A 71,024-nucleotide genomic window follows, 5' to 3' on the forward strand; every position below is an offset into this window, starting at 1 on the left:
GGTTAAGAGCACCAGCTCTTCTTCCAGAGGACCCACGTTCAATTCCCAACATCCACATGACAGCTCATAATTGTCTGTAACTCTAATTCCAGGGGATCCAACACCCTCACGCCAAAGCACATAAAATTAAATAAATAAAAAAATTAAATGTAGTAGATATACATATATGCTGATTGTCTTAGTTACTGTTCTATTGATGATGTGAAGAGACATGGTAACCAAGGCAACTTATAGAAGCATTTAATTGGGAGCTTGCTTATAGTTTCAGAAGGTTAGTCTGTGATCATCACGGCTGGGAGCATGGCAGCAGGTACATGCTGCTGGAGAGGCAGCTAAAACTCATAGCTGATCCTCAAGCTGTAAGCCAAGGAAGAGAGCCTGGGCCTGACTTAAGCTTTTGAAACCTCAAAGTCCATCTCTAGTAACACACCTTCTCCAACAAAGCCACGCCCACCCCCAAAAGGCCACACCCACCCAACAAGGCCACACCCACTCCAACAAGGCCACACCTCCTATCTCCAAACAGTTCCTATTGTTGGGACCAAACATTCAAATGTGAGCCTGTGGGGGTCATTCTCATTCAAATCATGCTAATGAAAAGAAATTATTTAAATCTGACTCAAGATGCCAATTATTTCATTTTCACTCGGATTATCCCGCATACTTTAATCAAGAACTTTCCCTGCCCAGTTTTTTTTTTCCTTCTCCCAGCACTAAGGACTGAACCCAGAGCTTTTTGATACTAGACGCGGCCTGGCCGATCCCCTACCTTACATAAAAACAAATTTTATCCTTACTTTTCCTCTCCACATCCCCCTAGGTCTTCCAGTTCATCAGGACTGGGGAGAGAGCTCAGCAGGTGAAAGGAAACACGCGTAAGTATGAGAACCCAGGTTCAAATCCCAAACCCATGCAAAAACGCAGCCCTGCAGCTCTGGTGCTGTGGTGGGGCTGAGACAGACAGGTTTCCTGAGATTTTCTGGTAGGTGGCCTAGCTCCAGGGTCAGAAGGAGACCCAGTCTCGTGGAAATGAAAGCAGGACACAGGGTGTCTCTCCTCTGGCCTCTGTGTATAAGGTTACATGCCCATACCACACAGATGTACGCTACAGGCTTCCGGATGTACACATACCCCCCACACACACACACACACATACACAGAACCCATCCATTCATGCTGTTAGGTGAATTCACAGAGGTGAAGGGGAAGACAAGCAGGTCAGTGAGGAAAAGATAGGCTGAAACACTGTTGCAATCTCCACAGTTAAAAAAAAACAAAAAAAAAACAAAAAACTTGGGCAGGAAGCAGTGATCGCTGAATCTAGAGATAATGTCTGCTAAGGGACAGGTATTTCCTCAGTCCGTTTGTGTTTCTCAGGAGACAGCTTTTCCATTTGCAAGGAGAAAATTGTAGGTATTTAGTGGAGAAACCAGATAACACGTGGATCAGGTGGTCATCTATCTTTAACCGCTCCAGGGGCAGTTGGACACCTCCAGCTAAGATGCGGAAAGAAGCCATTGTGTGGGCACCACTTGGCTTACCTCCTCCCAGGGGACCCCAGACCTCCATCAAGGCATGAGGAAGCACCAGGCTGCAACAGCTAGGGAACAGCTCTCAAACCAACTGACCCCGGTTCTTTAAACTGCAGTGTGGGGATAGAGAGGGTTGAGAAGATGAGGGACGAGGGAGGGCATGGGAGATGGCAGGTGCAGTGTATGAAGGCCCCTGGTGGAAGAAGAGAACCCTGGCTTCCTGCATGGTGTCCTCTGTCATATGCTTCATGTCTGTGTACCACATGAATGTCTCATACCCACAGAAGCCAAAAGAAGAGATCGGATTATCTAGGATTGGAATTATAGGTGGTTTATGTGCTGCCTGGTGGGAAAATTGAAGCCAGGTCCCCTGGAAGATGAACTGCTGAAAGAGCTCTCCAGGCCCTGATTCCTGATCTCTTCTGTGTGTGAGAGTGGGGCGGGGCAGGTCCTGAAGTACATACAGAGGCCAGAGGCCAACCCCAGGTATCATTCCTTTGGAGCCATCCACCCTTTCTCTCTTCCTCCCTTCTCTCCTCCCTCCCTCTCTCCCTCCTTCCTCCTTTCCTTTCCTCCTCCCTTTCATCACTATGTGTGTACATGTGTACCTGTGTGCACACATGTTGGAGGTCAGAGAATGACTTCAGGGTGAGTGCCTGCTCTCTATCTTGTTTGAAATAGGCTCTCCTGTTCCCCGCTTTGCTCAATCTGTAACGGACATGAGCAGTCAGTTGGGATAGCTCATTGCTTTGGGCCCGGTGTTTGTTCGTGTGTATTTTATGCCTCTAAGCCCTACGAGGACCCTCCTGTCTTTATTCCCCCACATCCCAGTAGGAACTCTGGGTTTTATGTGGATTCTGAGGATCTGAACTCTGATCCTTAAGCTTCCACTGCAAGTGCTTAATCCACTGAGCCATTACCCCAGTCCTCATCTTGTTTTGGGGGACAGGATCTCTCTTTAGGTCCTGGGGCTGGCCAGTGAGCCTCATAAATCTGCTTGCCTCAGCCTCCCCAGCACTGGGATTACAAGTACTGGGCTATTCTTCCCAGTTTCTTATCTATGGGTTCTGGGTACTGAACTCGGATGCCCATGCCATCCCTCCAGCGACTGCAACTACCACTCTAGTGAATATCGTCCTCTCAGCCCGATGGCTCTTGTCCCTGGTGTCACCTGAGGATTTTTTTCCTAAAGTATCCAGCATAAAAAATGAGCTATGGTGTCCACTCTTGCTGAGTTACCTAACTGGATAAAGAAAGCGGGTGGGGGAGTTCTGAGTACTAGAGTGAGTTTCTACCACTGATAGGGAGTAATTTCCAGAGGAAGGAAATAATGTAGACATACTAGTCATAAAGATGGGCCACAGGTGATTTTACGGATAGTTCCCTGAGAGAATATTTCCTGTGGGCATCTTGACTTTACCTGCGTGCACACTGTGACGGTTGCACAGAGGTGGAATCACTTGAGACACTGTTCTCACCTGAGAACTGCCTCTGTGATCCCAGCCCTTTGGAGGTGGAGGATCAGGATTTCAAGGCCATTCGTGTACACGGCCATACACAGAGAGTTTAAGGCCAGCCTGAGCTATACCAGACCCAAATTAACCCCCTTCCAAACAAGACATTTTCCTCAGAACATTCCTGTAGTCTTAGGGAGTTAAGTAGTATGTGAGTGCAGTGTCAGATCCTGCTCTGAAGGAGGCTGAAAACTTTTTCTCCTCTCTTGATTCAATTATTTGTTTTGGTTGTTTTTTCTTTTTTTAAAGATTTATTAGGGGCTGGGGATTTAGCTCAGTGGTAGAGCGCTTACCTAGGAAGCGCAAGGCCCCAGGTTTGGTCCCCAGCTCCGAAAAAAAGAACCAAAAAAAAAAAAAAATTTATTTATTTATTTCATGTATTGAGTACACTGTAGCTGTCTTTAGAAACACCAGACGAGGGCATCAGATCCTATTACAGATGGTTGTGAGCCACCATGTGGTTGCTGGGACTTGAACTCTGGAGGAGCAGTCAGTGCTCTTAACTGCTGAGCCATCTCTCCAACCCCCCTTGCTTAGTTTTTTTTTTTCAAGACAGGCTTTCTCTGTATAGCCCTGGAACCTGCTCTGTAGGCCAGGCTAGCATTGAACTCAGAGATCTGTTTGCCTCTGCCTCCTGCATTGATTCAGTTCCTTCTACATATTTTACCCATTTTGCATGCCCGGGGATCAGACTCTTCGCCTGTGCACATAGCAAGCACTCCACACAGAGCTAGATCTCTAGCACCAACAGCCGATTTCTGGTCTTTCAGTTCTCTATTCCTCATGACTCAGTGGTCACAAGTGCCCCACAGGGCATTGGCAGAGATAACCCAGGGCTAAAGGCTCCTTTTCAAGATAGGTTCCATACACGGCCAGTTGCCTGAAAGCTCAGCGAGAGTTATGGTACACAGCCCTCTCACTCCCTGTCCACAAGAGCTTCCCACAGGGCACTGCATTGCCTTACAACTTCTTGACTGTCGTCCTAGAGTCAGCATCCTGAGAGAACAAAGCAGACAGGTGTGTGTTTTCATAGTCTAACCCCACACATTGTGTAGCCAATTTTCCTTACACCGCCACAGCTTGAGGCAGTCTCAGGGGCTGCTATGGCTTCAAAAAAACGGGAAATAGAAATCACACCTCTTGATTTGGGAAGGATATAAGGGAGTGAAAGAGTCTAAGCATATAGACTCGGTCACAAGTCTTTGGTTTTGAGAAATAGCATAGAAAGATGTGGTTAATAGGCTTCAAGTTGAATACAGGCACATACAGTTGACTCTCTGCCTTTGCAGGTTTTGAATCTGCAAATTTAGCCATTGTCCAACTAAAGAGCATGGGAAAGAAATTAAGTTCTTATCATTATTCCCTAACAATGCATTATGGCAGGTTTGTACTTGGCGTTGACATTTTATTAGGTACTAGAAGTAACCAGAGGGCTGGGGAGATGACTCAGCAGGGAAAAGCTGTGGCCATCCAACCCTGAAAACTTGAGGTATATCTGTAGATCTCATGATGAAAAGAGAGAGCCGTCTCTCCAAAGTTGTCCTCTGACCTCCACACATGTATCATAGCATATACACAGGAAGGGAGAGGGACACACACACACACACACAGAAAGACAGCCGGATACAGAGACAGACAGACAGACAGACAGTCGCCCTAGGATTGTACCCTTTGAAGAGGAGTGCTGCCCTGTGGCGGGCAATGCATGGGGAGAAACAGAGAGCTGGAGAGGACACAACAGAAAACTAGTGATGTCAGCTAAGGACAGTGGCCATGGGAAGTTGGCAGATGTCATTTGTTCCTGCCATAGCACATTTATAGAAATGAGGCTAAATAAAGTATGGCGACAGTTGGAGATGTTTGCATTGCTGCAGAGTAAGCAAAAGTGGCTGTAAGGGAACACGTGGATTACATTTGTACAGGAAGACGATCGACAGGAAGAGAAAACAGGAGCCAACACCTCACTCAACAGGCAGATCCACGGAGGCAGGAAGTAGAAGAGGGTGTGCTGGGGTGGGTGGGGGAAACATCTGCTAGTGGATATGCATTTGGGGAGAAGGGGGAATGATGAAAGTGGTCTTAATTGTTGGGGTGATGGCTTATAATTTTGTGAATATACCAAGAGCCACTTGTACCATTTGGAGGAACTCTGCGGTATGTGGGTTATGTCTCAGTAGAGCTGACATTTTAAAAGGCAAACATGGGACTGAATACAAATGCAAATACACACCCATATAAATTAAAAACAATCTGCTTCGTAGAACAAATAACATATGACCGCAGCAGTGTTAATCTACATCCCTGTGCTAATTCCCACATCCTGTGACTCCTGCGGATTTCTTCTGTGTCTTTCTGTGCCTCATCCAGCTTGACTCCAGGGGTGGGCCTGACTGAGTTGAGAGAATGTAGAAAAGACAACCATATAAACACAGAGAAAAGCTGCAGTCAGGTGGGGACTGGGCTCCCTAAGATGAAGACCTCTCAAGAGTCCACAGTCTCGGTGTGTTTATTATACACAGGCGAACAGGGAGCTGAGGAGACTGCAGACAGCTGAACATGGAAGGCGGCATGTGTGGCCAGCCTCGGTAGGAGCAGTCTCTGTTGGGGAGCAGTCTTAAAACCACAGGGCTGAAAGGTGAGGGGCTGGGGAAGAAAGCCACTGTGTACATTTTCTGCACGCATTATCTACATCTGCAGTCAGACCAGAAAGGAAGGCCTTGCCATTTCTTATAGTTCTGAGGCACTGGGAACCATGGCATGGCTGTGTCACCAACACACTTCAAATAGCCATCACAGGTGTTTACCCCATGATCTGTCTCTCAGCTGATTCCAGATCCACTTACGGTGACAATGAAGATTTGACATCATAGTTTTTTAAAAACTCACCTTGAGTAGGTTACAATTACAAGGCCATATTAATGTATTACCTTATAACATGTCATTTGTGTTTATTTTTTGGTATTGATTACATTTATTAAAGGCATCTGCAGCTTTAATCCTGCAATCCTAAGCACCCCTTGGTATCCTATGGTCTGACAGCTTCAGTGAACAGTACCCCTTACAACAACGGCAGACACTGAGATGTTCTGCTGTTCTTTTTTGTTACTTGGTATTCCCCTTCATTAAAAATAGATTTTTTCCCATAAAATATATCCAGATTACCGTTTTTCCCCTCCTTCTACTCCTCTCAGTTCCTCTCCCACCTCCTCTCCAATCCAGATTCACTCCCTTTCTTCGTCTCTCTAGAAAAGAGCAGGTTTCAAAGAGATAACAACAAATCATAATAGAAAATAGAATAAGATAAAACAACGACGACAACAAAAAATCAACAACAAATCGTGTTGAAGTTGGACGAGATAACCCAGCAGAAGAAACAGATTCCCAAGAGAAAGCACAAGAATCAGAGATCCCCTCCTTCACACACCGAGGAGTCTCAGAAAAAATACTCAGCCGAAAAGCTCTAATGCATACGCAGAGGACCTGGCTATGCACACCCGAGTCAGCCTTTGCTGTAGCTTCAGTCTGTGTGCGTTCACTTGAGCTTTGCTCACTTGATTCAGAGGGCCTCTGTCCCCTCTGGTTCTGACACTCTTTCTGCCTCCTCTGCCATGGGGCTCCCTGAGCTCCGAGGGGAGGGGTTTGATAGATCGATGCCATTTAGAGCTGTGCGTTACAAGCTCTCTCTCCTTTTCTCTCTGCAAAGTGTGGCTCCCTGTATTTGCTCCCGTCTGCTGCAGGAGAAAGCATCTCTGATAATTATCTCCAGCCTTTTACTCCCTCAAACAGTGCTGAGGCGTTAAACACCTTTATATGCCATTTCACACATAGGCAGATCGGTCCAGGGTATGTGTACAAGGAGAGGAAGTGCAATGTTTTATATTTCTACCTGAAATGGATAACAGTTCTGATTTCCTGCCTTTTTTTTTTTTTTTTTTTTTTTTTTTTGGTTGTGAGCCTAGCCTTTAACGGCTGAGCCATCTCTCCAGCCCTTTTTTTTTTTTTTTTTTTTTGAAAAGAAAATGCCTCCATAACATGAGGCTGTACTGGGGCTGGAGAGATGGCTCAGAGTTAAGAGCACTGGTTGCACTTCTGGAGGACCTGGGTTCAATTCCCAGCACCCACATGGCGGCTCACAACTGTCTGTAACTCCAGGATCCAACACCCTCACACAGACATACATATAGACAAAACACCAATGTGCATAAAAACAATTAGAACTTAAAAAAATAAATCAGGCTGTACACAATCTTGTATGACATTTCCTTAATTAGTGATGGATTGTGGGTGGTGCCATCCCTGGGCTGGAGGTCCTGGGTTCTATGAGAAAACAGGCTGAGCAAGCCAGGAGAAGCAAGACAGTAAGCAGCACTCCTCCATGGCCTCTGTTTCAGCTCCTGCCTCCAGGCTTCTGCCCAGTTTGAGTTCCTGTCTTAATTTCCTTTAATGAGGAGTAATGATATGGAAGTGTAAGCCAGATAAACCCTTTTCTCTCAAGTTGTTTTGGTCATGGTTGCATGGTCACAGCAATAAAAACCTTGACTAAGACAGTTGGTTAATATCCTATTTGCCACATGTTGGCTTTGTGACTTTCTCCATGTTAGAGTTACTGCTTTGTATAAAATCAGACATATTATTATAGATGTTAGTTGTTCTGGATTTTGGGTAATGTCTGTGTCTGTGATGTGATGTGCACGCATGCCAGGTGCTCCTGTGTAGGGCAGAGGGACAACCTTGTGGAGTCTGTTCTGTCTGCCTTCGCATGGGTAGTGGGTCCCTTTGACTCACCGAATCAGCTCACTAGCCCAAGACTTCATCTCTAAGGTCATAAAACAATCCAATCACAGCGTTCTATGCCACATTTATGACTTCCTTACCAAGAGCTTTGAAATATTTATTAAAATTAAAAGTTGAACTGGGCGGTGGTGGCACATGCCTTTAGTCCTAGCACTCAGGAGGCAGAGACAGTTCTTTGTGAGTTTGAGGCCAGCTTTGTCTACAGAGCGAGTTCCAGAGCAGCCAGAGATACGCAGAGAAAACTTATCTCAAAAAACAAAACAAAAAAATTCAAACTGTAACCAACGAAACAAAAAAAAAAAAAAAAAAAAAGAAAGAAAGAAAAATGAGATAGGATATGGCCCCATGCCTGCAGTCACTCTAGGGAAACTGTGTTGATTAGCTTTACTCATTGTTGCAACAAAACATTTGACAAAAACAGCCTAGGAAAGAGGGGAAGGTTTATTTTCACCTACAGTTCTAGCTGAAAGTCCATCCTGGCAGGGACAGCATGCCAACAGCCTTGTGAGGCAGCTGGTCCCACAGCGGCCACAGTCAGGAAGCAGAGAGGAGGGAATGCTGAAGTCAGCACACGTTGTCCTTCTTACTGAGGTATTTCCACCTCAGGGAGCTTAATCCGGAAACTCCTTCAAAGACATGCCCAGAGGTTTGCCTGCTGGGCCATTCCTCTCAAATCAAAATCAAACACCACAGAGGCTAGGGCAGATCACCGTCTGAGGCTAGCTGAACCGTACAGCAAGATCCGTATTTCTTAAAAAAGTAGGAAAAAAAAGAAAAAAAAAAAGGAAAACAGCTAGCAGTATTTCAGGTAAATACTGAAGTCGAGTTGGTTTCCTGTTGTAATCCTCTAGCAGTAGGAAGGAGGTTTGTTTTGGTTTCTATTCTGGAGCCTGGGAGGTTTGAGATTCGTCGCCTGAATCTGCATCAGGTGACAGAAGCAGTCCTGACAGTGAGGAAGAGACAAAGAGACAAAGGGTCGGACATTTTACAGCTCATTCTTGGAAACTCTGAAAAGTTCTTGTAAAAAAAACAAACTAATTATCACAAGGAACACATCAGTTTCTCAAGACCCTGCCTCCCAACTCTATTATGTCACTAAAACAAATTTCAACATGAATTTTGCTGAGGACAAACCATTCCGAGCCCCAGCAGCTTATTGGGAATATGTCTAGCAATATTTAACACTAGCATGTGAAGACTTTCATAGATAGCAGGCACTGCATACAAGCAAAGCGTAACCAGCTCCTTTAAAATACTTGACATACAATCATGGGGACTAGAGTGTGGATCCCCAGTGTCTAGAATGATGGCCTGCCTATAATCCCAACACTCAGACGGTAGAGACAGGAGAGTGCTAGAGCAAGCCAGCCTAGGCAGACTAGCCAGACCAGTGAGGTCTGGGCTCAAGTGAAAGAACCTGCCTTACTATATATAATGAAGAAGAATTGAAGAAGACACCTGATATCAGCCCCTGGCCTTCACCGAGCTTGCTCTCATGTGTATGCACATGAGCCTGCATATACACATGTGTGCACTCAAGCGCGCACACACGTGCGCACACACACACATACACACATGCAAAAATAAGTGTTAAACACTTTTAAACCTTTAACCAGTTATCTTGTATATTAGGATTAATATTGTTGTGCTATCAGGTGATTTTGGGGGTGGGGTGGGGCTGGAATTCATTATGACACCTAGGCTGGTTTTGAACTTATGGCAGTCCTCCTGCCTCAGCTCTCAAGTCCAGAATACAGACATGAGTCACCACACCCAGCTTGCTGTCAGGTAAATCCTGAAATGTTTGAAGATTTGAATTCGGGCAGTCTTAGAAAGGAAAAGAGGAGTTCATCTCGTTTCCACTCAGTGCATCTGGACTCACCCTGGGGTCTGTTTTGATGAATAAAATGTAGCAGCCTGGGGTCTGTTTTGATGGATAAAATGTAGCGGCAGCAGTTACTTCTACACAACTTTTGAGGCTTGCGAGTTCTCTTCTGGGAACTCAAATGAGGCCAACCTACTCTAGGCATAAGGGTTAGCCTATAGCCATCATTCTCTGTGGGTGAGGTCAAGTTCATATCAAGGTCAAGCAAAACGCAGCTGTGAGCGTGACTCTCAGACCCCAGCAAGCTGCCTGGTTGATTCCAGCCCAAGCTACCAAACCACAGAAGAGCAAGCAACTAAATTAAGCATTATGAACCACTAATTTAAAATATGGTTTGCAGTAAATAAGTCCATAAAATTTTCTAGGGAGTTATTGAATTAAAAAAAAAAAAAGAAATAAAAAGGAAAGTCCATGATTGTTCGTTAGATATGATGGAGGAGGAAGTTTATTGTAGATAAGTGAGAGAGCGTAGCTGGAGGCAGACACATCTGGAGGAGACCAGGTGTGGACGTGACCCTGAGCCATGTGGGGAGAGGGGGAGGGGAAGGGAGAGGGGGAGGAGAAGGGAGAGGGGAAGGGAAGTAGCCCGGAGGCCTAAATGTACAAAGAGGTTAGCCAAAATGGTTGGGTTATGTAAGGAAGAGGAGCCATGCCCCCTGGGCTGGAGAGTTCAGGGTAGCGGCGCCCTGTCTGAGGGACTGAGGGAGAACCTCGCAGCCAGTGTCCACTTTGATATGTAAAATAGGCATCTCAGCCGTTGTCCCAGGTTTGAAACCCAAAAGTTATGAAGAAGGAAAAGTAGCCAAAAACGCTGAGATATAAGTTTTGTCCCATTCACGTGTTGTCCATCTCCGTTCTGTAAGATTCCTGCTTGCTATGGTCGGCAGACCCTAAGATGAGTCCCCCTGGGTGTGCCTGCCTTTGTATCCCACCCTTCCCTCGAGTGTGATTTAACACTAAGGTGTGTTTGTGACCAACAGAGTACAGTTGAGGATATCTGTGATCACGGCAGTCAGGTAGCTGAGGCAGGAGGATCTTGAATTCTAGGTCATCCTCGGCTACATAATAAGACCTTGTGGGGAGAAACTTTACCAATAGATTATGGCAGCAGTGTTGGGGTGCCCTCCCTTTGTTTATGCTTCGTTATATAGAATGTGGTGCCGGCAGGCTCTCCCTGTTAGCGCAAGTCAATGTGTTGAGGAAGGTCACGTGGCAAGAAACGCTCCTCAGACCGGAAGTTTGACCTGAGCTTCCAGCTCAGGATCAGCAGGCAGCAGCAGCCCTTCTTTCTACAGCCTTGAGGTAAATAAAGCAAGCTGAAGTTAGTTTTTTTAATTTTTGTTTTTGTTTTTAACTCAATGGAGCCTGCACATAGAAGACAATGCAGATCAGCTTGGCAGTCCTGTGAGTTCCACAGAAGGGCATCTAGATGCGTAGATAGGTGCCTGACCCGCACGACTGTGACAAGCGAAATCAAGGAGGGTGGGGGGACTGGAGAGATTTCTCAGCGGTTAAGAGCACTATCTTCCCATTAGTCCTGAGTTCAATTCCCAGCAACCACATGGTGGCTCACAACCATTTGTAATGGGATCCCGTGTCCTTCTCTGCTGAAGAGAGAGACAGTGCACTCGCATACATAAAATAAATCTTTTTTCCTAAATAATAGTAATAGGTGCTGCCAGACCAAAGCAGACTTCAGGTGAGTCCAGATGTGATGGGTGGAAATAGGTAGACTCCATCTCTTTTTTTTTTCTTCTAAAATGGCACAAAATTCAAATGTGGAAAACACTTCAGGATTTACCTGACAGCAAAGTGGGTGGTTCATGTCTGTAATCAGAATTTTAGAGCTGAGGCATGCCTGGGTTTCATAGGGAGTTCCTGGAAACCAAACCAAACCGAATCGAACCGAACCAAACTTTTAGCACCCATCCTCTGCTGCTCACAGATGCACACGAATGCACACACACATACAAGAAGAGCAGCAGGATTCTAGAGTTCCAGCATTCAAGTAGGCAAGAGAATTGACTGTGAATTCGAGGCTCTCCTGAGCTATGTGGAGCTTTTCCAGTCATCTTGGCCTATATATGGAGAACCAAAACAAGCAGAAGAGAAGAACAGAATAGGGTGTAGCTGAGTTGAAAGGGCCTGGGGCTCAATCCCTGGGCCATGTGAGGCCATGGGGTGGGGTGGGGGACCCACTCTGTATAACACTGCAGATAAATTACTACAGCTGCTCAGGAAACAGCAGCATTTAACCCAGTGACCTAGAAGCAACCTTTACTCCTAGAACAAAGACAGGTGGAGTGGGAGGAAAGGGAGATGGACATCTTCGCTACAGAGGGTAGTTTCTTCCTTATCACATCCTGATTTCCCTAAAACCCTGGGCAAGAGTTTTGTTTTTGTTTTTTTTTTTTTTTGGTTCTCTTTTTCGGAGCTGAGGACCGAACCCAGGGCCTTGCGCTTCCTAGGTAAGTGCTCTACCACTGAGCTAAATCCCCAGCCCCCCCCCCCTTTTTTTTTAAAGGGTTGACTTGAGAACCTGAAAATCATTCATTCTGAGAATGTGGGCAAGGAAAAATGCAAAAACAAAACCAAAAAACCACTATGTATATAGATTATGCGAGAGCCTGTTTTCCTGGGCAGTGAGGACATTTCTGCTGAGCTGTGTAGCAGAGATACAGAGAGCAACATAAAGAAGGCTTTACCCATTGCTGGAGAGATGGCTCAGAGGTGAAGAGCACTGACTGTTCTTCCAGAGGTCCTGAGTTCAATTCCCAGCACCCACATGGTGGCTCACAACCATCTGTAATGGGATCCGATGCCCTCTTCTGGTGTGTCTGAAGTCAGCGATGGTGTACTCATATAAATAAAATAAATAAATAAATCCTAAAGAAAAAAGGCTTTACCCAAACCTGAAGGTGAGTTCCAGAAGATTGCTTAGCAGGATGACAGAAGGGTCTTGCTTGGACTGATAATTGTGCGTCTCTCTAGGTCCCATCTCTACCTCACGTAGAGCAGAGTCAGCCTAGACATCAGAAGGCTCTCTGATGATCTCAGTAGAAAGAGACTGAACTTCACTTGGTGAAGTGACATGTCACCTCTAGACTTCCAGGAATAATAAGCAGGCTGTCAGAAATGCTTCAGCATGGTGGCCGACCTCCCTAGAGTCCTTTAAATCATGTAATTCTGCAACTGTGTGACAAACTGCTGTGAAGCTCAGTTGTTTTTCTATTGAAACCATTCTGTATCCCTGTGCTGTCTATAGTATTTCGTTCTGCAACATAATCTTCAGTGCTGGGTTCTACACTGGTTCCAAACTTTAAAACCTACTCCAAGTTTATTGGCTCAAAACCAAGAAAGAATAATAATAAAAGAAGACAAAGTGCTTGTTAATGAGTTCCTATGTAGAGTGTGCTTCCTGTAAGTCCTTTGAATGTGCTCTCAGGGTACATTCTCAGCACAAGGTAAATCCTTAAATAGGAACCACATGTGATTTCCAAGAGCAACCCAAACCTTACCCAGACACCACAATATATTGATTGGTTGGTTGATTGATTGATTTGCTTCTTGAGAATAGGTTTTTCTGTTTAGCTCTGGTTCTTCTGGCTCTGTAGACCAGGCTGGTCTGGAATTCACAGAGATCCACCTGACCCTGCCTCTTGAATGCTGGGATTAAGGGTATGTACAACTGCCACCCAGCAAGACACCTCAATTTTAAACTATGTTTTTCACTGGATAGTCTTACAGGCTAAGTACTAAAGCTGGTATATTTTAGTCTTTAAACAAGATATTTAGCTATTTAAATTAAAACGTGTGAAGATGGTTTGAAGTATGTTTAAAATATCATAATTTTAGCCAGGCATGGTGGCACATGCCTTTAATCCTAGTATTTGGGAAGCAGATGCAGGTGGATCTTGAATTTAAGGCCAGTCTGGTCCACACAGTGAGTTCTAAGACAACCAGAGCTACATAATAGAGAGACCTTCTCCCAAATAAACATGGATGTGTAGGTCAGAGGACAACTTGTGGGAGTAGTTCCTCCCCCTCTGTGTGAGTCCCACAGATTGAACTGGGGTAGTGGGGCTTGTCAGCAAGCATCTTTAAACACTGCCCCATCTTACTAACCCCAACAGTCACTAACTCTCAATGATTTGATGAGTTATGAGTGCATTGACACTGCTATCTACTTCAAAACACAGCCTCTCTGACCAAGGTTGAAAGCAGCACTAGTCTATGGATAGAAACGCATTTATTTTGTAATTTATCAAAAATTATACAATTTAGAATTATAACACACAGCAAGGCCAAGAGAATAATAACAAGAAGTTTTCAAATTCCTGGCATGTTTCATTTTGAGGGGCAATTGAGCAGGTATTCTCATGTATTCTTTGTGCTTTCAAAATTAGAGTGTTTGCTTGTGTGCACACACCCATACAGGTGTCCACTCCAAAAAATGACAGCCAAGCTCTCAGGTTCCAAATAAGACAACTTCATCAACCTCCTTAAGGCTCAGAGGCTGGGTTGGAGATAACGTGAGAGCTGGAACATGTGCAGGAGAACTCTAATATGTCGTAATCTGGACATGACATGGCCATTGCTCTCATGAACTTATTGTAGCTGTGATCACCTGCACATGACAGACACAAGATCGAGCCAGTCAGCATTCCAGCAGGTTCCAGGAGGGACTCTTCAGCCTCCACGTCTAGCTGAGTAGTTGTTGGCAATAGTTAGCTTCTAGAGGAGAGGAGTCATCTTTTGTGGTGCGACTGCAGGTACATTGCTCATGTTCCTGTGAATGGCCTCCCATGCATGAGTACAGCACTAATTAGACTGAGTTGGCTATTTTTTATTAAGGAAGGGAAAGGGAAGGTGGGAGGGAGAGCAGTCAGGAAATCAGGGGGATTAGGATGGATGAGTTGGGGGTGAATATGATCAAAGCACATTGTGCGCATGTATGAAATTGTCAAGACATAAATAAAATTTTAAAGATTGCAAGCAGAAGAAAAGAACAATAAGGGAAAACACATTCCATATATATATATATTATTTCACATATTCCATCAATTATATATTATCTTGGAACACACTACTACTCAAACCTAATCCAGGTGCTGGAGAGATGGCTCAGTGGTTAAGAACACTGACTGCTCTTCCAGAGGTCCTGAATTCAATTCCCAGCAACCACATGGTGGCTCACAGCCACCTGTAATGGGATCCGATGCCCTCTTCTAGTGTGTCTGAAGACAGCTACAGTGTATTTATATATTATAAATAATCAATCCTAATCTAAAGAGCCATACTTTTGTTGTATTTATTAAAAATAAATTTTATGGGGCTGGAGAGATGGCTCAGAGGTTAAGAACAATGTCTGCTCTTCCAGAGGTCCTGAGTTCAATTCCCAGCAACCACATGGTGGCTCACAACCATCCGTATTGAAATCCGATGCCCTCTTCTGGCCTGCAGGCATCCATGCAGGCAGAAAACTGTATGATGTATACATAATAAATATTAAAAATAAATAAATTTTACATACTGCAAAATTTATCCCCCTTCAAACAGAATTTAAACATATTCAAATACATCACCGTGATCAATTTTAGGACTTTCTTTAACCCCTAAAAGAAACCCATACCCCTTAGCGTTGTCACCCATTCTGACACGCTAGGCCAATATTTACTTTCTTTTTTTAAAGATTTATTTATTTATTATATATAAGTACACTGTAGCTGTCTTCAGATACACCAGAAGAGGGCATCAGAACTCTTTACAGATGGTTGTGAGCCACCATGTGGTTGCTGGGAATTGAACTCGTGACCTCTGGAAGAGCAGTCGGGTGCTCTTAACCGCTGAGCCATCTCTCCAGCCCCAATATTTACTTTCTATTTGTACAGATGTGCTTAATTCAGGATATTTCACAGAGCCCACAATATATAACCGTGACTGTTTTCCCCCTGCTTAGCATGTCTATAAGGGTTACTTGTGACAGCATGTTCCTTATGCATTTTTACAGCTAGTGATAGTCTTTTTTTTAAAATAGATTTATTTTATGTATATGATTACACTGTAGCTGTCTTCAGACACACCAGAAGAGGGCATCGGATCCCATTACAGGTGGCTGTGAGCCACCATGCGGTTGCTGGGATTTGAACTCAGGACCTCAGGAAGAACAGACAATGTTCTTAACCACTGAGCCATCCCTCCAGCCCACATCTAGCACTATTCTGTGGAATGGATATACTATGGTATTTGCCCATCTGTCAGCTGATGAACGTAGTTGTTGTCATTGTTCGTTATTCCAAACAGTTCTGTTGTGAGCATGTACATGTGCTTTTATGTAAACAAGGTTTTCACTCGTCTGGGTATTTATCTTAACTGGAAGGATTGGGTTGTGTGGCAACTGTTTAATGTTATGAAAGACTGACAAACTGTTTTCCAGTGTCTTCACTTTTTGAATCCCTACAAATACTAAATGAAGGTTTATATTTCTTTACATCCTTGACAATGTTATCATAATTTTTATTAAAGTCGGGTTTAAACCCAAGTCCCTGCATGAGCATCTACTCTATGAAGAGCTGGAGTATTCCTCAGGGATTAAGAGCACCAGCTGGTCTTCCAAAGGTCCTGGGTTCAGTTCCCAACACTCACATAGCAGCTTACAACCGTCTCTAGCTGCAGCTGCACAGTATCTGATGCTCTCCTCTATGGTGCAGATATATGTAGACAAATGGTGCATATACATAAAAAATGACTCTTTAATAGGAAAACGTCCTTTAACAGTGAACTAACGGGCTGGAGAGATGGCTCATCGGTTAAGAGCACTGACTGCTCTTCCAGAGGTCCTGAGTTCAATCCCAGCAACCATATGGTGGTTCACAAACATCTGTAATGGGGTCTGATGCCCTCCTTCTGGTGTGTCTGAAAACAGCTACAATGTACTCATATAAATAAAATAAATAAATCTTAAAAAAAAAAACACAGTGAACTAACGCCCAGGTCCACTTTACCTATGGTTTTATTTAGTACATCTGTCTCCTTAGCTTCATGAGAACTGTGATCATGTGTCTCCTGGCTCTCGAACATAAACTCACTGCTTGGCACAGTGATTGCCAACAGAAAACAAATATAAATGCTTGTTTGATGACCTAATAGAAGGTTCTAATCCTTGCTTGCCATTTGCTAGACGTGCCGTGGAGAGCCGATTACTTCATTTTCTAGAAACTCTCTTTTCTCCGGTGAGATGGGTGTTTAGTCTGGATTGCCTAGCAAGCTGAAGCAAAGGCTTCTGGGGCACAGTCCTGCTGGGTAGTATAGTATAACTATAGGAAGGAAGGGCCAGGAATCAGGAGGGAGACGAAAGCACGGTTGAGCTTCTGAGAAGGCATGGAACCTATTTTTCAATGATCCGTTTGAGAAGGGAGGTGTGGTGGTGCTTTGTCTGAAATCCTAGCTCTGGGGAGCTGAAGGCAGGAGACTGTGAGTTTGAAGCTAGCCTGGGCTACATAGAAAGTTCTCAGCCCAGTCTGGAAACAGAATAACACAAAACTTGTTTGGGGACAGAAGGGAAACTGTTAGGCATCAACACAAATGCTAATTCTTCATGATTCTAGGCCCTCCAGATAGACACAGGTGTGGCTCCCCAGGCTGCAATGTGATGGTTAGAGACCACATGGAAGTGGCCAGCACAGCAGCAAACTTATCCTGGAAGGGGAAGGGGAAGAGGAAGGGGAAGGGGAAGGAAGGGAAGGGGGAGAAGGGGAAGGGGTGACTAGAAGACATACCTGGCACATATTTGGCGATCAATCAATATAAAAAGTTATGGTCCCTTTAGCAAAAATATTTCTATTAAACTTTTTTTATTGATTGTGAATTTCACATAGTGCCCCTGAAAACCACTCATCTCCCTGTCCCTTCATATCTGATCTCTGCTCTTGCAACATGCCCTCCCACCAAAGAAAATAAACACAACAAAACCGTCTCGTCGTGGAAGCTGTAGTGTGTCACAGTGTGTCGCACAGCATACTCTTTTGCCCAAATAGCTTTACTTGCCTATGTTCATTTTAATGAGTCGTTGGTCTGGTTTGAGACTTCTGGCTTCTGCTACACTAGCAATACTGGATCCTCACTGGGAACCTCTCAGATATCCTCTTGTTGCCCTGTGTCATGGAGATCCTGCAGCTTTGGCTTTGAACAGCCAGCTCCTTCATGAACTCCAGCAGTTCATAGATGCGGTAGATGTTGGAGTTGGTCAGCTCAAAGCCCTGGAGCTGCTCAGCCGTCCTGTTCTCCTGCCCCACCATAACCAGCTTACCTGCTTTGTCCAGGCGAGAGGTAGGGACAGCTCTTCTGCCTATAGTAGCAGTCAAGGATCAGGCCTGGCTCTCTTGAGTTCATGCCACTGGGACCTGCTCTCCCGTGCCCACACCACCAGGGCTAGCTCTACCCCATTACCCAGGTGAGCTCCTGGGCCTGCTCTCAAATGCTGTAGCCAGTGAGGGGTGGGGCTGGCTCGCCCTAGAAATATTTGTTTCTTAAGTCTTCCTCTCTTTGCCCCGTCTTTTTCTTCCCTCTTTCCTTTTTCCTTCCTTCTCCTTTTTCTTTCTTTTCTCTCACTGAGGTGCGATATGAAATGTAATTGGTGAGGAGGTTACCTTTGGCAGGCCCATGTCAAAGTGTGCCCCTGAGTAATTCCACCACACAGACCTGGTGCAAAAGAGGTTTTTATTCAGGGAAGAGAGAGGAGTGATAGATAGATAGATAGATAGATAGATAGATAGATAGATAGACAGATGATAGATAGATAGATAGATAGATACATACATACATACATACATACATACAGTAGCACCTAAGGAATGATCACACAATTTGTTGTTTGTCTTGCTTCTGTCTCCCACATGCTGAGACTAAAGACAAGCACAGTACCACCCAGCCACAGTTGTTTTAAATGTGAGGAGGGGACCTGGGGAAGGGGTAGAGAGGCAGGCAAGAGGGTATGTAGACAGATGGGAGCAGACTCGTGAGGGCAGAAAAAAGGGTGGGGGTGGGGGAGTCTACATGGTAGAGAAGTACCAGGAACACACAGGAGAAAAAAAAAGGAAGCAAAATTATTATGAAGTCTGAATTGGAAAGTCATGTACTGGCATACGAATAGACAAATCCAGAACATAAGAGTTATGTCTGGGGCTGGGGTAGGGTGGAGAGTGGGAATCAAGAGATCTACCGCTTGAAGTTTAAGTCACATTCAAGATGAAGGTGATTGGGATTCACATTTAAAACAACTGTGGCTGGGTGGTGCTGGTGCTGTGCTGGCATCTAGCTACCTACCTACCTGTCTGTCTATCTATCTATCTATCGAATCTATCTAGTGTTATATGTGTGTTGCTCTTACCTGTGCATGAACTTGGAGAGGCCAGAGATTGGCCTCGGGTATCCTCTTTAACTGTTTCACAAGCTTCCAAGATCTGTCTTTCTTAGCTCCCTAGGGCTGCTATTATAGAAATGTACTTGTGCCCATGAACTCTGGGATTTGAACTTTGCTCCTCACGAGAGCGCAGCAAGCAGTTTACTCACTGAGCCCTTCACTGGGCCCTCACAGTTTCTGAGGCAAGGTTTCTTACTGGGGCCTAGGCGCTTGCCCATTTGGCTAGGCTCACTGGCAAGGCAGCTTCCAGGAATCCGACTCTGCCTCCCGGATGCCAGTTTCTAATTTGTCCTCAAGCACTATACCCACTGACCACCTCGGCAACGAAGCTTCACATTTTACCCCATTTAAAAATCTCCATCGGGAGAGGAGCAACTGGCTCAACAGGCACAGCCTGTATACACAGCTTTGTACTTTTTGGATTTAACCTTATGAGTTAAATAACCAGTTAATTTACAAAGAACATTTAAAGCCAGTTGGCAAAGAATGACCTGAAAGGTGAAGGAACAAAAAGGTGACGTTATTGGAAGAAACTGGCTGAGGACAAAATGCTTTTGCAGGAAAAAGGGTTGAGGGTGGGAGGACCTACTGGGACTTATTGTCCACCTAGGAGTTGAGACAACGTATTTATGGGGGGTGGGGCGGGGGAGTCTGTCTAAACCTGTTTTACTCACTGCCTAAGGTTACTGTTTATTTTAAATAATACTGGATGGATCTACGATACCGTTTTTGGATAATGTTTTCTCACAAGTCCCGCCCTTCTTCTTCTCCAAACCCCTCTCGGGTTTGGCAGCTTTTCCTTTAACTTGATTTGCACAAACTGCCAAGCAAGCCAAGAGGATTTAACCTAGTAATTACATCGAAATAGATTTAGGGCTACAAAGACGTGGCATGAAACTCAAGAGGTTTACTGTCGCCATAAAAGGATCTTAAGGTCAGCTGTACAGTTCGCCGAGGCTACTTTACAACCGCCGTCAGAGGTAGGGAATACAAACTTTTACAAACGCAGTTCGTCAATTTGTTTAACCTCTCTACGCCAGAGCACAGTACATGAACACCTTTTGAAGCCCGAGAGTTAAGTTCCTCAGGCGGAGAGCCAAGCCCTTCCTGTAGGTAGTGGGGACCCGGGGCCACATTGGCTCAGCGCCTCGGAGGACTGATCCCCGGGGATGCTAAGGGCTCAGTGGGGTCCGCCCTCGCCTGGTCAAGGCTTCTGGGATCCAGGAGAGATCTTGCTGGTCGCTGGCGCCAGGCTGAACCATGAGCATGAACTGTGAGGCGGATGAAAGCCGGAGGCCACCGATCCCAACCACACTTTTCTAGACCCAGGGTTTGGCTTGCTCAAGAGCTCAAGTGTCCGCTGGGGCCGGAGGCGGCTAGCCACTCCCCTCGCTCGCGCCGCTTCCGGTACCCCGGCCCCGCCCCGCGCTGGCGCTGCCACATCCTCCGGTGACGTCAACGCGCGCCGCCATATTGGGAAGTGCCACCGCCGCCGCCTCCGCTCGGGCTCCTGGGCTGTGTGGGGCCACAGCCGCGGGCTGAAGGCTCCCTTGTGTATCCCATCGACGCCTGGCGCGCCCGCTTCGCTCAGACCCGGCTCCTCATGACTGCCTTCGGACCCGCAGCCCACGGACATCGCCCCAGCTCCGAGAATTAACACGGAAGCTCCTGGGGCCGGGACCGTGAGGGAGAGCCGGCCGGTCCCGCGTCCCTGTCGGTCTGGCGCGGCTCTTCGGCTGGAGCCATGACCTCGCTGACCCAGCGGAGCTCGGGCCTGGTGCAGCGGCGCACCGAGGCCTCGCGGAACGCTGCCGACAAGGAGCGGGCGGCGGGCGGCGGCGGCGGCAGCGGCGAGGATGAGGCGCAAAGCCGCCGCGACGAGCAGGACGACGACGACAAGGGCGACTCCAAGGAAACGCGGCTGACCCTGATGGAGGAGGTGCTCCTGCTGGGCCTCAAGGACCGAGAGGTGCGGGCGCGACGGGCCGGGCGGGGTGGCGGCGGGGGCGCAGGACCCAGGTGGCTCCAGGTGGGCGCCGGCCGAGGCCTCACCTGTCCCTGGTTGCGGAGCCCCGCGACCCTGATCGCCCTACTTGTCCCAAGGAATGTGGGAGTCAGCCCCTCTCCGGCGGGGCCCTGTGTGTTCCAGATCCACTCCAGTACCGAGTGCTTGGGGTTTTTCCTTCCTCTGTTCACAAGCACTCTTAGTTCCTAAGTCTTGGCAATCTTTGCTTTTCTTTTTCGCTTTCTGCCGCAAATGATTGCAGTTCCAACCCGAGACTGTTGAGATCCAAAGACCTGGGGCTACCGCTGCTCTCAAGTGTTGAGTTTTTGCAGCTTGTAAGACCTGGGAGAGGTTCACCGGTCTACTTGCTTTCGGCCTCTTTTTTATGTAAAACTTGAGTTGCGGCATGCTGTTAAGAATTAGCAAAGTTATTTTACTGAGCATTGTTTTAAAAAGTCAATACCAAGTTGTCGTAAAACCCTGGAAGTAACTTTTTAGATGAACTTGGTTTGAGTGAGCGAAGAGTTAGTATTACTGTTAGTAGATCTGTTGTCTCAGTTTTGCCATTTTAAGGGAGGGCTTGTGAAGTGCTGGGAAAAAAATACCAAGTTTGAGCTTTGATGAAAGGCTGCAAAGATTTAGGCTTAAGTTGTATTCTGACGTTTGGAAAGGTCCCTTGCACCCCAAATATTTAGGAATTTTACACATAGAAGTTGAAAATATGCTAGTGACCGTCTCTTTAATATCTATAATCTATAATCATCTATAAAGGTGATTATTTTTAAAGACAGACTTGCAGGTTTGGATGTTTCATAAATCGCGTACGATGAGTTGGCCCGGAAGTTTGTTTTGTTTCAGTGTGGTAAAACTCTAGACAACACATTTTATGAGTCAGACAGAAAGGTATTAGATCTTGTTTTTAAATGTTTTCAGAATTCAGGAAAGAGGGCAAACAAACAAACAAGCCGAAAACCCAATTCATCCCTGTAAAACAGTTTTCTAGTTCCTCAGACTGAGCAGCGGTAGAAAGATGAGTTTTTCCAGGGACTGTTCGTGATTCCCGGATATTAGATACTACACGGGGAAGTGCTTCTTTATGCCTTAATACCATTCAGCTTGAAAACGCTGAATGGCCCTCTGACTGTAAAAGGGGCACAGTACCTGTTTAATTACAGTTATAATGAGGAAAGTAAGTGGTATGTGTGTTTCATTTTTTGTTTTGGGGTGAAAAGCTAGATGTTAGTGCCATGGTAATGCAACTTTAGGAAGTATTAGATTTAGAAAGCAGATTTCTTGTAATAGACATTTATCTTTCCCTCCCTCCCCACTTTGGAACAAAACAGATTATGAGACATTTTTACAAAATACAAGAAAAGCTAAGTGAAGGCTACATTCCTGGGTCAGCATTTTGGTTCTGTGCAATAGAACTCGGTAAAGCTACAATGGAACAAAAAATTGGTTTTGGTATTGTCGCATTGAGAAACTGGTGAGAAAGTAAGTACCTTTTATTTTAGAGTCCTTACTCTAACTTTCTAAAATAAAGCTGTCAGCAGTTACTTTCCTGTGATTGGTTCCCATGAAAATAATCTGAAGATTTTTTTTGAAATTTAATGCTACAACATTTATCTAGTATTTTTCAAAGAGTTGAGGTTCTTTGATGCCAGGTAACTGGAACCATCTGTTGGGGTTATTTTGTATAAATAATAAGTATACTTCATAAGTCCTGGCCAAGGTTTGGGGGTGAGGTGGGCATTGATTTTTAAAAAATGTAGGCATGACCAAGAAGTGGTGGTGTGGCGGGGGTGGGGTTTGCATTGTCATCTTGGTTTTAGAATTCTCTTGTATGTAATTCTTCTTTCATTAAGTGTCTTATATACTAGTGACCAGTTCTGTTCTTTTTTTTTTTTTTAAAGATTTATTTATTTATTATGTGTAAGTACACTGTCACTGTCTTCAGACACACCAGAAGAGGGCACCAGATCTCATTACAGATGGTTGTGAGCCACCATGTGGTTGCTGGGAATTGAACTCAGGAGCCGTCAGTGCTCTGAACCTCTGAGCCATCTCTCCAGCCCTAGTGACCAGTTCTATAAACGTATCATCTACTTTTTGAGGGAAGTTCCCCCTTGTCTTTTTTTTTTTTTTTTTTTAAGATGAAGTCTTGGTTTCCTGCCTCTGTTTCCCTAGTCACTTAAGCCTGTTTGTTAAATATGTTATGAACTAAAGTTGTAGGGCTGGGAATCTAGCTCAGTTGATAGAGAGCTTTGGACGGAGTTCTGAATTTGATACCCTTCCCTGCACAAACTGGATTTGGAAGCTCATGCCTATAATTCCACTTGGAAGGCAAGAATATCAGAAGTTCAGGGTCATCTTCGCCCACATAGAAAGAGGCCAGCCTGGGCTCGCTCCCTCCCTCCCTCCCTCCCTCCCTCCCTCCCTCCTTCATCCATTTACTTATTTATTTTTGAATCTCAGGGCTTCTCCATGTAGTCCTGGCTGTTCTGGAACTCTGTAGACCAGGCTGGCCTTGAATTCACAGAGGTCCTTCTGCTTCTGCCTACAAAGTGCTGGGACTAAATGACATGTGCCACCACTGCCTAATAGGATTGCTTATTTGTTTCTTGTTTTTTTTTTTTGTTTGTTTGTTTTTTTTTTGTTGTTTTTGTTTTTTTTTAGATAGGGTCTAATGAAGGCCAGGCAGTGAATCCTCTCTGGATCCTCCTGTCTCTCTCTTTCAAATACTAGGGTTACTGACAGCTTCCAGATGGCTTCTTGAAGTATCTCCTAGTGTTTGTGTGTGTGTGTGTGTGTGTGTGTGTGTGTGTGTGTGTTACAGTTTTATCCAGTCAGGAAAAAGAGTAGTAGACTGAAAGGGCATTCTGGAGACCTTTTCAGAGCAGCCTTCTTGTGTGTACTGAGTTCTTGAATGTTTTTGTTGTTGTTTTGTTTGTCTGGGTTTTCTTTTTTAGTTTTCTTCCTGTTTTTTTCTAGTGTGTTTTTTTTAACTTTTTTTTTTCAGTCACCTGATTTTCTAAGGTTTAATAGCTTTTAGTAACATCCTCTTTAAGGTGCATGTCTAATGTTGTTAAGAGCTCTACTGCAGTGAAGCTTAAAAAGTGTGTAGTGATTAAGCTGGGTTTGTTTAGAGAAGAGATGATATTTGGCATGCCTCAGATGTACTGTATAGCCTGGTGGTTCTTGAATTTGAGGTCTTCTTGAATTGGTGACCCTTCCTCTCCTCCCTGCCTCCTCAGGACTGAGATAATAGGGTGGGTGTGCCCCAGACTTAGGAAGTTTAAACCATGAAACTGACTTTCTTGTTTTCACACTGTCCTCAAAGACGAGTTCATTTTGAAATTACTTGTAGAACACAGTACTTATCAAGATGTATAACTGTTTTGTAAAAATATTACCACTATATATGAAGTTAATGTAAAATAGTTCTGTTCTCAAATCTGTAAGACAGTTTATTCAGTTCATTTTCAGAATTTCAAGATGTGTTTTTTTTTTTTTTTTCTTTCTTTCTTTTTTTTTTTTTTTTTTTTGGAGCTGGGGACCGAACCCAGGGCCTTGAGCTTGCTAGGCAAGCGCTCTACCGCTGAGCCAAATCCCCAACCCCTCAAGATGTGTTAAAAGTAAAAAAAAAAATCTCATAAAAGCTTCAGAGTTTTGAATTTTATAATTTCTTTTCTAATAATTATATTCCCTTTATATTTTTGAAGGGTTTGAATTTTCATCTCTTTAAGCCAAATATAAAATTTAGAGCCTATATGAAAAATAAGTTGTAAAGATTGCAACCTGTTAGTGTGCTACAGTATTGCAATGTAACCTTGTGTGCACACTACAGTGTTACAATGTAGCATGCACTAACACTCATGTACGTGTGCTACAGTATTGCAGTGTGACCTTGTGTGCACACTACAGTGTTATAATGTAGCATGCACTAACACACACACACACACACACACACACACACACACACAGAGACTTGAAAACAGGATAGTTCTCTTCTTGTTTTGTAAGCATTAGATTTACAGGAGTAAAGTGCTGGCTGTGCTGGAAGAGGATCTCAGTTTGGGTAGCCAGAACTCTCATAAGCTGGGTCTGGTCAAGGCCCTTCTGTAATTCCAGTGCTCCTAAATCAATATGGGTGCTGCAGACAGGAGAATCCCTGGAAGCTTCCAGGCTTACTTTCCTGATGTGTGCAGCAGTGAACAACAAAAGAGCCTGTCTTGAGAGGTGGGAAGGGGTCCAGTTGAAGATGGCTTGGCTGAACTGACTCCTGGAAGCTGTGCTCTGACCTACAATGAAATAAATGGTGGGGGTGTGTGTGTGTGTGTGTGTGTGTGTGTGTGTGTGTGTGTGTGTGTGTCTGTCTCTGTCTGTCTGTCTCTGTCTGTCTGTGTCTCTGTGTCTGTACGTGTGAATGTGTTCACTGTAAGATAACAAACAAATAAATAAATGTAGCAAAATCTGGATGTTAGAAAGCAAGGGCTGAACTTTGAGGTTAGTCCTGTAACTGCCCAAATTGGCACAGCCACATTCACACATGTATACACATGCACACATTCATACATGAGATAGAGCAATAGAAAATGGTAGAATCATATTATTGTCCTTAGTTTTAGTGTTTTGATGGTGCTGGGGATTTAACCCAGGCCTTGAACCTGCTAAATAAGCAGCACTCTAAGCCAAACTACAAATCCATATGTAAGTATTTGGTTTACTTGCTTACTTTATTAGAGAAATTGTTCACTTGGTGTCAATAGATGTAATTAAAATTTTTTGTTTCTATAATTGGCTATCTCACCTTGTACCCCATGACTTTTAGTACATGTTCTAAGTAAATCATACACTTACTGAAGGTAATATTATTTCCAAGAGAATGAACACTAATTTTGGGGATGGTATTGGAAAAAACGTCTTCTTTTTGTGTATAGAGCGCTTAGACATCCAGCATGTAAATAGTCCATCATACATTCCAGGAGGGGAGAGATAACGGGATGGTGAAAACTGGTGGAGAGACAGAGGTTTCTTACCACAGAAAGCATTTTTGGTTTCTTTGGTGGAAATCATACTACATTTTGGTGTATGTGGCAATGAGGTTGGTACCCAGGGTTGCAACCCTGCCTACATGGTCTGAACTACATCCCTTCCCTAGAAATTTTCAGTGAAAGGGGGCAGTGGGGCATCCCTTGAGAGGCTGAGGCAGGGGGACTTCTGATCTCAGCACTTAGAGGCCAGTCTGCACAACTTAGCCCTTTTCTCAAAGAACAACAGACTCTATTGATAGAAATTTTATTTATAACAGAATTTGACTGAGACTAGTATGACTTGTAGAAAGTTACTAGTTAAAATTTTAGTAGTGATTTTTAGAGAGCATGGAAGATAACTTGTATTTGTCCACCCCTGGCTTTTTGAGAAAGACTAGAGATTGAAGAGCTTACAGTCAGTTTCTGGTGGGTGGTTATTGCTCCTTGGGATTCTTTCATGGTCAGGACTGAACTTGGGGCCTTGTGCCTGCTGGATTCTCTAAACCACCATCCTTGTCCTACCCTAGTTCCCCTTTTCCCTTCTTTTCCTTCCTCCTTTCCCCTCCCTCCCTCCCTCCCTCCCTCCCTTCCCCCCCTCTCAGATTTATATTATTTTATGTGCAAGAGTGTTTTACCTGCGGGTATGCATGTAGCATGTAAATGCCTGGTGCCCTTGGAGATCAAGGCATCCCGGGCTTCAGATCCTCTAAAACTGGAGTTTTGTGGATGGTTAATGAGCCAGCATGTTGGTACTAGGAACTAAACTTGGGTCTTCTGCAAAATCAGATGCCCTTAACTACTAAGCCATCCCCAATCCCCTAGTTTCAGTGTCTTAAATACAAATGTTGAATAATTTTGGACCATATTTAAAAAAAAAACCAAATTACATGTATTGAGTAGGGTTCGTCAATTTCTGAGACTAAACAAATTTAATCGATAATTTGTTTTCATTTAATCAAAATATGATACTCATGTGTCAGTCTCTTTGCTGGGGTGCTGAGGTTTCTAAGGTTTTTAGCTTTTGAGGGACATTCAGTATTCATAGTGAATACTCCTCTGAATACTCGCTCTCCAGATGATTTTTCGTATGATTGGATACTGACTTTAGAGGAAACAGAAGGTGTAGACTAGGGACTAGAGAGGAAGCCTCAGATCAGGAGCCAAGGGACTATTATCCTGGTTATATTTCTTTTTTTTTCCTTTTTTTTTTTTTCTTTTTTTTTTTTTTTCGGAGCTGGGGACCGAACCCAGGGCCTTGTGCTTGCTAGGCAAGCGCTCTACCACTGAGCTAAATCCCCAACCCCCTGGTTATATTTCTATTGCTGTGATTTCAACAAACAAACAAAAAATAACCACTAACGGCAACTTGGACAGGAAAGGGTTTATTTCAGCTTATAGTTGTAGTCTGTCTTGAAGGGAAGTCAAGATAGAAAATGTAGGCAGGAACTGAAGCAGAGCCACAGGGATACTCCCCCCTGGCTTGCTCAGTTTGCTTTCTTAGATATGTAAGAACACCTGCTGGAGACAGCCTCACCCATAGCGGCCTGGGTCCTTCCACATCAATCATCAATCAAGAAAATACCCTACATGCTTGCTTATAGGATAATCTTACAGGGACTTTTTCTCGATTTAGGTTCTGTGTTGTGGCTGTAGTTTGTGTCAAATTGACAAACTAACCAACGCGAACTACCCCTGGTTTTGACTTCTAGCTTTGTCTTTTTTAACTCCTCCTTGAGAGAACTAGACTAAATGTTTTTGAATTTTTAGACTTCATTGTTTCCTGGTCAAAACAGACCTCTATTTGTGGTCTGTCTAATAACCCGTTATAGAACCTAAGTGCTAAAAAAGGACTTAGGCTTAAAAAAAATGCTGTTGGCTGGTGCTTTATATACCCTCTTTACTCTCCCTCTTTCAGTTTGGAGAATCAAACTCCAACCTTGAGCCAACCACAGATCCCAGCTTCCACCATTGCCCTTAGCTCCTGACCATCCTGGTGGACATGAGACCTTAGTGAATATTTACTCATTCAGTTACTTACCCGTGCCTTTTCACTGAATCTCTCTCCCTCTGTGTGTGTGTGTGTGTCTGTCTGTCTATCTATCTGTCTGAGACTGTTACTGTCTCTGAATCTGTGTCTCTCTGTATCTCCCCCCACCCCCAGGTGTAAAAGTATCCTTCCCCCTCGGCTTTTTTGTAATCCCAAACCATCTGGGCTAGGAAATCTGGAAACCTCAAGTATTTTGGTTTCTTTTCCCTAGATGTAAGCCCAGAGTCTGGTTGTTTCCATTACTTCTCCTCTCTGGAATACGGTTCTCTCTGGAGGTATCAGAAGCCCCAAGTCCCCAATCAGTGACTTCATGGCAGCTGTGCTGTATAAAGTGATGGTGTAGTTGGCAGGCAGGAAGTCTTCTTTCCTTATGTCTTCTGTTCCCCAACAGAAAGCTTGTGAGGTGCTTTGTCTCTTTTGGCCCTTGTAATCAGTCCTTCCCACATTTCGATTATCTTATTTCCTCTTTGTTGGTGTTTTTATTTTTTTAGGGGAAGAGAATAATCTTTACTGCTTTCAAGGCCAGAATCTTCACAGAGGTGGCTAAGACAGAATTCTACACCCTTTAAAAATTATTTAGAACATGCCTTCTGTATTTGTGTTGGGTGTGTGGGTGCTGTGTGGAGGTCAGAGGACAACTTGGGTGAGTTGGCTCTCCCTCCACCGTGTGCGTGGTTTCTGGAGCTCAAACTGGACTTACCAGGTCTTGGGGGTGGCAAGTGCTTTGACACACTGTTTATTGTTGAGACAGGATCTCAGGTGCCCTAGGGTGGCCTCCAGCTCTGTGTGGCTGAGGATGTCCAGGAACTGACGATCCTTCTGCCTCCACTTGTGCAGAGTAATGCCAGGTTGGGGTTGCAGGCACTGTCCACCGTCCTTGGTTTATGTTAATACATTTGGGATGGACAAATATCCCAGTTGAGTTAAATCTCTAGCACTGGTCTACAGCCCTTTAAAGATATTTTTCCTTTTAAAAAATAAAATGTTATATGTAATTATACATAGTTTAAGTAACAATGAAAAACAACCATGAATTCGAAACAGCAAGGGGGGGAGTGTGTGGGATGGCTTGGAGGAAGGAAAAGGAAAGGGGGAAAGATGTAATTGTATTGTAAACTCTAAAATAATTTAAAAAATTAATGTAATTTTATTTGTGTGTGTTGTGGGGAGGGTCATATGCCTATTATCTGGCTGGCAACCAAGCTCCCAGGATCCATTGTGCTAGGGTTACAGGCACGCGTGGCCATCTCTAGCTTTTATGCAGGTCCTAGATGATTGAACTCCAGTCCTGGTGCTTTCACAGCAAGCAGTGTTACCCACTGAGCCATTTCCCTAGTCCCTACATTTCCTCCCTCATTTCCATATTTGTAAAAATCTTTACAATGTTGGGGATTGAACCCAGGGCATTAATATGCTAGGCAAGTCCCTGTCAGGGAACTGCATCCTTAGCTCTTCTTCTATGTCTTATTTTGAGACTGTAGCCCAGGCTGGTCCCAGACTTCTTGATTCAAGTGATCCTTCTGTTTCAGGCTCTCAAGTGTTGTTACTTTCAGGCTCCAGGTGCTCTGTGCTCCTGTACTTGGGAGATATTTGTGCATAGTGAGGTACAGGCTGTTACTTAACAGACATGAAACAAACGTTTAGACACGACACAGCAGTTACGATAGAGATTGTGTATGGGATAGAGTGTGAACAGGAAGTTAAAAGCTGGGTTGAGGGATTGGGGATTTAGCTCAGTGGTAGAGCGCTTGCCTAGGAAGCGCAAGGCCCTGGGTTCGATCCCCAGTTCCGAAAAAAAGAAAAAAAAAAAAAAAGCTGGGTTGATACTGGAAGCGGTGGTAGTTTTTAAAGACAGTGCTTTAAAGAGGACTTTTAGAAGATGTGAGTGTAGAAAGTAGTAGAAACTAGAAAGCAAAGTCACTGGTCTCGGGAGTACCAAAAATGTCTATAGTTTACTGCTCTGTGTGCATGCACATGGCACGTTATGTATACTTTTTACAGGTCACATTGCAACTTGTGAAAATGAGTTCTCTCTACCATGTGGGGCTTAGGGCATCAAGTTTGTAAACACCTATCTCACTGGCCTGAAATTATTAGAACTTGTAAAATTTGTTGCCAGTCTTGGATGGCGATTAAAAGATACATACTTATTTTTGACCTGTATTTAACTGCACTATATGCATGTGATGCCTCAAAAGATAAATTTTAAAAAATGAATGATTACTAGGATTTCACTGTCCCTATAATTATGGGAGAGATGGGGTTGAGTTTAAGGCACGAGAATAGTAGGAATATGCCTTTTAAACAAAATACAAGGAGTCTGTATATTTAGGAAAGTATAAGCTACCAAAAAATATAAAATAAGGACTGGAAACATGGCTCGGCAGTTAAGGGTGTTTGCTGCTGTTCCAGAGGACTGGAGTTGAGTTTCCAGCTCAATATTGCCTGTAACTCCAGTCCATGGCATATGGTACCCTCTTCTAGTCTTCTTGAGTACCTGTATACACAGATACACACACCCCAAAATCTTGTCTGGGAAGAGTGTCTCCATGATAAAGACTCTTGACTGGTGTGTGTGACACTGTATTTTCTTAGTACTGGAAGAAATTAAACCAATTAAACAAAAAATGGGAGATATACAGTTCATAATTGACCTTTATTCATTCAAAATTCTGCTTGTGATAATTATTTTATGCTAATTGTTGTGCTTTGGAGACAGATACATAAATACACAAAGATGTATGTACATGTGTATAATTAAAAACTGTGATAGCTATGCTGAAGAAAACATTAGAGGACTCTGTGAAAATTACGTTAGGGGCAGGGCACAGTGGGGTCCTTCCTAAGAAATGCTGTTTGGTGAGATCCAAGGATTGAGAAGGGTCAGGCTTGGTGGTGATAGCCTATATGCAGAGGTTTGTTTTGGCTTTGAGAAACAGAAAGTTGGTTCTTAGGTATATCATTTGAAAATATTTTAGTGTTTCTAGTGTCTTTGTCATGTTACTGATAGCATCTTAATTATTACCTTATAAGTTTGAATAGTCTTGTTTTCTTCCTTTTTTCTCTCAGATCTATGCAGAAAAGTCTAACATGAAGATAGCCACTCAGTCAGTATTACTGCGAATACTGTTCTAACCTACTTTAAAAAGTAGTGTATGTGAAAACATATATATATGCATACTTATATAAAAATGAATTGGTTTTCCCTATAGCCCTGGCTGTCCTAGAACTCCATCTGTAGACCAGGCTGGCCTTGAACTCACAGAGATCTATCCACCTGTCTCTGCCTCCCTAGTGCTGGGATTAAAGCTGTGTGCCACTACTGCCTGGCTAGTTTCCCAATTTTCTAATAATCTTTACAATGGGATCATTAAAAGGTGTTTTTATTTATACCCCTTTTCCTTACTAATACAAAATTTATTGTTTTCTCTTTGTCAAACTTTGAGCCAGCTACTTTTCCCAGACTTGTAGGTGTGGGAGTGGTGTGGTGTGTGCAGCAAGAAAAGGACATGCAGGGTAAGGAAGACACAGAAGGCCCATGGGAGGTGGAAGTGGAGACAGCTGCTTCTCCTGGTTAGGAGGATGGTCAAGGCTAACATCAGGCAAAAGGATGACCTATTGTGTCTGAGAAATGAAGTCCAGAGATGAGGACTCCCCAAACCAGCCTCAGAGCCAGCTACCTGACTGGCAGCCCCCATCCCAGTGAACTTGGCTGCTGTGTTGATGGCCTTTGAAATGGCGCTGACTGGTTTGGAAGCTGTGGGTAGGCATGAGTGAGGTTAAAGGACATGGGACTATCAAACTGCTGAGGCTCTTAAGTTGTGAGTGTCTGATCAGTCAGTTCAGTACCACTGCAGACACCAAGGAGACTGTGCAGGTAAGCCTGGAGTAGGCATACATTTTAGGGGGTGAGGGACCAAGGCAGGAGATCCATTCCTAGAGCAGAGAAGAAAGGCTTCTTATGTTTTGAGAGTCTCACTTTGTAACTCTGGCTGACTTGTAACTTGTTATATAGACTAGGCTGGTCTCAGAGTCCATGGAGCCACTCTACTCTGCTGGCATAATGCTGTGATTAAAGGCGTGCATCTCACACCTGGCTCTTAGTTTTGAATGTGTGTGTCTGTCTCTGCGTGTTACATACATTGAGTGCAGGAACCTTTGGGAGGCTACAGGTATTTGATACTTTTGGAACTGGAGTTACAGGCAGTTGTGAGTGGGACCAAACTCAAGTTCTCTGAAAAAGAAATACTTAACCACTGTGCCTTCTTCTCCTCCTCTCTTCTCTATTTTGATTTAAAACCTGGTTTCTAGAAAGTTACAATATTTTGTAAGTTGTGTCAAAAAGTTTGGCAAATGCTGAGTTTACTTTTATTTATTTTTAGTTTGGTTTTGTATGTTTTGTTTTACTATAAGTGATAAGATCAGTGTCTTTGTGCATACACTTTTCTATGCATGATATTCTGTAATATATCTTAAGGTCTATAGTACTGTGTTGAAGGACTTGAATTTCCTTTTCTTTTGGCCCCATCTCACCTTGTTTAAAATTGAGAGGCTGTCACTGTGTAGACCAGCTGGCCTGTAATTTTCTTTTTTTTTTTTTTTTTTTTTTAAATTTCTTTTTTTTCGGAGCTGGGGACCGAACCCAGGGCCTTGCGCTTCCTAGGCGAGCGCTCTACCACTGAGCCAAATCCCCAACCCCTGTAATTTTCTATGTAGACCAGGTTGGCCTTGCACTCATGGAGATCAGCTTGCTCTGCCTCCTGAGTGCTGGGATTAGGGTATGCACACTAAAAAATAGAGGCCGTAGGACTGGAGAGACATTTAGCCCTTGCTGTTTTTGCAGAGGGCCTAGGTCAGGTTTCCAGCACCCACATAGTTATTCACAACCATCTATATTGTTACTTCCAGGACATTCAGTTCCCTCTTCTGGCCTCATCAGGTACAAGGTACACATGGTGTGTACATGTACCTACAGGTGAAAACTCATATACATGAATTAAAACTAAAAATTAAGTATTTACAATACAAACCTGCATTTATGTTTTCATATTATTTTAAATTCAGGTCATATTTCATTTATCATATTTTGTCTTTCATGTAAATTATAGATCAAGGACAATTTTCCATTTTGTATGTATTTGTATACTACATGAAATGTCTTAGAACATCTGGTTGTTGTATTCTTTTTACTAAATAGACTAGACCTTCAGAATGTGTTTATACTGTATTTCATTGTGAGTGGCCAACTCGAGTGCCTTTATCTTAAGATCTGGAGTAAGTAGTGTGGCTCTTCACCCTCATGGCGAGTCCTTGTTGGCACTTTTGAGAGCTTCTGTTCCCATTCAAGTTAAGCCACTTGATGAGAGGAAAGAAAGCAGGCAGTTGGAAATCCACACATATGATGGTCATTGCTGAGAACAATTGGGTTGGAGGTTTTCCTAGATGTAGTCTTGTCCTTGAAACTGCCATGGCGAGGGTGATTATGTCTTTGAAATCTGTCCCCTTGCCTCATTTGTTACAGTACAGTTATTTCTGCTGCACTCCTTGACTGAATGGCATATAGAATGAGAAAGACAGTTTATTTCACTTGAGTTTTGTACAACATTATTAGGTCTGCCCTGAAGATTGACGGTTTGTTTTGACAAGAACCTGAGGACCCACAACAGCAGAAGATTGATCTGCATAAGATGCTGTAGTCCCATTCCTAGCAGCTGGTGTTCTGTTAGAAAAGTTGCTGCCTGTCAGGGAATTAGTAGTTTTTAAAGACAGTTTTTAAAGCTAGACAGTGCAGTGAGCTGCATATGCTGGAACTCGAGTGCATTTCACCTGATCAGTACAGTATAGCCATGCTCTGTTGAATGGTTCGGGCTATTTTTGATCCATGCCATGTTTGGATTCTTGTTTGTTGGGGATAGTACTTAACCTGCTTTATCTTGGAATGTCTGTCCTTCCTGATAAAACTTTTTTAGAACATAGGGACTTTTTTTTTCTTGTTAAACCACACTTTTGAAATAATGCCTCAGATTGTTCTGAGGTGGTCTTCTGATTGAAGGTTGGGGATGTCGTCCGTGCCATGAGTGAGGTGAAGGACACTATCTGTAGCCACTGAGCCTTTTGCTTTGTTTTGCTTCCAGGAGTAGTAAGAGTTGGGTACTACCTGGATGCATTATTTATGTATTTATTTATTTTTTATTCTCTCAGAGCTGTGTATACAAACACAGCTAGTTAGTTCTACCTCTTGAACTAAAAATGTAGCTGCTTGGTACTGCCAGTTTTTATTAGTCTTTCCCATAGATTTTAACTACCTTATTAAAAGTGGCTGACTTTGCTAGATAGGAGAGATTTTTGCTGGGATACACATAAAAATGCTGTGAGTATGTAGTCCTCTAGTAGGCTCTTGTACTAATTTCTTTTAGAGAAACAAGGCCAAGTTTTTCTCTACCTCCTGACTCAGCAGTTTCCCTGCTAACTTGTTTATACCATACTCTGCCATGGATTCACTGGAGAACCAGGCTGGCCGACGTTGATCGCAGTCACTTGGTACAGTCCTGGTCTACTTTGCCTCTAAGATACTTAATCCCCTGTAGCATTGTTATCTGGTCAGTTCTCTCTCTCTCTCTCTGTCTCTCTCTCTCTGTCTCTCTCTCTCTCTCTCTCACACACACACACACACACAGACACAGACACAGACACAGACACACACACACACACCAGTTCTTTTGGGTCAGTTTTCCTCAGCTTAAAAACAAAACCTCAACAACAAAAACTTTCTCTGATAATTCTTTTTTTTTTTTCTCTCTTTTTTTTTTTCGGAGCTGGGGACCGAACCCAGGGCCTTGCCAGGGCCTTGCTCTTGCTAGGCAAGCGCTCTACCACTGAGCTAAATCCCCAACCCCTCTCTGATAATTCTTGATCATGCTTTTGTAAACTCATGATATGAATTTTACTAGGAGGTTATCAAAACACTGGACTACTCTGTTGCTTGCTGCGTCTCTTTGCTTTATCTATCTTGTCTGTTTCTCATAAGTCCCAGAAACCGTGGCACAAATTTTTTTATCCCCCTTCGGAGCTGAGGACCGAACCCAGGGCCTTGCCATGCTAGGCAAGTGCTCTACCACTGAGCTAAATCCCCCAGCCCCAGCACAAATTTTTTTAAATCTTTTTTTCCTCATCTATTTTGCACGTGAGTTACTCAGTTTTTCACTAAATATAACTCTGAACTCTGTAGTAAAGACCTTGTTTTGCCCACACATCTCTGGTTGACGCATGACATGAGAACAGTTGAGACATTTGTATTTAATCCCTCTTCTATCTGTCATCAAAGATAAACTGCTAAACTCTGTCCAGGTGGATTTTCAGACTTGTACGGCTAACCATACCCATTTTACTTTATGAAGTGTATATTTTGTCTACATTTTGGTGTTTTGAGTTGGAACCACATTTGTGTGTTCAGGCCCCTGAGAAACATAGAGCTGTAACTTAACTTCATGTGGAATCAATTCCCAGGCTTCCCACATCTTTAATTATTCCAGATCTTAATTCCCTTTATGACTGGTTGCTTATTCCCTCTGACTCATTGCTTAGTCTGACAATCTTCATTTTAGCAAATCTCAAAACTAGTCTACTTCCTTGATTTCACATTGAAATCGGCCTTTTTGATGAAAAAGAAACCTTTTTTAAAAATTTTATAAGTACACTGTAGCTATCTTCAGACACATCAGAAGAGGGCATTAGAACCCATTATAGATGTTTATGAGCCACCATATGGTCGCCCCAAAAGAAACCTTTTTTTAGACAGGATCTTTTTGTTATGTGCTTCTGGTTATCCTGGATCTCACTGTGTAGAGACCATGTGTATCTATCACAGATATTTACCTGCCTCTGCCTCCTGGGTGCTGAAATTAATAACCATGCCTGACAAAACTAGTTTTGTTTATTCCCTTTAGTTTTCTTTAAATGATCTCCTGCCAAAAGCTCTTATTAAAAGTGGTATTTTGAACTAGAGAGAAGTCACTGACTGCTCTTCCATAGGACCCGGATTTGATTTCCAGCACCCATTATGGCAGCTCACAACTGTCTGTAACTCCACACACAGAGAGATATAGTAAATATATAGCCAAAACACCAATGCACATAAAATAAAAATAAATAATTTTAAAAAGTGGTATCTTGGGAGTTGCACTAAAGTTCCTGCATCATTAGTGAAGTCCATGAGCTCTAGTGGTCAGTCGTCCTCTTAAATATGGGCTCCTCACTTTAACCTGGGTGAATTCCAGGAAGCCTTCCCTATGTGGTACAGGCTGGCTGTCTTGAAGGCTGGAGGTATGAGCCACCATGCCTGGACTGAATTTTTATTTATTTAAAATTGTTAGTTTATTTTGTGTATATAAATGTGTGTTTTGTTTCTATGTATGTCTGAACTATGTGTTTGCCTAGTGCCCAAGGAGCCCAGAAGAGGGCATTGGATCTCTGGGAACTGCAGTTACAGTTTTGAGCCACCATGTGGATGCTAGGCACTCTGGTTTTATGTAGGGGCAGTTAGTACTCTTAATCTCTGAGCCATCTCTCCAGCCCTGACCTTGAACTCTTGAGCCATTAGAATGACTCCATATGCCCAGTGCTAGAATTATAGGTGTGTACTACCCTACCCAGCCTGACTTCTATACTTCGTTGTTTATCCATGTGTAAGAATGTGGTTAAAAAGACAACCCTTCCCCAGACCCCAGATTAACAACATGCTAACAGTGCATCTTAGCATTTTGTTATAAGAAGACATATGTGGCTTTGGCTAAAGATATTTTTACTTTTGACTCAAGGTAAATTAGCTGTTTTGTTTTCTTTGTTCTTTTTAAATAGGGTTACACATCATTTTGGAATGACTGTATATCATCTGGATTACGTGGCTGTATGTTAATTGAATTAGCTTTGAGAGGAAGGTTACAGTTAGAGGCTTGTGGAATGAGAAGAAAAAGTCTTTTAACAAGAAAGGTAAGAGGACTTCTGAATAATACCCTCTTTACAAGAATTGTTTTCTGTTTAAATGATGAATATTTCTAATAGCTTTACAATATTTAAATAGTTTAAAATTGTCGTTATTGGATTGCATTCTTGGTTTTTCTGTCTTTTTGCATATGCAACATGATGCTACTCACTGTTAGGATTGATGACCACTGTGCTTTAGGGAGATACCCAGTTTTATTTGCTTCTGAAAAAGTCGTAAGTTTGAAAACCTTGATATGACTTTTAAAAGAATCCTGTGGAACTGAATTACTCAGGACATTAATCTTTTTGGAAGACTGGAATTGATTTTTATTCCTCTTCCTATGGTGAAGGTGTAGGTGGGTACTTTTGTGGTAGAACAGGATATAGTTTTTGGATTTTTATCTTCAGACTTAATCTCAGAGGTTCACAGTTTCTCTTCCAGTCTGTTTTTTGCTTTGGGCATGGTATTTCAAAACCATTTTTTCTTCTGTAGTTGTATTATATTTGTAAATCTAAAAATTAGGCCAGAACCAAATATCTTGTTATTGTTTAGTTTTATTGTTCTTTTGTTTTTTGTTTTAAGACAGTCTTTGCTTTTTAACCAAGGCTGACACATGCTGGTCTTGATCTAGAGATCCTCCCACATGCACCTCCAGAGCTCTAAGATGACAAGCCCGTGCCCTCATTTCCTATTCTGAATACTGTCCGACTGATAAAACCAGAGTGATCATTTTATAAGAAAGCCAGCCAGCCAGCCATTAATGTGTTAGTGAAAAGAAATAATGCATGAAATAATATGACCTAAATAATAGTAGTTGCTGGGTTGTGGTCAGAAGAGACTTGTTTCCTAGCCATGTGTGCTTATTAAGTCACTGTAGCTCTGAGTGATGTAGATAATGCTGGAAGAATAGTCTATATGACTTAATAAGCTTTAAAAGTAATTGTTGATTCAATTAAGATAATCCATATAGTTAGAAGACCAAAGGCAGCTGTTTTCCTTGTTCTTTTTTTTTTAAAGATTTATTTAATGTATGTGAGAACACTATAGCTGTCTTCAGACACACCAGAAGAGGACATCAGATCCCATTACAGATGGTTGTGAGCCACCATGTGGTTGCTGGGAATTGAACTCAGGGCCTCTGGAACTCAGTGCTCTTAACCGCTGAGCCGTCTCTCCAGCCCCTTCCTTGTTCTTTAGTTCTCTTCCTGAAAGCCAACAATTGCAATCAGTGGCTTGGGTTTTTTTTTTTGTTTGTTTGTTTGTTTTTTTTGTTTGTTTGTTTGTTTTTGAGATAGATTTTTTTTTTATGCAGTCCCATCTGAACTGGAGCTTGAGAGATCCTCCTGCCTTTGCCTCCTGAGTGCTGGGATTAAAGGCGTGCACTACTACTTCTGACTGTCTTCAGTTCATTTTAAAGCCATCTTAACAAATGACCACAGCCTTAGTGGTTTTCTCCTTTGGAGGCCAGTTAGGAAATGTACTCGTGTTATATTTTCTCGAAGGGAGAGTCTGTCTGTGGCCTCTCAGTTTTGGTTATTTTATTCTTGCTCCTTAGCTTCTGTCCATATGTCCTTATGGCCTGCCTTGTGTCACATCACTGCTGCATAACTGACCTTGAGCCTCTCATAAAAGATTGCAGCTCCCACAGCATTTCTCGTTTTATGAATCTAATGTTTTCTGTTAAATCCCTGAGGCCTTTTTGAAATTCTTTAATCTATTTAATGCAGTTCCTCAGAGGTCTTGTTTTATCTTGTTTCCATTTCTTCTGTGTTGGGGTAGCAAGAATTTATTGAAGCAGAGCATACTTATTTGGAAGCCACATATATTCTTGAAATCTTTAAAGGAACTAGAACTTGTTTGAATTTTTTTTTTTATTTGAGCAAGAACAATGAAATGTAGTAAGATTTGGCTCCTGGAGAGCTCAGTGTGCAGCTAGGACTGAAGGGACCATAAGTGTTGCACTTAAGACTCAACTGCGTACTGTAGAAAGTGAAGCTCTGTAGCACCCCAGTGTGGAGTGCAGAGGTCTCATGAGGCTCCATCCCTAGCTGAGGAGCAACTGATGGCTGCTGGGGGAGGTTGGCCACTGGTTGGCTGCTGCACTCTGATGGATGGCCTCACACAGGCAACACTGCTAAGAGACAGTGGGTTATTAAGTGTGTGTGTGGGCATGGAGGTGAGAGAACTGTCGGGAGAAGGGAATGTGGAGGATTTGGGTTGCATATGAACAAGTTACAGTGTATCTATGCTATGAAATCATCAAAGAATAAAGGAAAGTATTACTAAAACATTAAAGTTCAAGGCCTCTAGTCAAGAGACCAATTATTACAAGAGAAAGATGGTCAGACTTGACTAAAATCCTGGCAGGGACAATGGAGAACATGAATCGTGAGAAGGGCTTAGAGCAGAACTTAGGTTCAGTCATGGTGCATGAGGGTGGTTGATGAGGCTAGATATTGGCCACAGAGGAGGGAGGGGAGAGAGGGAGGAAGGGAAGAAAGCAGGTCACATGGTCACATCACAGACACAGGATTCATTTTTCCTGAAGATCTTTTTCTCCCCTATAAAACCTGGTCTAGGGCTGGAGAGATGGCTCAGCAGTTAAGAGCACTGACTGCTCTTCCAGAGGTGAGCTCAACCACATGGTGGCTCACAACCATCTGTAATGAGATCTGGTGCCCTCTTCTGGCCTGCAGTCACATATGCAGGCAGAATGCTGTATATAAAAACAAAACAAAACAAAACAAAACAAAACAAAACAAAACAAAACAAAACAAAACACCTGGTCTAACTAATCACCATGGAGCGACTGTTCTGAATGATGTTTCTGAATCTGTACTGCCCAGTATAGTAATCATCCACTTTTATAAATTAAGCTGTGCTGTAAAAACACCTGGGTTTTTAAAAACAGTATTGGTGAAAACTGAAAAGGGCAATCATGAGCTACTGAGTGCATGCTGGGAACAAACCTGACTCCTGGGAGAGCAGCCAGCATGCCTAACTGCTGAGCTTTTTCTCAGTAAAGGTTTTAATTACAGATTTGAGAATCTGTCCTTGCCTCCCCACCCACAACCCCTGTATCTCTGATCCTCTTGGTGCTAGAGACTGAGTAATTTTACATAATCAAACCTGTTGATGGTTTCATTAAGGCTTCTGCTAGCAATGACAGTATAAAAAAATCTTTGTTGTTCCTAAAACTATATTCCCCTTTTATATCTTTTATTGAGCATAAGTTCAAGGGAGCTAGTTCTAGGCAGGGTTTCTATGTGTAGACCTAGGTGTCCTGGAACTCACTCTGTAGACCAGACTGTAGATCTGCCTGCCTCTGCCTTCTGAGTGCTAGGACTAAAGGTATTCGCTACCATGCCTAACTCTGGGGGAGCTATTTCTTCTTTTTTTCTTTTTTTAGATTTATTCATTTATTATATATAAGTACACTGTAGCTGTCTTCAGACACACCAGAAGAGGGCATCAGATCTCTTTACAGATGGTTGTGAGCCACCATGTGGTTGCTGGGAATTGAACTCATGACCTCTGGAAGAGCAGTTGGTGCTCTTAACCACTGAGCCATCTCTCCAGCCCCCCGGGGGGAGCTATTTCTTAATTTTTTTCTTTTTGCTTTAATTTGTCAAAGTTTTCTTAATAACATTTATTGAGAAAATTAGCTTTTTTTTTTTTTACTTCTATGAAATGCCTTTAGTATGTTGAATTCTTATATAGTTATGTCTTTCTTTGTCCAAGACTTTAAAGATGAATGAATTTCTATATTAAATGGCTCAGGGTTAAGCATCAAATGAAATGATAGTAAATGTACAGTCTTTGAGCATGAGATGTTTACTTGCTTTTCATGTAGTGGTAGAGGAAGAATGTCCCAGTGGATCATTTCTGAACCATTGTGTTTCAGGTGATCTGTAAATCGGATGCTCCAACAGGAGATGTTCTTCTTGATGAAGCTCTAAAGCATGTTAAGGAGACTCAGCCTCCAGAGACAGTCCAGAACTGGATCGAGTTACTTAGTGGTAAGCTGATGTGTTAAAAAGTAAACATTGAGGGGTTGGGGATTTAGCTCAGTGGTAGAGCACTTGCCTAGCAAGCACAGGGCCCTGGGTTCGGTCCCCAGCTCCGGAAAAAAAAAGAAAAGAAAAAAAAAAAAGTAAACATTGAGTTCTGTTTAGAGAAGTTTGTATCCTTACTTATGGAAACGTGATGGTGGTGGTGAGGATGATAATTCTTTAAAAATTTTATCTCCATTTGCAGGAGAGAGCAGATATTGAATAAAGTGGATACTCTTTCTTCAAGCTCTCATGTTTGTTTGTTTTGATTCGCAGTCTCCTTACTTTGTAGCTCTGACTGAACTCCAACTCAGATCTACCTGCCTTTGCCCCCTAAATGCTAGGATTAAAGGCCTGTACCACCATGCCGGTCTCCAGTCATTCCTTACCTAAATTAATTGGTACAGTTTACTCTGTTCAGAGTGGGCCATGCTGTGAGGAAATCTTATGAACTATAAATTCTCTCTTGACCTTATGTTTTATGTACCAGTGGGTCATTTGGCTTGTTCAATCTGGTTATCAGTGTCTTGATCACCGATTTCCTTTGACAGGGTATATACCCCAAAGCAGTATTGGCCTAGGGGTTGGGTTGATAAGTTAAGGTAGTTGTATACTTAACTAGTGAACACTGCATAGCTGCTGACTGACTAAATCTTACTAGTGTGAGTGTTGACTGAACCTGGTTCAGCTTGAGTTGGTATTGTATCCTTCTCACTGGAGTGAGCATTGAAGAGATATAGAGCATATCCATTGGATTAGGCCAGAATTCATTAGGCAAATATTTAGAAATATCCTGTACTTTTTAGATTGGCTACAAATGCCACCTGTTTCCTATTTAGCAGACGATGCCAGTTGTTAGTAGCTTAGGATTTTTATCAGGGGTCATGGTTGTGGTGGGGGTGATCATGACCTGACACAGGGAGAACAAATATGCAAGAGTCCGTTCTCTCCTTCACCATGTGCGCCCAGGCCAGAATCGAGACCATCAGGCTTGGCTGTAGGTGGCTTTGTTTGCTGAGCCTTCAAGGTGCTTCCCGACCTTTATGACCTTTTAAGTATATATATAGGACTGTAGTCAACTTGAAGGGTAACTCATCTTTTTTTTTTTTTTTAAATTTTAGTTGTTTTAAAACTGTCTTCATTAATGGTGTAGTCCTTGAGGATCTAGAGTATACAGAGCTCTGGATTTGATTCCTACCCTGCACTGTAGATATATCGTCAACAGAAAGTGTGCGGTGTACTGTCGGAATGCTGTGTTACATGGTACTGACACAGGTCTATGAACCCAGACATACTTGTAGCTCAAAGGGCTCTTAAACCTGTGTGCCTAATAATTTAATATTCATGATTCTAAAATTTTGGTAGTTCAGAGAAAACTGAGGAAACTTTTAGAAGTTGAAGGAGGAAGTAGACCTTGGATTAGATCTTTACAGGCATCAATTGCCCACACCAAAAGGAAATGTACCTTTTCAGAAGGATTAGAAAGGGCGAGTGAGAAGGCTCAGCATCAGCAGATAAAGGCAGTTGCTGCCAGCTTGGTTACCTGAGTTCAGTAGATGGCCGAGATGTTGCCTGAGTGTAAGACCTGTCCTGTCTGACAGACTGTTGAGACACAGTTGTGTTAGACTGTAATTCTGTGAAAATGTAAATGTATTCAGACAGTAATACCTAGTTAGTTAGTGTTGCTAGGGGATAGTATATTAATAACTTACAGATTAGTGTATGCATAGCTAATTGTAGAAGTAAAGGAGATTGGCTATCATCCTAAGTTGTATTAGTTGATTTCTTCAAAGTCAGCTAATACATCTTGTCTGATTCTAGCTTGGGGTTGTTTGCCTTCCTGACAGTGGTTCTGGGAAACAGTTAAAACTCAAACCCCAAACTGTCAGGGGATTAAGTAGGCACTTTGGTAGTGGATTGGTACAGTTGAAAGTTGGAAGTCATCCACCTTCACCTTTGAAGTCATCAGTGCTATGCACCTATGCTGTTTCTCCTATTAGGATGTTTGGTTTTTCTGGAAGTCTAGGTGTAACTTGTGAGGCCTTGCCCCTATAACTTTCTTAGAGATAACTCTTAATATTAAATCATTTCTAATGCCTCATTTTGTTCTTAGGACCACATTTTCATTTTATTCTAGTCGGTAAATTAAATTATGAAGACTTCTCTCACTAATTGTAAATTATAGAGAATAAGAAGTAAGTCTAAAGATGTTTACATTCTTGGTACTATGATTTCTAAGAACATACACCTTATCAGGTAACTTGCTTTTGTGTCTTTGTGTATGTTGGAGTACACACACACACACACACACACACACACACACACACACACGCCCACACACATGCTCACCGCCACTGATATTTTATTTGAAATGTTTCTTCAGATACTTAAAATGGCCATAATTACTAGTAATTCATAGTACCAGCCTTTTATCATATTCTTTACTTTCTTTTCCAAAGTAAATTGCAAAATTTTAATGGTTGTTCCACAGGCCAAGGAAATGGCCCAGAGGGTAAAGGTACTTGCTGACAGGCATGAGGACCTGAAGTTGACTTTGATTCCACATGATGGAAAAAGAACCAACTTCTGCAAATTGTCCCTCTAACCTGCATACTTGTAGCATGCACACACATACATACAGAATACTGTAATGAAAAGCTGTCCCAGATAATTTATTCTTTATAGCTCCTACTTGTCTCTTTGTGCACATTTCTTTTTTTTTCCTTTTCTTTCTCTCTCTCTCTCTCTCTCTCTCTCTCTCTCTCTCTCTCTTTTTTTCTTTCTTTCTTTTTTTTTTCCGGAGCTGGGGACCGAACCCAGGGCCTTGCGCTTGCTAGGCAAGCACTCTACCACTGAGCTAAATCCCCAACCCCTTACACATTTCTTTTAAGTTCTGTAGATGTTATACTAGCCCTCTTCAAAATCCTTGTCTGCTGGTTTTCTCATCTTTGCTGTTTCTTCTTGTTCATGACTGATTTGGTCGGCTATTTCCACTCCCCATTAGTTTGGGAGCACATTTTCTTCTTTGCAAATCTAATGTGTTCTGTTGCTATTGTTGTCTTAAATTGAATACTCAGCATTGTGAATACTAGGTTAAGTGCTGAACCTTGAGTCTTTGTCTAAAGAATGTTGACATTTTAGGGTGCCTGCCTAGCATGTGGGTTCTGAGTTCATTCAGTGTTGTCTGCCTTCCACTCTGGGGGAAAACATGTTGGCTTTTGCTTTGGTAGATAGACGTTTAAGATACTTGTGGATCAACATGCTTTAAAGCTTGGATAGAGTAAGTAGTTTTCACTTGAGACTAGTTCAGCCTTGTTTTTAAAATGTGGCCTTTCTGGGTCCCCTTATGTCTCAGGTTTTTTCAGGGCTTTTCACCTCAAGCTCAGGTTTTCCTCATCTTGCTAAAAGCTCTTGGCATTGTCCAGTTTTTTTTTTTTTTTTTTTTTTTTTGGTTCTTTTTTTTTTTTTTTTTTTTTTTTTTCCGGAGCTGGGGACCGAACCCAGGGCCTTGCGCTTCCTAGGCAAGCGCTCTACCACTGAGCTAAATCCCCAACCCCCAGTTTTTTTTGATATTTGTCTTTTTGCTTAGCTTTGCAGTTTCTCACTTCACCTTGTGTGGTGTAGTATTCTGAGACTAAAGAATACTGTGCAGGAGCTGGAGAGATGAGCACTGACTGCTCTTCCAGAAGGTCTGAGTTCAATTCCCAGCCACATGGAGGCTCACAAACATCTGTAATGAGATCCGGTTATCCCTCTTCTGTGTGTCTGAAGAGAGCAACAGTTGGTTTGTTTTTAAAAAGACTACTGTGCAGGTCTCTAGAACTCCAGTTTCTGCCTTGCACCTTTCGGTTACTTCAGTTCCTGATATCTGACCTCAGACTTGGGCAGGGCGACTGAGTCAAGGGTGACTGCTGTGCTTGGAATTGTCTCTGTTCCTTAGGATATGCCTCCACCCCGGGGGTCATTAGGTTTTGCCTGAGCATCATAGTTTTAGTATTCTTTATGACCAGAATCTGAAAAGTCACTTTCAGTTTTTCTTATATTTCTAATAACAGTGAGAATTCTTGCTGTCTAGGATAGTCTTTGTTTTTATTTTATGTCTCTGAGTGCCCCAGAATGAATGTATGTGTACCTTGTGCCTGCAGAGGTCAGTGGCCATTGTTTTCCCCTGGAAATTGGAGTTAGAGGCGGTTTTGAGGCACCTGATATGGGTACTGGGAATTGAACTCTGATCCTCTGTGTGAACATCATGTACTCAACCCACTGAGCTCCTATCAAGGATATTTTTTACTGTTAGATAACAAGTAAAATTGTTTCTGTGGCCATCTGAACAGTAACATATCCCAGGGTGTCAGAGACTACTAGTTCTGCCTGGATGCTGACAGTGTTCTGTGCCATGTAGGAAGAAATTACTAGCCAGCCACTTATGGGTGTTACTACTTAAAATGGGGCTCGTAAAGCTGAAGGACTGAAGATTGAAGTACATTTTAAGTTTATATTGCTCCATGTTACTGGGTTCAGTAATTCCACTTAAGCTTAGTTTTAGGTTGATTGTCTTAGTGTTCCAAACTTCAGCCTTAAGTCTTTATTATACTATACTGACTATAGGTGCTTGTGGTTGATTTTCTACATGCTCTAGTTTAGAAAAGTACTTTGGGATTTTTTTCCCCCTAAATTGCAAAAATAGTTGTCATTGGTGATTATTTGGAAGATACAGTTAAACTTGATAATGCTTAGTTTAACTAAATATTTGTCTCAAAAAAAGAAGTGTTTATAGATAACAGACTTCAGAACTGTGAAAAGAATGCTGGGCAGTAGTGGCGCACACCTTTAGTCTGCACTCGGGAGGCAGAGGCAGGTAGGTCTCTGGGTTCTAGGCCAGCCTGGTAGGTATATAAGTGAGTTCCTGGACAGAAAGGGCTACACAGAGAAATCCTATCTTCAAAACAAAACGAAAAAATGTGAAAATGTTTTGTTCTCTTTAGGAGTCAACTTTATATAACTTTTTATCATTGTCCACATAAACTTTGCTAAATACCCTGTCTTTGTGCAGTTTTAAGAGTAGCTTTTAACCAGAGAGCTGTGTTTTCCTTTAGTCTGTTGAAGATTGGTATTTGTAGAGACTTGACTTTGCTGCTTTTATAGTGTAGAGGGTTTTTGTTTGTTGTTTTGTTGTTTTTCGTGTTACTGAGCATTGAGTTTGGGGCCCTGTGGTGCTTTCATACTGTAGAACCGTCTCCCACCACACTCCTCCTCCTCCTCTTCCTGGTGCATGTGTGCCCTACCACACATGCTTTATCGCATGCCTTTTGATAACAGCCAGTGCAGGCAGGAACAAAATTTAATATTTGGTTCATTTCCCTTGTAGAATAAGGGTGACTGAGGCTTGAAGACTACTTTCAGTTCAGACCTTTGAGTGGCAGCTGTGCCTAAGAATGTGTGGACTGCCTAGATCCCAAAGGTCTGGACTCCATGATTTAGTGTGGAAGGGGCAAGAAGAAAAGGTCTTTACTTATCTAATAATGTGTGTGTGATTTGCTGCTGTTGTAATTTAGCAAATATTACCCACCATTTCTAACTTCTGCAATGTTCTTATTCAGGTGAGACGTGGAATCCATTAAAATTGCATTATCAGTTAAGAAATGTACGGGAACGATTAGCTAAAAACCTGGTAGAAAAGGGTGTACTGACGACAGAGAAACAGAACTTCCTCCTGTTTGACATGACGACACATCCTCTCACCAACAACAACATTAAGCAGCGCCTCATCAAGAAGGTACAGGAAGCTGTTCTTGACAAATGGGTAAATGACCCTCACCGAATGGACAAGCGCTTGCTGGCCCTCATTTACCTAGCCCATGCCTCAGATGTTTTGGAAAATGCTTTTGCTCCTCTTCTGGACGAGCAGTATGATTTAGCCACCAAGAGAGTACGGCAGCTTCTCGACTTAGACCCAGAAGTGGAGTGTCTGAAGGCCAACACCAACGAAGTTCTCTGGGCCGTGGTAGCTGCGTTTACCAAGTAACTGTCAGAATGCAATGTTTCCTTTCTCTCATGTGAACCAGTAGCTTTTCTTCTATTGACTCTGGTTTTCTGCAGTTTGTACTTTCCCACACTAATAATTGGCTTTTGTTCTACAAAACGGTGGGTGGCTATTTCTTTTTGTATGTACGCAGGATTCTGCTGGTACGAGAGGCCTTCCTCTTTCTGTTTGTAATCAACCTTATTGCCATATTGGCACTTCATTCCCTGCTCATTCTCACTGTTTCCTGTTCTGGGTCTCTGGTGTACTTTGACTTTCAGAGTACCTCTAGTCACCCGCCTCATGCACAGCGCTTGGATTACCTCAGCTTGCGTTTTCCCACATGTGCTTACTCACATGGCCTTCTGCCTACAGTTCACACAAGTCACAACCAGGCCTTCAACTCACCAAAGGTAAATATCTGTATCTATTAGGACATTTTATACATAGACCTCAGTTGAGATGTATACTTAGCAAAATTATTTTTAAATTGAAACAGCACAGTAAATACATAATATAAAATGCCCCTTGAACTTTTGCTTCCTATGTAAATCTGTTATATGATTACAGTTGTTATAATTTTAGCTATTAAATCATAAAGGTCCAATTGTTTCACAAAGCCAGTTTGGAATGGGCTGCATTCCACTTATGCTGTATATAGTTTGAATTATATATGAATCGCCCCTTCTTCTGGCCACCTCTGCCTCGTTTTAGTATTTGAAAAATTTAATTTTGCATCTGGTGCCCCTCACTTGCTTCATTCTTTGTTATTTGATGGCAAAATAGACCTCTCATCATTGAAGGAGAGAGGAGATGTGTGACTCCTTCAGGGCTCTTTGTGAGCTATGTTCCTCATGATAGTCTGCCTGTGCATCTCTTTTGGGACTTTTTTTTTCTTTAACTTTTCCTGTTTTATGATTTCTATAGGAAAGAGGCTTGTGACCAGTACTAATCTTGAGTACAGTTTTTTTTTTTGTTGTTGTTGTTTTGTTTTTCCACTTTTCTGTCCTTAAGTAAATTAATGTCTGCTCTGAAATACCGTTTACCTACTCATCTTTTCTTGGAGAAAAGAAAATCAAATATCAGTCCTAGCAGATGTTGCATGTAATTTGGTAGCAAGTAACGACTACGACTTGATGATTAAGAATTTCGTAACAGAAAGCTCTGCTGTGTTTTAATTTTTATATGCAATTATGATAATTAGCACACCTTAAGACTATCAACCTTTGTGTTTTAATGTTGATTTTATTCATTATCACTGTTTATTTACTATCAGTTTCATAATGTAAATATTATACATTGAACAAATTAAATGTCAAATTTTTATTACTATAGTTCATGTTAATAGTGGGGCTTTCAGGTGTCTAGAAACTTTTGGTGAACATTTGATGCAAAAAGACTAGATGCGTATAACTTTAGAGTTGAATTTTAAGGGAGTCCTAATATGTATACTATCTTTTTATCTGGAGTAATAAATAAACTATGATCTTGAAAGTGCCTGAATCAGAGCAAGCATGTCATTGGATTTTTGTGTTATTTGCTTTGCTTTAGGTGAAGTTTTACTTAGTATGGCACGGTAACATTTCAACTGCACGTCTTGCGTAAACTGTGTGGAAAGAGCCAGCTAGGAAATGCTTACACTTGGCATGCCACATACGGTGTTTGCTGCAGAAACTCAATTCTGCTGAATGAAAGCTGTCACTGACAATACAAATAAAAGGTGGTAAAACACTAAGAAAGCAGGCAGAGAGAGTTTTTGCCACTAAATGGGTTTGCCATCCCCTTTATAATGATATGTAGGGAAAGATATTAAAATAGCCTGTCTCCTTCCTAAATGATACTACCATTGGCAATAAATATTTTTTTCTTTTTTCTTTTTTTACAAAAAGCAGAAAACTGACACTAGTACACTGAAATTAAAGAATAAATTAAGAAAATTAATTTTGTTATTTTATGAGTATGAGTGTTTTTCTTGCATGCTATGTATGTGTACTTGGGGAGTGCCTGCCAGAGGCCAGAAAAGTGCATCATGTGGTGCAGGGACCTATACCCAGGTAGGTCCTCTGAAGAGCAGGGAGTGCAATTAACTGCTGAGCCATCTCTCCAGCCCCCACTCCCCCCTTTGTTTTTGAGACAAGGCTTCTCTGTGTAGCTTTGGCTGTCTTGGAACTCACTCTGTATATCAGGCTGTCCTTGAACTCAAGAGATCTGCCTGCCTCTTCCTCCTGAGTCCTGCTGGGATTAAAGAGGTATGCCACCAGCACCCAGCTGTACTGACATTTCTTTATTTGGTGAAGCTTTTACTGTTTTTCTTTTGCAGGAGTTGAGAAGTAAAGTAACAGGAAGAATAGATGTTTGTAACAGACTTACTTAGACAGTGATATATAGGCACTGGGGTTCTGGCCTGCACCTCTCTGTATTTCAGGATGGTGTTTACACTTGACTCAGCCTCTGAGTGGCTCCAGTACCAGAGGAGAAACTTCTACATCAGAAACCGTTGCTTATGTGTCTGCCTGGCTCTCTGTTTCTGTATCTCTTAACTCATCTCATCTTTATCTTTTTGTCTCGTGTCTTGGAACTCACCATGTAGACCAGGCTAACCTCAAACTCACAGACACCCACCCACCTCTGCCTCCCAAATGATGGGTTTAAAGGAGTGCACCACCGTGTCTGGCAGGAGCCTCTTAAAAGCAAGAATGATGGCTCTTTAATGGAAATCATTTTTCTGTGTGCTAGCACTAGTATTCCTTTCTGCTAGTCACAGTTAAAAGCTGTTACCCAAGGTGGCAGAGGCAGTGGATTTTTATAAGGTCCGTGTGGGTGCTTGCTGTGTCTGAGAATGAACAGTTACTATTTTCTTTGGCTTCTTTGTGCAGTGTTTAATTGATGAGCTTTCTGTTAGGAACCACACCAAACCTGAACTAGCCCAGTGGTCTGTCAGAAGCTGTGTGGAGACATTCTGTGTGCCTGCGAAGTCCTGCGACTTCTCATTCCTAGTCGGCTCAGATTCCCACGTCTAGGAGCTACTGAAACCTTGATCCCAGAGTGACTGAGTAAACAGGGATGGCATCCAGTTACACTTTTTCCTTTCCTACTCGGGCACCAGGAGGGGGCTATTTTCTTGAGAGACAACCAGAGCAGCAGATATGCAAAAAGTTCTTCAGGCAATTTAGAGGATATACCAGTGTAATTTATTTAAATGATAGAGATGTGAGAGATTGGCTTCTTTTAGAAGAAGCATAAATATGTTTAAGGGCCTAGAATACTACCACTCTGAGGCAGAACTGACTAGGAACTTCTGATTTAGTCCATCATTAGGCTTTTTTAAAAAATTTTTTTTATTTTAAGTACACTTATTTACTTGCACATATGACTGTGTGAGGATGTCAGTCCCCTGGAACTGAAGTTACAGACAGCTGTGAGCTGCCATGTGGGTGCTCGGATTTGAACTCCAGGTCCTCTGAAAGAGCAGCCAGTGCTCTTCACTGCCGAGCCGTCTCAGGCCCCAGAGGGCATATAACTATAAGTGCCCTAACTTTGATCACTCAACAAATAAGCATGGATCTATCTGGTGAGTGGTACCCTTCAGCCTATTGATCTCAGGGTTCATGCCTGTCAGGGGCGGCTGGGAAATAGGAGCCATGCATTTGTGTGAGAAATTTATGAAGTTCATTTAACCTAAACGTGTGGCCTCCATGGTGGATGTTAGAGCTGCTGCCAGTTACGGCACTCCGTCCTTCTGTCTTGTCGTATAGGACCGACAAACGAGTCCTGGACCCGTCTTGTAAGGTCATTGTGCCATGCATCGAGCAACCCTGGCAGAGTTGTGTCTTAACCTTGAAGTGTTCTTCAGGGAGCTGTGGGTGGTAACATGGTTTTAATTGTGCACTCACCCTCAGCCTGACCTGGGTGTGCATTTACACCCAGAGTGGATAGACACCAAGGACCGCTGAAGTGTAGTGTGCTTAAAGTAAACGGTGTCTTTTTGAGTGGTTCCGATGTATAGCTTAGCTCCCGACAGGGGATTCCTCTCTCATACTCGGTTACTGGAAGTAGTCTTGAGAGTACAACTTATGTTCTCTGACTTTTGTAGGGAAAACTCACAGAGATGGACTGCATGCAAGAGTAAACATTGAAAATAACCAGTGATGACCAGCTGGTTTCTAGGGTCTGTGCTGACTTAGTTACCTCTACCAGTAACATGGATATTGGCCTCCGCACTCATGGAGACGGCATCGTCAGGGTTGACTTTTGCTCAGCTCGTGTGGCAGCACCACAGGTTGTTAGTGTTTAGAATCTTTTTTTTAAATTTTTTTTTATTAATTTTTATTTATATGAGTACACTGTAGCTGTTTTGAGATGCACCAGAAGAGGGCACCAGATCCCATTACAGATGGTTGTGAGCCACCATGTGGTTGCTGGGATTTGAACTCAGGACCTCTGGAAGAGCCGTCAGTGCTCTTAACTGCTGAGCCATCTCTCCAGCCCTAGTGTTTAGTATCTTTACTGGTGATTTGCATTTTGGTTGCAGACTTCGATTTGTTCTTCTCTCATATTTTGTAATGAGCCTTATGTATTCATTTTCAGGACTTATCCCTGTGTTTGCAGTGTGACTGGTTTTCTCAGTCGGAAGCATCAGCATGTTGTTTGCTTTTTTTCCTTAATATCAGGAAGGTAGAACATACAGTGCTTGAATGTGGAACCAATGGAGTGGTTTCTTTTTTAACTGAATTTTATGCATATCACGTATATGAATGTTTTGCTTGCCTGTGTGTTGTACCGTGTGTGTGCCTGGTGCCGCAGGCCAGAGGAGGATGTCATGCCTCCTGGGACATGGAGCCACAGATGGTAGTTGAGTTGCCATGCGGGTACAGCGAATTGAACTTGGGCCCTCTGCAAGAGCAGTGGATGTTCTTAATCTGAGCTGTCTCTCTGCACCCAGTGAGTGGGAATCTTAATTGTCGTGCTAAAGATACTTGCCTGGGGGTTAGAGTATAGACTAGCTATTCTTTTCCAGGAGATATGATTAATAATTGGAAAGACCAAATATGGATTATAGATATACCTACATACGAATATTTTACTAAAAGCAAGGTTAAAATAAAAAAAAATAGGTTAATGAGTTCAGGCAGATATACTTAAAGCTGCTGTTAGGGTCACGAGACAGCCTTGGGAGAAGCTGCTCAGGGGTACCCTCCAGCTCCAGCCTTCCTGTCCGGGTGTGTCTTTGATTTCCCTTTTTCTACTCAGGTCTTTCATTTCTTTAAATCTGTAGGTTCTCTCAGAATGCTTCCTTTTTTTCTTCTTGTGAAATGGTTGTTCACGTCACTGGAATGTTTGTCCTATGGAATTCAGACTGTGTAACTTAATAAGTTTTTTTTTTGTGTTTTTTTTTTTTTTTCTTTTTCTCGGAGCTGGGGACCGAACCCAGGGCCTTGCGCTTGCTAGGCAAGTGCTCTACCACTGAGCTAAATCCCCAACCCCTTGTGTTTTGTTTTTTTAATCTCTCAGGAACTGGGTATTAACTCTGGAGGGTGTCCAGGGTTTGGTTTCCTTGTGTCAGCGAGACTCTTTTCTAGTGGTGGTGTGTACTTTCATAAGGAGACACATACATACAACCTTTGTGCCATTATCCACCTGGTGATGAATTCTCATTCTGGTTTCTGGTTGTCTTCCTCTGCACTTTCCCCTTGCCCCTATTCTCGGTTCCTCTCCCTTTTGAGACAGGGCTGCCTTGAAACTCAGGGTAGCCTGGGTGTCCTGGAATTACAGCTGTGAGCCTCTGTCCCCAGATAATCCTGGAGTTTATGGGGATGGTGGAGTGGCACCTTTATGCCCTAGAAGGTTTGTTATCTCCAGTACCTTCCTGCACATTTCACAGGGGAAGGGTAGGATACATTCTTAGAGCTTACTTGCCTGTTTTCAAAGAAGTTAACTTCCTGATCCTGCCTAAAGAATTTATGACATCAGCAGCTGGAGAGATGGCTCAGCTTGCGGAAGACCAGAGTTGGATACTTGTTTACAGTCACCTATAACTTCAGCTCTGGCTTCCATGGCTACCTGTACACACATGTACATAAAAGGCAGTTGTTTATATGTTTAAATAAATAAATATATTTATAGTTGTTTAATAGCTGTAAACTAGTTGTGTACATCATATATTGCCATAGACATTTTATATATCCTATTATCCACATTAATACTCAAACTTCCTATCTTTGGGCAATTCTCTTCAAAGATCTTTCTAAAAAACATTTTCTGAGGGACTGGAGAGATGGTTCGGCAGTTAAAAGCACTAGCTGCTCTTTCAGAGGATCTGAGTTCAATTCCTATCACCTACATAGCAGCTCACAACTGTCTGTAACTCCTGTTCTGGTGGGATCTGACACCCTCATATAGACATTCGTGCAGGCAAAAAGCTAATGCACATAAAAAGAAATTAAAAAGAAAATGCTTTCTGTCTGGATGAATACAGTTCTGTTAATGAGAGAGAGGGAAGGAGGGAGGGAGGGGGAGAGAAAGAGACAGACAGACAGACACCGAGACTTTTTAAGAGTTTCTTCTTCCACCTTGGGTTCTGGGGATCAGAGTCAGGTCAACTGGCTTTAGAGATAAATGTTGCCACCCACAGAGCCATCTCTGAAGCCTGGTTCTTCTGATTTATCTTATTACATAGTTCCAGTAGTCTTTTGATGACCTCTTGGTGTGTGGCAAGAGATTCTAGGTTTACTTTGTACATTCCTACCCCCTACTTGGAATCATCAATGTCTCCAGCGAGCCAGATTGTTTTCCATGACATAGTGCTTCAAGGCTACACTTTATTCTCCTACTCGGTGTACTGCTTCTACTTCGAGTGTTGCTTTTAGAGAAAAAAAAAAACGGAATATGTGTTTTCATGAATAAAGACGATGACCATCTGGAGATGGCAGAGGCGATACACTCAGATACAATTAATGTTCTGAACTGTACTCTTCTAACATTTTATGTATTTTACTATATTAACCAAAAAATTTAAAGTACTTCATGGCTTTCTGTTGATCCTTCAGATTCACATGTAGAGCTGTGAGGCTTCTCCTTGTCTTGTCCATATCAACAATCTAGTTGTCAAGATTGGTGGTGAGCAAATTAAAATACTGTATTTGTTTCTTCTCTTTATACTCAGAACATCCTTAGAGCAGAGTTTGTTTATTGGCAGTCTTGGATTGAGCCTGAGACATATGTGCTGGTCAAGTGCTGAGCTGTGCTGCAGTTTACCCTCACCCCTCACTTTTGGTAATATCTGCACTGTAAGAGCATCCCCTCTGTGCCCTACTACTGTTTTAATCTTTGGCACTCCTCAGGTGCATACACTTACTGCTCATCAAGAATTGTCCCCGATTGTGCTCATGTCTCCTCAGAGCTGCGGCCCTCTAGTACACAGTCTTCATAATACAGTTGTGACCTCCAATCATAAAACTACTTCCCAACTAATTTTGCTACTCTTCTGAGTTGTAAAACCCGTGTTGGCCCACAGGTTTGAAGACCACTGTCCAAGAGCTTCCTGTCTGTTTGTGAGAATGTATCCCAAGCTTTTGTATGCTGAGCATAGTCTGTGGCCTTTCCTTGGAAGTCAGTTGGGTTAAAATTTTTCAGTCACATTTGGTTTCTTTTCTGTTTTGAACGTTCTTTTTGGTATAAAGTATTCTCATCAAACCCTGGTACTTGTGATATTCTATCTCTTGTGAATATGTTCTTGTCTGTATGCCTTCTGGATATTTCTCCCAGTATTAACTGAAAGTGGCAAATTCTTTTAAGTGGTGTCTCAATTTTTTTTTTTCTCTCGTTAATTTCAGGCAAGTTGGCTTTTAGTATTCCGCAGTCCCGCCATTGCATCTTCTATTCTTTACATGTGTAGGTATGTGCATCTATTGTGTGCATGTGTGTGAAGGACATGCTGATGTAGGGTGTTTTCCTCAGTCATTCTTCACCATATATGTTGAAGCAAGATCTTCCATTTGAGCCCAGAACTTGTCGCTGTAACTGGTGTGTGTAGCTTTGCTTGTGGCTCTCCCCCAGGTTTACTTTGTATTGGCTTCTAGACATTTCCCCCTTTTGTTCTCTTGTCTGTCTGAGGTATTGGTTTGCTATTTCATTAGGAACGGTTGTTTCTAATGACTCTTCTGACCCCCCTCCCCCCAGTTGTATGGGTTTATTTTGTTGGTTTTTTTTTTTTTTTTTAAAGATTTATTTATTTATTTATTATATATAAGTACACTGTAGCTGTCTTCAGATACACCAGAAGAGGGCATCGGATCTCTTTACAGATGGTTGTGAGCCACCATGTGGTTGCTGGGAATTGAACTCATGACCTATGGAAGAGCAGTCGGGTGCTCTTAACCGCTGAGCCATCTCTCCAGCCCTGTTGTTTTTTTAATGTTCGTGTTGGTCACTCTCAGGAGCATCACCTTCACTTTTGGTGTCTCATTGGTCTGACGATCACTACTTAGGTAGGTACTAGGTAAGGGACCCTCCACCCCGTTTCCATGTCTTCAGAGCTGTGGTTCCAAAAATACACCATACCTGGCTTCTTAAATGGGTTGTGAGCACAAGCACTTTGGACTGTGTTCTCTTCACTTGTTTTCTATACAGGATGTTACCCTGCAGTGTGGGCTAGCCTTGGACTTGAAGTGATGAGCCTCCTGCCTCTGTCTCCCAGGTGCTGGAATTACAGATTTGTATCACTGTGCCTGGCCGCTTCCCGAGTAAACATTGGACTTATGCATATTTCTAGTTTCATGTGGTCATTTTATGTCATTCTTATGTATTTGAGCTCATTTTGAGGTTTAAAGTCACAGAGCTGGAGAGATGGCTCAGTGGTTAAGAGCACTGACTGCTCTTCCAGAGGTCCTGAGTTCAAATCCCAGCAACCACATGGTGACTCACGAACATCTGTAATGAGATCCGATGCCCTCTTCTGGTGTGTCCGAAGACTGTACTTAGATAAATAAAATAAATTAAAACAAAACAAAACAAAACAAAAAACCAAAAAAACTCACACAGTTCTTTTCCTGGGCATATCTCCTTTGCACAGGATTTAACAGACTTTAACTTCTCTCTTATCAACATGAATTCTTTGTCTTCCTGAAGAATAAGGATGGAGGGCATTTGCCTCTAGGTATGACTTTACCTGAACTATTTTACTCATTTTGGTTTTTTTGCTGTCCGTTTTATTTACTTATGTATTATTTATGGTTTCTCGAGAGAGAGGGTTTCTCTGTAGAACAGCCCTGGCTGTCCTGGAGCTAGCTCTGTAATCCAGGCTGGCCTTGAACTCAGAGATCCACCTGCCTCTGCCTCCGAGTGCTGGGATTAACAGCTGTAGTTTTGTTCTTTTGGAGACAGGAGCGCAGTACCTCAGGCTACCTTGAAGTATGGGTGTGCTCCAGAGCGGTGGCTGCTGGGAATTAAACTAGGACCTCTGGAAGAGCAGTCAGTTCCCTTAACCACTGAGCCATCTCTCCAGCCCCGAGAATGTATATTCTCGCCTCTTTTGTAGTATTTGTCTCTTCAGAGCCTTAATAGAGAAGATGGTTTTTATTTTACCCTGTGAAGCAGGACCCCAGAGCAAGTATGAGGAGGAACATAGGCTTTTCTCTGAGGAAGAGAAAACTTTCGTGAACAATGAGAGGAAAACCTGGCAAATAATTGCTTAGTGGCAAAGAGGGTCGGGTGGAAGTTGGAAATCGGGGATTTATAGTGGCATTCTTCATTGTGGGTGTGGGATGTGTCAGTAATAGCAGACATAGGTTCCAAGACTCTGGCCAGGATCCAGGCCTAGCTAGCTAGTGTGTGTGTCTTGTCTGTTGTGAGAGGAAGTGTGAATGGATCAGGCTTAAATGGGAGAAAGCAGCAGTTGCTATTGTTGTTAAGATGTAGTGAGAAGTGCTCAGGGATCTGTGAGAGCCAGATGGAGACATGTTAGAGGTGTGCTGCTTCCCCTTGCCTCTTACCTGTATAGGTGATACGGAATAAACAGCACAGTAAAAAGAGCCTTGGTATTACTCATCGCATAACAACGAGGCAAAGCCAAGTAGTAAGCAGTGTTTATTTTTTGAAAATTATTTAAAAAATTGTTTACAGAGAGGTGGATTTACATAACTTGGCAACATTTTTAAAATGTACAGGCCATTTCATATTTATTGCACTTACTCTTTAATATATAAGGCATTTTATCTTACATAAATAATGTATAATGTACAAGTGTGGTGCCAATTAAAGTCAACCCTACAATGTAATGCGATATGTGTGGGAGGGTGTGAATGAAACCCAACCTACATGAGCCTTCACGATATTGTCTTACAACTACGATTTGTGTAACACATTTTACCTCATAGCTTACTGTGAGTGACTGACCACATACAAAGAAAGAAAAAGGGTTAGAACAATACCATTAGTGTTCACTGCAGGAAGTGTGGGGATTTATTAGACTAATCAGCAATACTAGTCATGCCTTGAACACTGAACACAAATAAATAGCTTTCTATCTCAGGGTCAGAGACAGGGCTAGCTCTTGCTTCTTCCCTTACATTCCCAGTTAGCTGGGAAGATCCAGGCCAAATGCTTGATGACTTAACATGGTGTAGCAAGTCCTCCGTGTACTCTTCAGATAGGAGCTCTGGGGACACTTGGAAAGAGGCCATTGCTCCCGGAAGTCCTGTCTGTTCACAAAGGACTTAATAGGCATGACTGTAAGGGAGTAGAGGCAAACAAAAAGGAAAGAAAAAAATGGTTTTCCGTGCTGACTTAAAATTATCATTCAAGTAAGAAAGCAGAAAACTGACCCTTGAGACTTAAACGACAACCTAGCATGCACCTTGCACTGACGTCTTAAGAGTATCCTACTTGTAACTGTAAGGAAAAGAAGATGCTAAGCCAGTTTTCCTAGCTAACTCCTGGACTGTAGTTTTCTCTGTGAGACCTGTTGAAAATGAGCCAGGTATATCGCGTCCGCCTACGGGCCCTCTCTTGGGTCCTCTGCAGGCGGCCAGCAGGATCGGGCTCAGATGATGACGTACGAAGGCAACAGCAGCTCAAGCACCTCAGCCGTCTTTCCCCTAGACCCAGCTGTTAACCAGAGCGGCGAAACCATAGCATTGTGCATGCGTGATTTGAAAACGAGGTTTCCACCCAAGACCCCAGGACCCAGCACTGGGTGGCACCACCTGAGGAGAGGGTGGTGAACACTGTGCAGTCCTTTTCCTTGAGAATGACTCACCCTGTTTTTCCATTTTCCTTGTTTGGTAAAGGAAGCTGGCGAGGCTTTGGAATTTAAGAAAATGATGGTCAGTGCAAAGGGAGGAAAAGCCAGCTTGTGAGGAGGAAGGGCTTCGAAGAAGTTCACGGCAGCCAAGCCGGAGGAGTTTTACAAGCAGCTTGAGTCAAAATGATCAGTGGGACCCTAGTTTTAGCAAGAGGAAGAGTTTGCAAAACAGGAAAAACCAAAATAGCAAGAAGTTGAACCACCGCAGATCTCTGTCAGGGAAGAGAGCTGGACTGTAGTCCAGCTTCTTTAGGTCTGGAGGGGAAAGGAGAAAAGCTAACAAGAAAATTTCCCCGAGAGGATGCTCCTCAGTCTGGACCACAGAATGCCTATGTTTGCAAGTCGAAGGATTGAACTCTCAAATTCCTTTCCGGTGGGGGGGGTGGTGGTGGTGGTGGTGGTGGTGGGGGTGCATGTATGTGTGTGGAAACAGAAACACGCTGACAACTTTGCCTGTTTTTGTGTTGATCAGCCTTGAATTCGACCATGTACTCAAGTTTGAAAACTAGATGCAAGGTGCTTTCGGGCTAGAACTTCCTCCCAGGAAGGGAAGCTCACAGCGATTTATTGCAACTCGTCAGAACTGTCGCTCTGGAACGGCCTTATGACTTACACTCTGAAACAGAAAACCATCAGAACTTCCTAGTTCGTATCATACATTACGTTCATTAAAAAATAGCACTTTTTCTTTTTCACTGTTGGGTGATTCCTGAGCTCTGCCTAACAATTAGGTCATAAATTCATTTTCTTTACGTCTCATTTTCCTTTTCAAGGTAACATACGTAGCTCTGCCTTCCACTGCATGTACCTAAAAGCACTGTCATTTACTTACAAAATTATATAAATCTACATACATAAATCATTTTCGCTGGGGCATTTGTGTTATCCTCTGGTCCCTACTCACCAGGACTGATGCTGGGAGAGGTGGCAGGAGGGAGGTGAGGGTGCAGCTAGGCGTTCCAGATGAAGAGCACGTCCACTCTTGATCCGAGGCACTGAATGAAATGATGCCCTCCCAGCCCTGACGGTCCAGGTAGGTGGTTTCCAGAGTTCGGGCTTCATTGTAAAAGTACAATCATGGAATTTGTCTAAGCTGTTTGTTGATTCAAGAACCCATCGTTTAGAGAAGTCGTTCTGGTAAAGTAGTAAATCTAGGGAAGGAGATCCCTGTGAAAAATTCACGAATCCCTGTGCTTTCTGATCACTAGCTGCACGGGCCCTTCTGGAACAGACTTCATGATGTTCCAGGCATCGAAGTGCACCAGCCCGACCAAGGGCTTCCCATTAATGGCTAGGATCTCATCACCCGCTTCTATTGTTCCAGCTCGTTCGGCCGCACCGCCTGTCAGAACAAACGCAGAACCCACTGTTAACACCTGCATCTTTAAAAAGGCAGCTAAAAGTTTAAATGGTAAATATTCCTCAATGATGTTTCTATAGTCTTAGGCTAGGGGACTATTTTCCTTTTCTCTCTTTTAAACAGACATTCTCTCTCTATTTTGTATTATTTAACTTAGAGCAGTCCCTCCAATATAAACAAGTCCCAAGCCCACAATTCACAAAGGGAAGACAATGTATTTATAATAAAGAACCACAAATTCCTTTTTTGCCACCGGACCACTGCCGTCGTGAGTCACAAGCACGTTCCAGGGAAGGGCTTGTCTCAGGGTTCTCTGCTAGCACTAGCACACCCTCACCTGGCTGGAGTTGATGTCCGACTATGAAGGTACAGATGTATGAACTGGCCAAGAAAGGTCTGACCTCTCCACAAACTGGTATGCTCCACAGGGGCTTTGTTTTTCCTAACAGTGTCTACCATTTGGTTGAAAAAGTCGTTCATAAGCATCTTGAGACACACAAAGGATACAGATTCTAAATTCTGCCTGATTCGCCTGGAGTGGTGTTTACCAGCCAGTATGTTATAAAACTTAGCGGTGGGTCCTCCCACTCCAGTCTGAATCATTTGCAGCCTCTGTGACGGTGGTGTAAAGTCTGTGTACTCAAACAGTAAAATCACTTTAAATTAAAAACACAGCCTCATTAGCAAATACAGAGTTGGTCAAAGGAAACCAGGAAGGAACGAACACCAACAAACATCCAACAAGCTCATAGAAACGATATCATCCAAAATGTCAGCTGTCTGGCTTTGAGTATCACAGGTTACCTGCTCATCAGGTCGTGGGGACTGTGGTGACAACGTTACCAACGTACAGAGCTTCCCACATTCCTGTGTTACAGCTTTGTAGAAGCTAAAACACATTTACGAGCTCTTAGCAATCAAGCCCTCCTCTCTCTCCTCCCTGCTACTGTATACAGACCTAAAGCGCATTGGGGAAGAAAATGTTACCGCAGAAAAGATGCATTGAAATAGAAACTTCTGGGGCTGGAGAGGGGAAGGTAACTTTCTTAGAAATCGCAGATCTCAAAAAGCCGAGCAGATGCATGTTTCTGAAGCCCATTTTAGGTATTTAGGGCTGACAAGATGGCTCAGTGGGTAAAGGTGAAAGACTGATTCCTGAAGTTTGTCCTCTGACCATCATGGCCAGACACAAGATAATAAAAACGCTAAGAAGGTGCTGGAGAGATGGCTCAGCAGTTAGGAGTGCTGTTGCTTTTTGAGAGGACCCGGGTTCAGACCCAGCTTCACTTCCCAGCACCCATATCTGGTGGCTTATGACCACCAATAACTCTGGTATTGGGGGGTTCCAACATCTGGCCCTCTGGGCAACTGCCCTTGCATGGTGTATACCGTACACATTTTTTTTTGAATCACAAAAAGTGCTATTTATGTACCTGTGATTGCGGTTGATTACAAAAGAAGGTAAGAGCCTGAGAGAGATGAATGCCCACCCGTTGGGCTTTTGGGCTGGCAAGGCTCTCTGGGCTCCCATTCTGTACCCTGCACTGCTCTGCCTGAAGCCGGGACTCTGGGTAGCCTGCCTTTAGCTTCTAATGGGCTCTCAGGGGACTTTGCCTTCTTCTTCTGCGAGCTGATACTTGTGTGAGTACGCTTACATGAATCGCTTCATGCTTCCCTTATGCCATTCTCTGTTCTCTCTTAGTGAGTATGGGGGTTCTCCTCTCCTAGTACTGCTTTGACTATGTATTGCACACAGCATGCCTGACTCCAGATTTGTGCCTGTTTTCTGCTAGCATGTGGGGCCATAAACAGAGACAGCCTGTCTTGGATGCTAGTGTAAGCTACCACACAAGCTGTCTTGCTTCTAGTTCCTGTCAGGGGAGGGTCCAGTCCTTCCCATCACTGGATACCTACCTTTGGCAGTCCCACAGAGTCAGGAGGTGCTCAGCCCCTACACTTGGGTGGGCCTGTAAGCTTCAGTTCTGATTGAACATTTCTGAGCCAACACTACCATGGGCTTTGTTTCTCCTTTCTACAGAGATTTGATTTTGTTTTGTTTTTAGACATGGTCTTCCTGTGTAGCTCTTCCTGTCCTAGATCTCCCTATATGAAGCCCAGGCTGGTCTCAGACTTGCCACAATCCTGCCCCTGTCTCCTGAGTGCTGGGACTGCAGGCGTAAGCCACTCTGCCCAGGTGGAAAGGTTTTATAATTGCCTAAGACTCAAGAAATTTATTGTTCACATGTATTTGGCAGAGACGGAAGACAGATCTAGAATGATGAGATGTGACAGGTTCAGGGAAGGGCCAAGGATGGCCTTGGTTTGGGAAGGTGAATCTTTCAGAGATGGTCTTGTGATAAAGGCTCTACCCACTGGGAAATCCTAGAGCACACCAGTTCGGCCTAGGCTGGCATCTGCTGCTTATTCTTGGTCCCGTGGCTGCTTGGGGTGCATAAGTTGACAGTTTTGGCCTCTCTTCCCTAATTTATTTTTATTTTTTTAAAGCACAGCTCATATTAACATTGTGTCTGGAATGGAGAGATGTTTCAGAGTAGCCATGTAATTACAGAAAGAGACCACAAGTTCAGAAACTTGATCAAAGCAAATCAGTGAGGCAAAAGCAATTAGATCTCTATGAGTTCCAAGCCAGGCTACATGGTGAGACCCTGTCTGACAACACACACACACACACACACACACACACACACACACACACACACACACACACACATACACACATACACAATCTTAAGCTAAGAACAACCAGTTTCATGTCTACATCCTCTAACCATAAATGAGTTTTGGGGGCTGGAGAGATGGCTCAGCAGTTAAAACACTGGCTGTTCTTCCAGAGAACCCTGGGCTCAATGTTTAGCACCCACATGTCAGCTTAGAACTGTCTGTGACTCAGCTCCAGAGGATCTGACATTCTTATACATCTGACCTATTTGTGAGTTTCAGGTCTGTTTGTGTTTTATGTGCTGACATCAGCCATATAATTACACAATTCCTGACTGCTTAGGCATCTGAACACTGTAAGGGCTCCCTCATGGTACAGGGATGGCTCAGTTGATCACAAGTGTGAGGACCAGAGTTCGGATCTCCAGAACCCACACGTGTGAATACCCTGTAAGCCAAGCACTCTGAAGTGAGTGATCCCAACTGGCAATCTAGACATTCTGCCACAGAAAGAAAGTGGAGAGCGATCGAGAAAGATACTTGATAGCAACATTGGTCTTTCACATGTGCACACATGTGAACATGCATACACATATGCATACCATACACACTTGTAAAAAAAAAAAGTCCTCTAGCCCAGTTTCCCAAGATCATAAAATGCGAATTCCAAGTTCATGGAGAAACCATTCAACATCGTTTCCCTCCCTTTTCTTGCAGTCAAGTATTTAAAATCACCGGATTCTGGGTTGACAGTAAGTGCTCCTGCTGGTATAGCTGACCATACTGCTGTCCTTGGTACCCACCTGGGCCTTGGGAGTTTTAATACATGCAAAACACGCCTGGAGATTATGCAGCCACAAAAAGCACTTTAGCTCTCCATAAACTAACCATATTTAGTTCTCATACAGGAGGGATGGCTTTTTCATGGAGATAAACTTTACCTTTGTACACCCTTTTAATCACCAGTGGCCCCTCTCCGGATACAGACGATTTTCCTCCATCCAGACTCAATCCCAGCCCAGCAGAGGTTTTCAGCACTTCAACACACAGCGCATCGTGAGCAGCTCCATTTCTCCCTGCGGCAAAGGTGTTTGTCAAGATAAAAATGGCTGACTGTGCAACGTGCCACCTGTCCAGTGCCCCTCAAATGCATTGCCTCTGGCACCATGGACTCTGGTCATCCCTGAGTCTTGTCTGCTGGCAAGTGTTTATAACCTTTGATCCCAACGTCAGGGCTGACCTCCCAGGAGGGAGCCTACTGGGCTCAACGCTTGCTTGCCGTACATTCCTGCAAGTGCAGAGAATGCTTCTCTCCCGGGCTCAACTGCCAGGAGACAAACTGCTCTTGTCAAGCTTCACATTCTGGTAGCACACATCCTGCTGAGGATGGAAGTCACCCTCGGTGAATCAAATTCCGTTTCCTGCCAACCCTGGCTACCATAGCAACAGAATGTCACCATCTGCTATTGAGAGCAAAGGCACTGAAGTGCTTGGGTCATGAGAGACTGTCATAATTGATTGGGAAGCTCCCTGGAACCGGGTGGGGGCTTCCTTCCTTGCCCTGTGCCTTTTGTGCTTCTGAGGGGAAACCCTGAATGCTTGGAGCCTGGTTGCCCCCCTAACACTGGCATCCTTCATTGGCATCTGGCTCTTGCGTGGGGAGAGTGTTTCCATGGTGATATTGGCTCTACAGCTTGTTTGGGAAGGCCAGGCTGGGGACGGAATAGGAATTGTACGCTTGTCCTTTAGTTCTCTTAAGTCTGTACTAAGAAGCTGAATGGAAAGGTGTACTTCGCTGCTTGGAAGGCAAGAAAAGGACCATGAATGAATGAAACTGCCTACTACCTGATATAACTCTTAGGACTACAGTTGAACCAACAGTAAGCCAGGTCCTTGCTACAGTTTACAGCCAATCTGCGTGGCCTGAAAGACATTTGCTACTATTGGGAGTGGCATAATTTTTGTTAGTGGGGCGACTTGCTGTTAAAAAGGGGAAAGGATCCATTCACAGTGGTTACCAACTTGGGCTCCCTCCTGTAGTCACCTGACAGCGTTGTTAGACAGACTCATGTCTGCTTTAGTCGAGCAGGGGACTTTCTGGTCATCGGGGTTTTAAAGAGAAATCTTTTTTTTTTTTTTCCTTTTCTTTTCTTTTTTTTTTTGGAGCTGGGGACCGAACCCAGGCCTTGCGCTTGCTAGGCAAGCGCTCTACCACTGAGCTAAATCCCCAACCCCTCATCGGGGTGTTAAACATCTTTCCGGGTGTCTCCACTACAGTTAGGCCCACATCAGACACCCTCTGCAGCCTGGCAAAGTATAACTGCAGATTGGAAGGAGATCTCTCTCAGGGAGAACTCAGGCCACTGGGCAGAGGCGTCCAGTCACCCTGCCTTGAACTGTGAGGGGTTGCTGAGGGAATCTAAAGGGATTTTATCTGAAGGCTGTAGGAGCCTGGGCTTGGACCAGAACTAGTTCTTAGTGTGGATGTTGTCAGGTGAGACCATCCTGAGCCCCTTCTAAGCTCCTGGCACATAAAGGCTGTAGTCTCAATTTTCAAACACAAAACCACGTTTTATCCCTTCATTTTCTTATATTCTAATAAAACAGGAAACAGAAATCTTGATGTCTCTCAAGGACACGCCTTGTTCGGAAACCTCCTTTAACCCCAATCCCATTACAAAAGCCGTTTTATTTCACTAGCCTGCTTTATCTTTTCAGTACGGTCTAGAGCCAGCACAGACCAGCACGGCACACTTTATCAACCAGCTGCTCACACCCTGCTCACTATCTGTGGACAACTTACCAGCTCCAGGCTCCAGCGGCAAGGTCCTTCTGGGGAAAGGGCCTTTCCCATTGGCTGAGGGAGGCTCCTGCTTGAAGGAGGGCCCGGGTTGGTCATTCCCTTTCTTGATAATCATGAGGGCGTGTTTGTGCAGCTCTGCCTGGTGCAGAACCTTCGTGACCTCACTGTGGGCTAAGCCAGCTAAGGAGGTGCCATTGACGGAGAGAAGGAAGTCCCCTCGGCTCACAGTCCCTTCCTGAGAAGCCACGCCCTGAGAAAACACCCTGTGGACCTAGGACAGAAAGGAAAAGCAAACAAATTCACCCATAGCTCTGGTAACTGTTAGAGAAGAAAGTAACTATAAATCTATGGTCAAGGAGCTTCCTCACAGCAAACTTCCTAAGGAGAAAGCGCCTGCTTTGTCAGTGTGCAGGGTAGACTGGTTTCTGCAACATAGGGCCGCTCATTTCTTACATCCCCAGAACAGCGAGACAGATGAACGGCTTGCCCAGTGAATGTGGCCTGGAGGTCGCCAAGTGATTTCAAAGTGCTACTGTTTGCAAGTGTGGGCTCTTGACTCCCCTTCCTGTGCCTAAACATAAATGACCACAATACAGGTAATTACACTGACAGATACCGCATCTGCCCTCTATGTCACGTTAGCTGTCTGTAAACACACTCATCTTTGACGGTGGAGATACAGTGTACTGCTCTCCTCATGCTCTGATTTTCATGTTGCTAACGGGGACCAACACAGCCATCTCTGATTAGAATTTCTGTCCCCACCAAATTTCGCTGCTTATGTTGGGACGCCCCGAGAGCCTTGTAACACTGTGGCTTACCATGACTGATTTTGGCTCCACGTCGGCCCCTCCTGCCACACTGAATCCCAGACCCGAGCCTTCTTTTTTATTCAAGACTATGAAGCAGATATCTTCTTTAGTCTAGTGAAGAGAAACAGACAGTAGTTAACTCTCTGCTCCTTGGACCCAGAGTGAGAAACTCCTAAGTGCTTGACACACACCCTTACTAATTCTTGATTTAACCCAGAAACGTGAAGGAGCCCAGCTTAGCCTTCCTGTGCTTAGCCTTCCTGTACTTCTATATTTGCCCCAGGTGATTTATATGCAGTTTTTTTTTTAAGAACATTTATTTTATGTATATGAGTACACTGTTGCTGTCTTCAGACACACCAGAAGAGGGCGTCAGATCCCATTACAGATGGTTGTGAGCCACCATGTAGTTGCTGGGAATTGAACTCAGGACCTCTGGAAGAGCAATCAGTGCTCTTAACCGCTGAGCCGTCTCTGCAGTTGTGGAACCCTGGAAAGGTGAACATGAATGAGGATGGAGCCTTCCTGGGTCCCCGAGTTTTCAGGCCATTTGAGGAAAATTGCTGCGTTTCCAGATTCAAGCACGGTACATGCTTCTGCTGTGTAGGGAGCTCTTTGTGCCTACTTCCTATGTCTATAGTTTTTGTGTATTATTATTTTGAGACAGGGTCCAGTTAGCCCAGGCTGGCCTCAAATTTGCTATGTTCCCAGGAGCAATCATTTACTCCTGACCTTTGCTTGAAAATCGGAGGTAGACTTTTAAGCGTAGTGCATTCTGATCATGGTATGATCTTGCTTCCGTCTTGCAGGGATGAGGATGACAGAATGTGCTATCGTGCCTGCTTTCATGCACTCCTGGGGTCCGAGCCTTGTGCATGCTAGGCAGGCACTCTTATCAACTGAGCTACACTCCCTAAGTCCACAGTTATTAGCAAACCTGGGTTTCTACAACAGAAAGATCAGAGTGAAGAGGCAGGATGCAGGCGTTGTGCTGCAGACATGTTTTATACATCAGTGTTTCCATGTTTGGGTTCCTGAGTTATCTGCAGGTACAGTTGATTAACTGTAGTCATAAAATAAAGTGGGTGAAATTGTCAACCATGTGAGACTAGAGCATTCTCAGTAGTGTTTTAGAACATTCTTAGCATTCTTGGGTTTTATGACCTGAGGCTGTCTTGCTTCAAGCATCAGTCAAACGATATCTTGAAATAGAAGGTTAAACACAACTGGTTAAGCAGTCTGGGATTTGACGTCACCCTCCATTTTAGAGACGATTCAACATTTAAGCTCCAGCATTGCTTGGTTTTTGCATGAAGTAACCATCAATGGCTTCAAGGTGGTCAAAGACACTGTTATTAGAGATAACTAATAACACTCTGAAGATTGATTCATTGAGAGCAAAGGAAGCAGAAAATCACCCGAGGGGTCAGTTGATCAGGACATTTGATGGAACAACATTTAGTTCTATGGGTAAGTCATGAAGACTTGGGCACCTTCGGTCATCCAGAGGAGTGGACAGAAAAGGAGACGCTGACCACTAGGCTCTCTAAACAAGTGCAGGAGCATGTGGCTTAGTGAATGGTTTTTGCACAACTTCTGGAAGGCAGTCAGATGCTGAAAGGCAAATACTTCCTAGAGCTGTGATAGTGTTATTTTAAAACGAGCATACTGCCATCAAAAATTCCATGTATTTTAATTAATTTCTGGGGGGTGGGGGGGCATTTAGGGGAAACAAGTGTATCAGCAGCTGAGGATGAGGTCTGATTTTGGCTGGGAAGTTTGGTACAGCATTGGAATGCCAGGTGAACAGGGCACTCCCTTCAAGGCTTGGGTGTATGGTAGTCAGAAAAGCAGGCTGGATTTTGGCCTCTTATTGGTTTGTGCTGGTACGGTTTTAGTGTACTGTTCTCTCTGGGGAAAAGCAGAGAAACGCAGCACAAAGATAGCAGGGTCAGGGAGTTGAGGATTTAGCTCAGTGGTAGATCGTTTGCCTAGAAAGCACAAGGCCCTGGGTTTGGTCCTCAGCTCCGGGGGAAGGAAAAAAAAAGATAGCAGGGTCAGGATAGCTTTGAACTCTCTCCTTTCTCAAATCTACTGACCACAAAAGAGAGGAAAAAAAGAAAAAAAAAAACTATGTTCTAACACAAGTGGGAATGCTCCCTGACCCAGAACTGCACACTTGCTCAGGGTATCAATCTAATAGCAGCACCTGACATTCTGTCTACACTCCAGTTCTAAGAATGCAGATCTTATGCATGTGTCTGGTTGAGCCTTTCTCGGCTCCTTGTACATTTCATCTGTTATAACACCTTTGGAGCGAAGAGACCCGAGAAAGAACGAGACTCTGTCCCAGAACATTCCAGTGGGCTGAGAGTCTGAAAGGACTGGGAACTGATAGGTATATGTTTCTGGTCCCTACCTCACCCCCATATCCGCACCAGCCCAGCCCATGAGAAGCCAAGGCTGCTCCTTAACTGAGAAACATCAAACCTCCCAGGAGGATACGGGGTACTGGGACAGTGTTTGTAAATGCGATGTCAATGTTAGTATCATTCATTCATTCCTATCTGCCTTTTTCTCAACAAATATTCATCTGTCGAGGTTCGATTTCAGCTGTCCCCCGAGGAACATTCTAGATGGGAACCCATGCTCTCTGTTGTTCCTACTATTTGCTGAATGGTTCATTTACATTCTGAATCTTTGACCTTATAGGCTCTTACTCGGGGTGATAACAGTGTGCACCTCTCACCAGCAGGTGGCTCCACCTACCAGTTTATGTCCACACTAAAAGGGACAGAGGTTCGTGGTCATTCAGCATGGTGAACAGTTGCTGCAGGGAACTTAGGATAGCAGTGACACCAATCCAACATTTCCCACCGCAGTAAGGGCCAGCACTCAGGCCCCTGGCAGTGCTTGAAGTGACAGACAGAGCCCAGCACCCGCCCCTCCCCCATGCCCCCCACACCAATGCCCTGCCTTCCATACCTCAGTTTTGTGTACCCCACTTACCTCTGATTGCGCCTTCGCTTCCTGAATGAGCGTGAGGATGGGGGATTTAGAACCCACTAATGATAAAATGCCCTGCAATCTCTGCTGGTTCCCCACTGAGGCAAGGAGTCGATCCAAACTAAGGAAAAAAAATACATTGAACAAAGATCAAACAAACAGCAGCCTCTCCATTTCCTAAGGATTTGTCTGGAAGGTCTTCCTCTGCCATGCTGTGGGCACTTTCCGACCTATCTGCCTCCTGTTGGGCATAGGTTCTGCTCCACAGTTAACTAGAGAACCCTATAAGGCCAGCATGAATATCTTTCACTGACAGTGTGGGAGATGAGCCTGAGAACCCCTCTAGGATATTTGGGGACCAGTAGAGGAGTTTAGCAGATAACTTGTGGCATGTTTAGAAATTGGAGGCCCCAGTGAAACATTTTAAAACATTAAGAATTTCCCGCTTAGGTCCAGCTGCTTTTGGAGTTCCAAAGACTCCCTGAGGCACCGCCCTTCCCCCACATTGTTACTCTTGTCTCCAGAGCCACCCACTGGCAAGCATATGTGGCTTCCATGACTTAGACCGACTGAAATGCAGTCTGGTGTCTGGATCTGATCCTAGAACCGAAAAGGACACTGGTGGAATCTATTCAGCGAGATCTGAAGTTTGTGTGTTTGTACATTGGGCTGGTTGTTTGGGGTCAAATCCTCACTTTTCACTAATGTACCAGGGTTGTGTAAGATAAGGGGTTAGAAGAGCTGGTGAGAGGTCGTTCTGGGCTCCCCTCATCAGCTTTGCAACTGTTTTATAAACCTGAAAGTGTTCCCAAAGGACACAGGCCTGTTTGAGTAAGAGGGGAGGGCACTTACCTCACCGACCAGCTTTTCCCAGAAGGCGTGGCCCACACAGATTCACCCTCTTCCCTGGATCCAGTGGCTATGGCAGGCTCACTGGCTGGAGGGCTGTTTCCTTTTGTGTAGGCTCTGGTCCCACCATTCATAGGACATGAAAGGAAGGTTGAACCATTGAAATCTGCATGGCCTCTAGCTGGGGAGCCAGCTGGAGAAGTAGCCTGGGAGCCTTTCGACCTTCTGGGGGTGATCTCCAGCTGGGTTTTAAAGAGCACAGCCCCTGGGCTGGCAGAGTCGTCCTCACCATTACACAGCTTGTCCAGGTCTGGCATGCTTAAGGTTCTCAGCTCCTGGAGCTTGGATCGGGATACTGGAGAGGGCTGGGCATGGCGCACAGAGGACTTGTTCCTTTTGCTGGGTGAGGCTGGGCTCACTGTGGAGGTGGGAATTCCCACAGGGACAAGTGATTTCTTTGGGTCTGGACTGGGGCCCTTGTTACTAGTGTCTGGTGGATTCTGCCTGGAGACAGTCAGCGTCATGCTGGAGGGGGACTTCGTCATCTGCGGGAGAAGGCTGCTGGCCTCACTCTGGCTTTCACTGCAGGAACTCAAGCTGCGCCTCAGCGACCTCGAGGTCATATCGCTGGGGCTCCCTGAAGGGATGCTGCCAGACGACCGTCTGTTAATGGGAGGCTTAGAGCTTACGGATAAGAACGGGGATGTGGCACACTTGGCCGTGGGCCGGTCAGAATTGGCCAAGTTCTCAAAAGACTTGATTCTCTGCTTCACAGAGAAAAACGAGGTAGATTCATGGGGCCAACTCTGCTCACAGCAGTACTGTCTCCTGGTGACTTTGACCTTGTCTGGGATGAGGCAGCTCGTCTCGGGGTCTGCACTGACATCCCGTCCGTCCACTGGTGACAGGTTCTTCGATGTTTCCAGCA

At 43.5% G+C, this 71,024-nt stretch overlaps 2 protein-coding genes and 1 long non-coding RNA gene across 14 annotated transcripts in view; 2 read left to right on the forward strand and 1 right to left on the reverse strand.

Annotated features, from left to right (window-relative positions):
• LOC120101086 (uncharacterized) overlaps window positions 1–10,131 on the forward strand; it is a 13,310-nt gene extending 3,179 nt beyond the window's left edge. Inside the window, exons 2-3 of one of the 2 annotated variants that reach the window (XR_005501471.2) lie at window positions 821–875; window positions 1,477–10,131. This is a non-coding gene — a long non-coding RNA (uncharacterized LOC120101086). Of the gene's footprint in view, window positions 1–820 lie in introns of both variants that reach the window. The other variant, XR_010063769.1, reaches the window with a different exon arrangement.
• An 8,183-nt stretch (window positions 10,132–18,314) lies between these two features.
• Golph3 (golgi phosphoprotein 3) lies at window positions 18,315–48,796 on the forward strand. Of its 2 annotated transcripts, NM_023977.2 has the most exons (4): window positions 20,782–21,115; window positions 37,088–37,219; window positions 41,119–41,233; window positions 46,867–48,791. In NM_023977.2, the coding sequence occupies exons 1-4, from the start codon at window positions 20,891–20,893 to the stop codon at window positions 47,289–47,291; spliced, it is 897 nt and encodes a 298-aa protein (NP_076467.2). In that variant the 5' UTR covers window positions 20,782–20,890; the 3' UTR covers window positions 47,292–48,791. The 2 variants fall into 2 exon arrangements, with proteins under 2 accessions (XP_063138666.1, NP_076467.2); XM_063282596.1 differs by lacking the exon at window positions 37,088–37,219 and having other exon boundaries at window positions 18,315–21,115; window positions 46,867–48,796.
• Window positions 48,797–57,354: 8,558 nt separating this feature from the next.
• The window catches only part of Pdzd2 (PDZ domain containing 2), a 385,871-nt gene continuing 372,201 nt past the window's right edge, over window positions 57,355–71,024 (reverse strand). For all 10 annotated transcript variants that reach the window (XM_039103091.2, XM_039103090.2, XM_039103085.2 and 7 more), the window contains 6 exons: window positions 70,100–71,024; window positions 69,251–69,368; window positions 66,251–66,352; window positions 65,430–65,700; window positions 63,568–63,702; window positions 57,355–59,929 (listed from right to left, as the gene is read on the reverse strand). The exon at window positions 70,100–71,024 is cut by the window's right edge and continues 3,087 nt beyond it. In XM_039103091.2, coding sequence (XP_038959019.1) covers window positions 59,766–59,929; window positions 63,568–63,702; window positions 65,430–65,700; window positions 66,251–66,352; window positions 69,251–69,368; window positions 70,100–71,024 — 1,715 coding nt within the window. In that variant the 3' untranslated portion in view covers window positions 57,355–59,765. The remainder of the gene's footprint in view (window positions 59,930–63,567; window positions 63,703–65,429; window positions 65,701–66,250; window positions 66,353–69,250; window positions 69,369–70,099) is intronic.

This window comes from Rattus norvegicus, chromosome 2, assembly GCF_036323735.1.
Source record: "Rattus norvegicus strain BN/NHsdMcwi chromosome 2, GRCr8, whole genome shotgun sequence".
Lineage (NCBI taxonomy): Eukaryota > Metazoa > Chordata > Mammalia > Rodentia > Muridae > Rattus > Rattus norvegicus.

Bases quoted from the DNA above. Each gene is read 5' to 3' on its own strand.
- Golph3 (NM_023977.2), top strand. From the start codon at position 20,891: ATGACCTCGCTGACCCAGCGGAGCTCGGGCCTGGTGCAGCGGCGCACC. The intron at 37,220-41,118 runs GTAAGAGGACTT...ATTGTGTTTCAG, and splicing joins AAAGTCTTTTAACAAGAAAG to GTGATCTGTAAATCGGATGC. The intron at 41,234-46,866 runs GTAAGCTGATGT...GTTCTTATTCAG, and splicing joins CTGGATCGAGTTACTTAGTG to GTGAGACGTGGAATCCATTA.